We start from the raw sequence: 58,029 nt of genomic DNA, 5'->3' as shown, positions 1-58,029 counted from the left end.
TGATGGTGTTCTTCGGTGTCCACCGGCCCCCTATGTATTGTCCTTAGAACACAAGAAACGTTTATGCCAGTTTTTGAAAGATATTAAAATGCCCGAAGGTTTTTGTTCAAATATTGGGGCGTGTGTAAACATGGAGGAGAAAAAAAAATCAGGATTGAAGAGTCACGGTTGTCACATTTTATTACAATATCTCCTTCCACTAACTACATGTGGCCTACTTCCCGATGATGTGTACGATACTGTGGTGAATTTAGCAAGGTTCTTTCGTTTGCTTTGCCAAAAAAGTTTATAACGCGGGCAATTGGAAACATTACATGACGACATTGTCTTAACACTTTGCAAATTGGAGAAGATCTTTCCACCTTCTTTTTTTGATATAATGGTGCACTTGCCAGTTCATTTAGCTTTTGAAGCTTGTCTTGGAGGGCCGGTTCAGTATTGATAGATGTATCTAGTTGAACAATATATGAGCACACTCAAGAAATACCTTAGGAATAGGAACTTTCTAGAAGGTTCAATCAGCGAGAGTTACCTTTTGAATGAGAGTATGAGCATGTGTGCCCGATATTTGGACGATCAAGAGTCATAAGATGAATCGATAAATACAAGTACAATATTCTCCATATTCATTTCTATGGAAGACTTAACTAATGGCACAGCCTACATATATCAACCGGGTGATCGTGAGCATGCTCATTGGTACATCTTAAAAAATTGTCGCGAAGCTGGAGAATATTATAAGTAAGTCCATTAATTTCATTATGAGGTATGATTTAAGTAATAATTTAATCTATCATTTGCGCAGCAATTTCGTTCAATCATGCCCTCCTAATATTTCCAATGAAGCTCGGGATAAACAATATGTTAGATATTACCAAGAAAGAGTAAGTAATCGTCTCAACAATTTATTTTTTTAGTATATGACAATTAGTTTAACAATAATTTCTAATTAATAGGTGGACCAATTAACCGATCAATCCGATAGGACAACGAATCTTAAGATTTTAGGACGTGGGCCTACATTGTATGCAAAGAAATATAACTCGTGCAAAATAAATGGGTACAAGTTTAACACTAAAAAACATGACGAGAGCTTGACCACCCAAAATAGAGGGGTTTTGGTTGTTGGTAATAATGGGGCCGAGACTATTAACTACTATGGAGTGATCAATGAAATCATAGAAGTGATATTCTTTTGTGAAAGACGAGTGATTCTCTTCAAATGCAAATGGTTTGATGTTCATCACAAAGATCGGGGCATTAAAGTTGATAAGTATGGTTATGTTAGTATAAATACCAACAGGATTCTACAGACTCAATTAAATGAACCATTCATAATGGCAAGTCAAGCACAACAAGTCTTTTACTCTACAGATATGGCATCAAACTTGAATGGAAAATTGTGACACCAATAAATCCCCGTTACTCTAATTAAGGTTGAATTATTTTCTATGAAGGGTTACTTGTAAATTTTTCTTATAAACATTACATTCAATATTTGCAGCTATCATGGCACCTAAAAGAATGCAAGGTAAGGGTTTAAGCAGCGCGCTAAACGACCTTGTACAGAGGATCGAGGAGCATTCAGAAGATCTTATGCAATTACTTAACTCTATCGGGGAAATTGATTTGGACCTTGATGATGTCATGAATGTTGATAGTGTATCAAACACTAACTTCGATGATGATGAGACACGGCCCCCGTCTGAGGAGCAAGATGGAGGTACTGGTGTTTGCTTAAGTATTTTGTTATGATCCTATATAATTTTTTGTTTAATTTTAGGATCTATTTTGAGGAGGAGACGGGGCAAGAACAAAAATACAGTTGTTGATAGATTGCAAGCGGGGCAAAAAATAACTCTTCATTTTAACCCGGTAGATGGTAAACCAATGTGCGATAATAGGACAGCGTGGTCGAGGCATATTGGGAGTGTCATTCGAGACTCCAATGCACTACCTCACAGGACTTTGCGTTGGTCGGACCTGAGCTCTACACAGCTAGATCACATATGGATGGCTATCACGGTAACTTTTTATATTATTAATTTTTATGTATTCATCACAATCTATAATCGTATTTTAATGTTGACTATTTATGATCCTTTCGTGGCTGTGGGGGAGGACATCAACAACTATCGAAGACAAGGTTTATTTCAAACAAACAAATTATGGGATAGATGGAGATGTCATTGGAACACCATGTACATTAAAACTCGTGAAGGTAACGAGGAAGCGATTAGGGCAAATCCCCCTCCCGAGATCGAACTAAGTGATTGGAATTATCTTCTTGATCGTCGTTTTCCCACTCCGGAATTCAAGGTAAATTAAAGTTTTTATAAAGAGCTCTTACATTAATCATTCATTAAACACAAATGTTTTCTTATTTGCAGAAAACAAGTAATGTGAATGCGCAAAATAGGTCGCGTGTTGTGTACAAGAATCATGCGGGCAGTATCTCATTTTCGCAAGTGGAGAAGCAAATGGTTCGTTTTATCATTGAATAACAAAGTTTATAATGTTATTACGTTTTTATCAATTATTAAATTTGTACAGGAAAAGACTATCGGTACCTCGCCTAATTTGCGGAATTATTTCTCCACACTCATACAAAGAAACCAACTCTACAAGATCCAAATACGGAGGTCCCCCACATTATTCAAGAAAAAGTGGTAAGACGTGTTTATTAGTTTCATTTATTTTATGTATGTAATCAAATGTAATTTGTGTTTGTAGACTGCCTTGCGACCTGCTATAGAAGAAGACCCAACTAGGAATGACCTGCAGTTGGTTGAGTATGCGTTCGGGTCTTAGGGACATGGGCGAGTCATGGGTATGGGCTCAGGTGTCACACCTACATGTTTTAGAGCAGATGCTCGTGGGGGTTCAAGCACACCACGCAGTGACACGCGACATTTCCGTGAAGAAAATCGAGTTTTACTTGAGGAGATGTAGAGGATGCGATAGGAGCGTGAAGCGGAGAAACTTCAGTCACGGAGAGAGCGCGAAGAAGCATTACTCGAGCGTCAGATGGAGCGTGAGGAAGCACAAAGGCAACGTCAAATGGAGCGCGAAGAATTACAAAGGCAGCGTGAAATGGAACGTGAAGAAGCTCAAAGGGAGAGACAACAATCATTTGTAGAGCGTGATAGAATGCGGGATGAGATGATTGAGATGAGGGAGACGATGAACTTCTTATTATCCATGATTCCCGGTGCTCGCCCTCCACGTCCACCTACCCCTCCCACTAGAGACGATGCCCCTTCGACTAGTGATGATGCCCCTCCCACTTAAATTCTGGTTAGTTGAAATGTATGTTATTTGAAGTACGTTAATTAATGGTTTTTGTGGATTTGTGATATGATTGTAGTTTGTGGATGGATTGTAGTTTGTGGATGATTATTGTTTTGAATTAATGATTGTGGTTTTTGGTTTTTGGTTATGGATGATTGTGGTTTTATATAGGTAAAAATTTGGAAAAAAAACGATTATGGTTTAGTAATAACGGTTTTATGAATTAAAAATCCATTACTATAAATTTGTCTGTAACGGTTTAACAAATAAAAAATCGTCATAGAAACTTCACAAGTATCAGTAACGGTTTTCGAAAGTCGTTACTGATAATTTATGCCTTTCAGTAATGGTTTTAACACGGCTAGAACTGTTACTGTTGCCCAAATATATTCGGTAACGGTTCTTGAATGTCGTTACTGATAATTATGCCTTTCAGTAACGGTTTTAAGTCGGCTAGAACTGTTACTGTTGTCCATTGACTATCAGTAACGGCTTTCGAAAATTGTTACTGATACCTGTGAAGTTTCTGTAACGTATGTTTTTGTAACGATTGGTAACGGTTTTATTTGTCGTTACAGATATGTTTCAGTAACGGCATTTGATGCTTTCAGTAACGGTTTTCGCCCTTTCTGATACCTCTTTTCTAATAGTGTACTATTAGAATCATACCATTGTGTTGCAATGATTAATAAAATGCACACCAATAGTGTCTTCTCGTTGACGTCCATCATTTCCCTCTTTCTAGTCATCAATATTTATTGTCTCAACAAATGGTCTCCGTTGGAGCAACCTTGTGATTGTGTTCATCATCGTCAACCTAAAAAAATTAAAAAATAAATAATCTCAGTTTAATGTAACTCTAAAGTGATTTTATTTAAAACAAATTTACATATCTATGGACTAAACATGAGGGACTTTAGTGGTTGGGGCAACCTAATAGTTGTCTAATTTATTATTCATCGTTGTTTTTGTTATTCATCAAAAAAAAAAGAATAAAGGATAACAAATTGATAAGAAGACCTTCTTTTAATGTTTTTCTCATGAGCTCACCGACCTCTTTGACATTTTACCCCATTTCTCGGTCAATTAACAATCTCATTTCACAACCAATATTATTTCTTCAATAATAAATCTCTCATATTACTAATCTTGTGACATCACTTTTACACTCAACCATCTAAATAGTACTAACATCTTTTACCATATTTTTGGCAAATCAACCATCTCATCATTATCGACCTCTTTACCCTCACTTTTTTGCTCAACTAACAATCTCATTCACATATTTAACCACCAATATTCTTTGTTCTCCAATTGACTTTTCATTTTTAACATCCCACTTTGGAAAACCAACCATAATCTAAATGACATCTCATCTTGTAACCACACACTTTCATACTTTGGTTAAATCAACATCTCAATTCATATATGTTTTAACCACCAATATCTCCTTTGTTATCGAGCTCTTATCCCTTATCGCAACATCTTTTACCCCACCTCCTAAAATCAAACACAAATCTCATCGACATTTTATCTCGTGACCTCATACACTTTTCACACACCTTTTATTCCTCACCAAACCAACCACCAAAATCTCAATCGACCTCTCATATTGTAACCTCACACTTGTTCACACGCCTCTTATCCCCCTCCCTCGACAAATCAACCACCAATTAAAATCGACCTATAATCTTGTGATATCACACACTTTTATACTTCGTTCAATCAACCTCTCATTCATATATTTTTAATCAACAATATCTCTTTGTTACCGATCTCTTTTTTACCATCATTTCGGAAAATCAACCATCAATCTAAATGGAACTCACATCTCGTGATCTCACACTTTTTCACATACTTTTTATCCATTCGGCAAATTAATCATTAATCATTAATCATAATCGATATTTAATCTCGTGACTTCACACACTTTCACACTTTAGTCAATCAACATCTCATTCATATATATGTTTAACCACTAATATCTTTTTTCTTATCGACCTCTTATCACTGGGAAAACTAACCACCAATCCCAATTGACCTCTCATTTCACGACCTCACGCTTTTATACATCTCTTATCTCCCGTCATATCAATCATCAATCACAATCAACATATTCATCTCATGACATCACACTTTCACACCTCTTATCTCTCGGCAAATCAACCATCAATTTCAATTGACCTATAATCTCGTGGAGCTCACACTTTCACGCTTCGGTCAATCAACATCTCATATATTTTTAACTAACAATATTTTATTTATTACCGTTCTCTTATCCCTCGACAAATCAAACACCAATCACAATCGAGCTCTATTCTCGTGAGCATTTTGCACACAAGCATCTCATCTTTTACCCTCACTTTTGTAAACCAACATTCTTATTCAAATATTTAATCATTATTTTTTCTTCATAAGAATTTTTTTAATAATTTAAAAGTTGTGCATTTTGATATTCAAATATGGGTCTTTATTATGTATTATTTACACTTTAACAACTAGATCACTTAAGATTGTTAATTTATATTTATAATTTTGTGTATGAATATATAATTTATATGAGTATCAATTCAAAATAAACCACTTAATTTGCATTAAAACCTCATTCTTTAACATTAAAAAAAACAAACTTAACAAAATAAAAAATGTTGTGAGTTTATATATATAACTTAGTTGATTAGAGCTTGTACTTCTAAGTTGCAAGTTCAAAATATATATATATATATATATATATATATCATTTTTAATCATTTTTTTTAATGAATCGTTCCAAGTTTTGAGGATAGGTTTAGGGTTTAGCCCACAAACCAATAACTCATCCAACACTCTCATAAGGTGTTCAAGTTTAAGACCTATATATGTCAATTTTAATCTTATTTTTTCAATGAACCGCTCTAAGTTTCGAGGACGAGTCAACCCACAAAACAATAACTCAATCCGTTTACATTCACATAACAAGTCTGCGTCGTGATGTGAAAACTAAATAATCTTATATAGTTAAGTGTTATTTCGTATTTTTGTAATTGATCTTTTTAAATGTATATTTTCTTTTTTTTGCATTAAGTTCTATTTTGTCTGGATTTGTTTTTCATTAAGTTTATATCCAATAAACACTATTTCAGACTCATATAATATGAGCTCAAGTTGATCCATGCATTTCAAAAATTACTGATATATTGGATCAACACTCAGTGTGATATCTACTACAAGTCTACAATACTCACTTTTCTTTTTTTTAATGTTCTAAAATCTTAAATTTGTAAAATATTATAACAATTCAATTTAGAGGTTTTCTGGTTATATAAAGAACATAATAAATAAAATAAAGGGACACAACTAGGAAAGAAGAAGAGGGAAGGCATAATTCTAACTAAAATTTCACCCAAAAAAATTTGGTATTTGATCCATTATTACCGGTAGAAAAATGTTAGGGCATCTCCAACCCTACTGCAAACTGGGTTTGCAGTAGCCCATTCTTCTCCAACCGGCCTCCAAATCCTCCGCCAAAATGAAGTTCCGGCATATCTAGAGGAAGAAGACGCAATATATGGCGGAAGACTGTTCATGCCTGCAATTATCCAAAATATGTGAAAAGGTCCTTGTACTTTTTATTTTAATTAAAATTTTCTTTAAGTTTTCTTTTATATTAAATATTTATTTAATTATATATATTTATAATCTTTTTGTATTTATTTATAATTTATTTAAGTATTTAAATTTTATTTATTTATATTATAAATTTATAATTATAAATAATATTGATAAAAAAATTAACAATTTTCAAAAAATATAAAATAATAATAATTCGTTATATGTTATAAAATTTAAAAAACACACTTAAATTACTAAAACAATACTTAAAAATAAAAATTACAATAATTAAAATTACAACATAAATAATACAATAATTAAAATTACAACATAAATAATACAATAATTAATAATCGGATAAATTAGCATCACTTCCTCCAAGATTATTGAAATATTCTGAAAATGTACCCGTCGCGAATGGATCTGGTTGATCTTGATTTTGAGCTCTTTTTTCCATTATTCGTGCTTGTTCAGCCTCAATAAATGTTCGAAGTTGTGGATCTCTTATTTTACTCAAATCTTTCAATAAAATTTTATTTTCTTCCTTTATCTCTTTCAATGCATTATGATATTGCATTTGTTCATTTATCCTTCTTAGTTCTTCAACCATTTTTTCGCTTGTTTCCTGCATACCATTTATATGCAATGATGTATTATCATCACTTTTTCTTTTCAGTTTTGCCTTTTTCACTCCAATAGGTCTTTCTGACGGAGAACCAATTACTGAATCGTTTAGGTTAAGAGAAAAGGAGGAGACGCCGGGGGATGCCTACCCAACAGAATCTGGAGTTAGATTTTCCGACTCGGAAGAGGGATAGTTGAAAGATGGATTTCTCCTGCTACTCTTTAAATTTTTCAAAATTTTTTACAATATCCCACACATGATCGAACTTCCAACCTGATTTGAACTTCGTGTCTTTTGTGAACAACACTTTAGCTTTGAGCATCTGTCAAGTTCAAATAATTAAATACAATGTGCATGAATAATAATTTTAAAAACTATATCAAATAATTAGTTAATACTCACAATATCTTCATTTGAAGCACCACTTTGATGCATATTTTCAAATTGTTTTATGCAAGCATGAAGTCTTCTTACTGCTTTTTGGATAGTGTCAAGTCGGGATTGCATAGATCTTTTAGTACGCATCTCCCAATGCTCCAATTTTTCTTTGTTGAAAGCATCTTCAATACGAGACCACAATCGGTCACTTGATTGGTACACTCCAATAATTGGATCTTCAAAAGTTTCGATATAAACCCTACATAAAAGGATATCTTCATCGTGGTTATAGGCAGCGGATCGGATAGACATTCTTAACAAAGGTTGTGTATTATACTGAATTCAAATGGTCTGAGGTAGTAAATTATATGTTACCACCGTATGTCAATATATATATAAAATCCACACACTTATGACACTTACTTGGAAATGACTACACACTAAAACGATTCTCACGTTTCTCTAAAAAGCTGAAAGGATTCTCACGTTTCTCTAAAAAGCTGAAAGGATTCTCACGTTTCTCTAAAAAGCTGAAAGGATTCTCACGTTTCTCTAAAAAGCTGAAAGGATTCTTACGTTTTTCCATAAATTTAATTTTATAAGTGACTATACAACCATCATATTGCAATTACAGTACTACTATAAATATATAACATATAGTTTTCTTATCATTCATAACTTATAACATATAGTTTTCTTATCATTCCGAATGAATTCCAACGTTAGCGATTCATCAAATTCATCTTCTTCTTCAGATGATGATATTATGATGAACACTCTTCATCAAGGAGCTATAGTATTATGTCATAGTATCACTCGTAACAATATGATCATCCAACATCTTCTTGAACAACAAAACGAGCAAGTGTTCCATGGTGGTTCAATTCCTGGACATATTGCTATTAATCGTGATCGGGAGAATGCCCATCATAGGTTTTACAATGATTATTTTTCAGATAATCCAGTGTACAATGAGACCATGTTTCGTCGGAGATATCGAATGTCTCGCTCATTGTTCATTCGAATTGTTGATGTAGTCAAAGATCATGATCGCTACTTCCAACAACGATGGGACAACACAGGCAGACTTGGATTATCTCCAATACAAAAAATAACTGTTTCTTTTCATATGTTGGCATATGGTGTTCCAGCAGATGCCACAGATGAGTATATTAGAATTGGAGAGTCCACTGCAATTGAAAGCATGAAAAGGTTCTGTCGAGCATGTAGAAAAGATGTTGAACGTGCATTTGGAGTTCTTCAATCACGTTTTGCCATTGTAGTAGGACCGGTACGATATTGGAGAAAAGAAGTGATGCATGATATAATGACTACGTGCATAATTTTGCATAATATGATTGTTGAGGATGAACGTGACCTTACTGCACCTATTCAAATTGAAACGGAAACGCTTTCACCGGAGGTCGAAATGGTGATAGATGAAAATACTCGATTTCAAGATTTCATTTCTCGATATGGAAAAATTAGAAATAGAGAAGCTCACATAGAACTTCGTAATGCATTAATTGATCATCTGTGGGAGGAGTACACCAATTCCGAGAATTGATATCATTTTTATTATTTGTACTTGTGTAAGTTCTTTTTTAATAATATTTAATTTAATATAATTTTTATTTTATAATTTTTGTTTGTTTAAAATATTATTAAATTATATTTATGTGTATGAATTATTAATTTATAAAAAAAAAATTCATAAACAAATGAGAAAAGATTGGGGTTAAATTTATAAAGTTGATAAATATTAGTAAAGTTAAAAAGTTGGTGTAAAAAAGAATATTCTGAGAATATTCTTTTGAGTTTGGAAATGGGTTTTTAAGTTAGAGATGAATTACTGTTTGATGTGACGTTTACTGCATTTTGGAGATGAAAATGGGGGTGAGAGTTGGAGATTGTCTTATTATCGGCTAAATTTAATGATATAACTGTAGTTAAAAACTTGATTATTAACTGTGGTTTGTCAAAATTAGCTAGTATATAAAATTGTAATTAAAAATCTTATTATTATTGGAGGTTAATAAAAATCGCAGTTAATACCTTCTATTTAACAACAACGGATATTAATGTCTCCAAAACTATATTGGATTTGTAGTCCAAATATCATAAATAGAATTCTAATTAAAACTGGAAAGATTTCTCTACAATATATACAAATAACAATTTAAATAAAATAAATTTAATAAAAAATAATAATAATATATTCAGTCTTTAAAATTATTAATAAATTACGAATAATATATATTACAATAAAAAATAGAACGCTTTCATTCAACATTTTATTTACTTCGATAAACCAATTTATTTTTTCACATATTTTTTCGAATGAACCTCTCTTCTTATGATCATACACTTTCACTTTGGTCAATCAAATATTTAATTCATATGTTTTAATATTTAACATCGTGACCTCACAATTTGGTCGATCAAATATTTGATTCATATTTTTGTAACCACTTTCAATTGATATCAGCCTATTATCCATTGGCAAATTACATCCTAATCACACTTGATTAAAGGGTTATACTTGTTTTTGTTATGTTGCAAGTTCGAAACATACATATAGAATTTTAAATTTTATTTTTAACTATTTTAAGTTTATGAGCGGGTCAACCCACAATCCGACTCAAGTATTCATTGACTCTCACATATATATATTCAAATTAACCACAACTCTCGATCCGACAATTCGGACACTTTAAAAATAAAGCATCATTATATATATATATATATATATATATATATTAATTAGTTAAAAAATTGAACTTATATTATTAAAATGTCTCGCGTTCATCTAATTTGGTGTTGAATTTAAAATATAGAGTGTTATTAGTCTAGTTGGTTAAAAGGTCGTTACTTGTTTTATTATGTTGTAAGTTCAAAACAAACCTATAACATTTATGAGTTATCTTACATTTATATATATAATACTTATTTTGAATTAAATATTTATTATTTATATATATAATTAAAATAATGTTGTTAATTATAATAAAAAAATCAAAAAAATTATATCAATTTCTTAATATTGTATATTTAAATATAAAAATTAAATTTTAAAAATTAATTATTAATATTAAATAATTTAATAAAAAATATAACAAAAAAAGACAAAATAAATAATATAAATTAAAACTAGACTCAAATATTCATATAATATATTTTTTTAATTATATATATATATATATATATTAAATTTAAATATTACAATCTCGTGTAAAAAATATTTAATATAAAACTCGTTCACAATTATTTTATAATATAACAAAAAAAAATATGATATAAAATATTATAATTTTTATTTAATTATATATAAATTTTCTTTAAATAGTTCCAAACATTTATTATATAAATATATATAATAATAATAATAATAATACAATTTTAAATTTAATATACTAAACTCTTACTTCTCTAAATAATTGTTTTTAAATTTTTATTTACTTTTTTTCAATAATTTAGTTATTTTTTCTAATTATATATATTATATATTTTTTTTTTTATTTTTCTTTATATATAGAAACACATATATGTATATATAATAAATTATTAGTATTAAATAACTTAATCAAACAATTAAATAACAATTGAGAGCGATGGATATTCACTCTAAGGTCCTAGGTTTGAGTCTTCGAACGGCACGTGGTTAAATGGTTAATTGTGTTTGCGAACTACGTATTTAATCCGTTGTCATATTTTTTCTTTCCAAAACAATTGAAAAACAAAAAAAAAAAACATAATATTATAATTAAACTCATATAATTTATATATATATATATATATTAAATTTAAATATTATAATCTCATATAAAATAATAGTTAATATAAAACATATTCAAAAAAGTTTATATAATAATATAATAGAGAGGAAAATAAATTATTAAATTGTAATAAGTAATTAATTATTAATTATAAGGAATGTATTAATGTTTTAATAAATTATAAAATATTAACAAAATAAAAGGAATTAAATTATTATAAAAGTAAAAAGTGTAATACACAATTAATTATTAATTATATGATACAATTAGAAAAAATAAAATAATTTGAATAAATTATTAATTATATGAAACAATTAGAAAATAAAATATAAAAAAAGAAATGTATATTCAAAATTATACCAGAAAAAGAATATAAAATAATGTGCATATATTTTAGATAATTTTAAAAATAAAAGAATCATTTATATATGTTTTATATAAAATTATATATATATATATATATATATTATATAAATATATTGATATAAAAGAATTTTGATAAAATACTATTTATTTATACGTTAATATTTATTTATATATAACACTTATTTTGAATTTAATATTTATTAATTTATATTTAAAATTAATTATTAATTATAGTAAAAAATTTAAACTATATAATTTTTTTAATTATAGTATATTTAAATTTAAAATTATTAATATTAATATTAAATAACTTAATCAAAGAATTAAAAATACAACATAAATAATAAAAATTATAATTATAATTATAAAGTCATATAATATTTTTATTTAATTATATATATTAAATTTAAATATTAAACTCAACTCACCCGACATTAGTATATTTACTCTTACATCACAAAATAAAGGGTATAATGTGAGCAATAATGACCAATTAGTTGAAGCAAAATGTCAAAAAAGAGGGATAAATATTGGTAGATAACGACGAATAAAAAATGCTCAATTTTATAGTCGCACGTGTAGCAAAATGTTAAATTTTGTTTTGATTATTTATGAGAATAAAGTTTTGATTATTTACTTATTCTTGTCATTGCACAATAATTAAACATCTCTTTAATAATTTCTCTGGTTTGAAATCAGGTGATTTTAATTAGAAATAATCTCATTTTTATTTTATTATTGATTTAAATAAAATGGTGATTTAAAATATACTTTAATATATATATTAACAAATTCTGTTTAAACACATTTTCAGTTCTTAATTATTTTTAAATAGTTTCATATAAGATTAACTAATTTAATTGGGGATTTATTTTCCAAATTTAATTTAAATATGTTTGAAATCCATTAAATAATTTTGAAAACATACCATCTTAATTATTAATTCTATTTTTTTAACATAAATAATCGATGTTTAAAATATTTATTTAAATATAATTATACATAGTTAGATAGTTATATTCTTTTCAAATTAAAACTGCACATTTGAGGATCTTATAATATTTGGTTATTTGATAGTTTTTTTTAATATATTCAACTCACTTCAATTTTGATGGTTCATAGTGATTATTTTTAAAATCTTATAAATAAAACAAAATTAACTACTAAAATATCAATATAATTATAATTTCAATTTTTTTAATAAAGATTAAAAGATTAAATTGGTATAACTGTACAAAAAAAAAACATATAACATAAAAATAAGTTATAAGATAATGAAAAGTGAAAATAGTAAAATAAAAAGAAAGGAAGAGAAAGAAGACTAAGGCCTCGTTTGATCTTTGGGTTTTTGAGATAAAACCCAGGTTTTATCCCAAAACCCAACAATCCCATCCTCAATCACATCAACACTTTTATTAATTAAAATATCCAAATTATCCTTACTTAAATATTTTATTTTATATTTATAAATATATATATATATATATATTATATAATTTTATTTTATTACATTATAAAATTTATTTTCATATAAATTAAATTAATAAATTATTTTATTTTAAAAAAATATATTAAATATAAATAAAATTATAACATTCTATATTATCTAATATACCATTTAAATTTTAAAAAGTGTAAATAAATAATTATGTTAGAAAATAAAGTGACATATTTAAATAAAAATATTTATAACATTAATTTAATGTAAAAAATTATATTAATTATATTAAATAAAAATAAATACATAATATAAATAAAATTATAATTTATTATATTATTTTATGTAATATTTGAATTATAATAGTAATTATTTATAAGTATTTATAAAAAAAATTATTTATATATTAATAAAAGTTAATATTAATATATATAGTTTTTTAATATTTATTTTATTTTATTTAAAATTTTATTTAATATAATATTATTTTATTATATATAAAGAGAGGGAGAGAGGGAGAGAGGAAGAGAGGATGTAATAAAATATATAAAAAGAGGGGCATAATAGGAATAAAATTAAAAAAACTTGGTTTTTAATATTTTCATCACACAAGGGTTATTTGGAACAAACCCAGGATTTATCCAAATAATCCATACATCAAACAAGGCCTAAAGGATTGCTGAGCAAAGCAAAGGCCCAAGATAAACTCTAGGCCCGTAAAAAAAGGAGACCTAAAACCATTAAAGGCCCATTTGAAAACCCTACTATGATAATTTTATCATATCACATAAATAACCATCATCAGCGGCCGTAAGGAGGGTTTTCTCTGCAGCTTGGGATATTCCGCCATTGAAGATGGTAAGCTTCTTGATGATTCTCTATTGATATTCTCTTCCATATTCTCACTCAAATTCTACGTGTTTACAGACATTCAAGCGTAGAAACAGTGGACGCAACAAGCACGGTCGTGGCCATGTCAAGTTCATCCGTTGTTCCAACTGTGGAAAATGCTGCCCTAAGGTAATCAATCGCTTAAACTTTCTGCTCAAATCTTAGAATATATGCAAATTTGAGATTAGATGTGATAATTTGACATATTCAAATGAAATTACGTAGTTCGATCTTAATTCACGGATCTATCTTTGTATACATTACTCAACTAACTCTTGATCGATCTATTTCTTAATGCTTAATGGTTTATGGAAGAGGAATCATCTCTATTGATTGATTGAAAGTATAACTGTTATGTTATTGTAGGATAAGGCTATCAAGAGGTTTCTTGTGAGGAACATTGTTGAGCAAGCTGCTGTTAGAGATGTTCAAGAAGCTTGTGCCTTTGAGTGTGAGATATTTTCATATTGAATATGATTATTAATTTCATTAATAGCATTAATATTGGTTATAAGTTGTAAAATTTGCTAAATTTTTGTTAATTTTCAGCTTACACTTTGCCCAAGCTTTACTTGAAGATGCAATACTGTGTATCATGTGCCATTCACTCTAAGGTTGTTAGGGTTAGGTCTCGTGAAGATAGGAGAAACCGTGAGCCACCACAGCGTTTCAGACGCAGGGTATGTATCATCTTCTTTTTTATCTGTAAATAAATTATGCAATTTTTTGTATAGTACTTGATCATCCTTACCTCTTTTAAGTTTGAGATTGTGTATTGATTTGTTACTTAATTGAGGTTATTTGAAAACTAGTATTTTGTCACCATCACAATCATGGTTGCTTTTGATAATTGTTTTAATTTATATTAAACTTCTTTTTGATCAACGCTTTCTAACAAACTTGGTTTGAGCATACTTTGTAGATATATGTGAGTTTGAAATATGAGAAATAATTTCGGGTTATTTTTATTGTTGTTACTCAAAATATTTTATGGTTTGAATGACTTTATCATCCTTACCTCCTTTAGGTTTGAGATTGTGTATTGGCTGGTTACTTAATTGAGGTTATTTTAAGACTAGTATTTTGATCTTCTTTTTATCTGTAAATGAATGATGCAATTTTTGTATAAAACTAGATTTTCATGTCAAAAACTTACTTTGATCATACTTGCCTCTTTTGGGTTTGAGATTGTGTATTGGCTGGGAACTTAATTGAGGTTATTTGAAAACTAGTACTTTGTCACTGTCACAAACATAGTTAATTTTGATAATTGTTTACATTTAGATTTTAACTTCTTTTTGATAAATTTCTAGATAAAGTTACATAATTTTTTTATGATCAATTTTTTCTAACTAACATGATTGGAGACATACTTTCTTGATAGTTATGTGAGTTTGAAATATGAGAAATAAGTTTGGGTTTTTTTGGGTGGTTTTGTTACGCAAAAGTCTTTTATGGTTTGAATGACTTGATCATCCTTACCTCCTTTAGGTTTGAAATTTTGTATTGGCTGGTTACTTAATTGAGGTTAATTTGAAAACTAGTATTTTGTCACTATCACAATCATAGTTACTTTTGATAATTGTTTTCATTTAGATTAAACTTCTTCTTGATAAATTTCTAGACAAAGTTACATAATTCTTTATGATCAACTTTATCTAACAAACTTGATTTGAAACATACTTTCTAGATAGTTATGTGAGTTCCGGGTTTTTTTGGTTGCTGGTACTCAGTCTTATATGGTTTGAATGACTTGTATTATTTTTTTGGGATTATTAGGAGGATCAACCTAAGGCTGGACAACAAGGAGGTGCACCTGGTGGTCCACGCCCATCTGGGCCGCCTGCAGCAGCTCGAACTTGAGAGGCTCGAGAGTCTGGCTCTAGGTTTTTGTCTATCTGGAGCTTAATTTCTTCAACCTTTCATTTTTGAAACTAGTATTTTGCTTTGAACCTAAATTCAAGAAGTATAGACACTCATGGTTTGTTGATTTATGTTGTCAGACTCTTTACATCAGTTTTTATGTTTTTGAAGGTTTTGATTTTTGTTTGATTAGACCTAATTATGTGTTTTCATTAAAATCTGAAAAGTCATCATTATCTTGTTCTTAGTTCTTACACTTGAATGATATTTTTTTGTTCAAATTCACATCCACTAGAATAATTTGAATCCACTAGAATATTATAATTTGTTAATGCTTTTATTTTTTAATGTTGTATTTTGTCTTGGCTTTCATATTCTATATTACTATTATAGATTGGAAAGATTTAGCCATGATGGGCCATGTGATGGACATGATCATAATAATCTCTTAACTTTCTTGTGATGCCATCATGAGTGCTGAAATCAATGAAAAAGGATATAGATAGATAGAACCAAATCTATATAATAGATCCGACAGATAGAAAGTGATTTTCAATCAAATCTTATTTTATAGGACAATTATTAGGATATCAATCTCATTTGGATGTCCAATCTCAGATTGAGATTAGATACTTAATAGAGGAGAAAATCAAAGGGATAACTGAAATTGCATCATCTGCACAAAATAAAAAAAACAATGGAAAGCATTTTCAAAATAGTCTTTACCCCAAAAAAGTGTCATATTGTTTTTATGACACTAACTCTATTGTTCTTGGCAATCCTCTCCTAAAGAAGAGATCTCTTCACCATCCCATGAAGTTTAAGCACAAGTAAATCGGTGCAAATTACTACCACAAGAAAGTCAATGGTTCGGTTGTTGTGAAGTTTGACCGTAAACTCAGTTTGATTGAGTTGTTGGGTTTCTATTCTTATTATCCTATGATGAACCATTTAACTTAAAAAGAACGGTAAGATTATTGATCACGGTCAATCGAAACGTTTTCTTCACAACGCTAAGTCTCTCCATGAAAATCAGTGAAGGTGGTCGATGATTTTTTTGAGAGAATTTTCGAACTCGCTATTTTATATATTTGTCTATATTCGAACATTTTATTTATTATGTTTTTATTGATGTTAATCTTATGATGTTTTGAGTGTGTTTGATTATACTTTCAACATCTATATTTTTTAATCATTCTCATTACTATATGCCTCTTTTAAAAATAAAACTTTAGTTAATAAGAGTTAATTAATTAAACAGCTGTTGTTTGAGTTACTTTTATAGATTTAGTTTCAAATTGCCACTATATATTGTAATCCTTATCGGAAAAGATGAATTTAGAATTTCACTTTCTCTTATCAATATTTTCACAATCAACTAAAAAAAAGAGAAAAAAAAAAACAGAATCAAGAACATTAAGATTTTCATGAAGAATAATACCAACAATATCATTATTCTTGTCAAATTAATCTCATTGAAACAAATTCGAAGATGTAATATGAAGTATCATAATATTTTATTCGAAAACAATGACCGGATTCTTCCTAGCTAGAAGTCCATCTGCAAGATTTTCCGACAGCAAACCGCTTTTCTCTTTAGTATCTCCTTCTTTATCATTGGCGATGGTTTTCTCTTTCTTGGAGCTTTAGGACACATGAAAGGTATCGCCGGAATAATCTTGACCGGAGATGTATAGCCGGCGTCGTCAATGTTAACATCAACCTCCTCTAGATGCAAGGCCTGGCGAGATGGGATAATATTCATGATGGTAACTGGATTTGGAGGAGATAGAAAGTGACGGTTTTGTTGTTCTTGTTGATCAAGAACAACAACGTTGTTGTTGTTGTTATTGTTAGGTTGTGTTTGGTTGTTGGGTAGAGAAGTCATGAAGCACGTGAAGTTGAAGGCTGAATCAAGATTACTCATTAATTAAACAGATTAGTTTGAGGGGGAAACTAATTATTATCTGATAATCAAACTTATATATATACTTATTTTCTATATATAATGTTTCCATACTTTGGGTAGAAACTTTCTTAAATTTAATTATGTAAAAGTCACATTTAATTTTAATTATAGAAAAGAAAGAAAAAAAAAAGAGTTTAGCCCAATTTAACAATTACCTTGTCTTTAGCCCAACATGACCATTTTTCAAATTAAGTTCTTGTCGTAAAAACTGGAATTTTGACTAATTAAAAAAAAAAAAAAAAAAAGACATAGACATCCTTAATGTTTTTTGAGTATCATAATCAAGTTTCTAATTATCAAACACTTAAAATATTAGATGTAATGGGAAATTACAATTTAATTAGTACAATAAATTAGAAACCAAGTTCAATTTTTTTTTGTTAAATATTGGTTACATCTTGATATTTATTCTTTCTTTTGATTTTTCCTTGCTTTTTGATAATACAAATAATGTAATGCATACTAATGTTCTAATGAACTCTGATTTCAAAATAAATAAATAAAAGTAATATTTACCAAACCTTTTTTTTTTTTATAAGAACACAAAATACATAGATTTATTATTATATTGCACATAGAACTATAATATTAATAAAGTTAATTATAGTATAGTTGTTAATTTGTTAAATGTATAATTGATAGTATAGTTATTAAACGTACAATAGATAGAAGGTGTAGTGTTTTATCATGATCATGTAATAATTACCATTATTATTTTATTTTTATATTTAGATTTTATATATTTATATATTTTATTAATTTTGTTTATTCTCTTCCTATTATTACTTATTTAAAAAATATATAAATAAATTAATTGATCCAATATATATATAATTAATATCAAAGTAAAATAATTATTAATAAATTTTTTATTTAATTTTTATTCTCTTTATATATATATATATATATATATTTATTAATTATTATTATTATTATCATAAATGATCTTATGTTCAAACAAAACCAGGTTAAATTAAGATAAATGATTTTAACTTTAAATAAGAATATAACTTTTCAAAATAAAATCATCAAATTTTCATTGTTTTTAAATAACATATTATTCAAACTAACATGTAAAATACCAATGAAATCCGATCCGGGCTGGGCTGACAAACCCAGTAAACCGGTTGTCAAATCGGGCAATGTTAATGAAAAATTGAAAATAAACTATTTTATACCAAATTTTAAATTATTTAATTCAGTTGATGTAGGCAATTTTGAGAAAAGGACACGTGTCAGAATTTGGTTGTAAGCAAATAGTAGGGAAATGTGAGGGACACCAACATTTTAGACGACAAATAAGGGGACCAAACAATTTATTTCAATTTTTCACTTCAACAAACATTCCACGTCCAAACAAAAAAAAAAATAGTATAGGTAACTCTCTCCATCTTATGAAAACGAGAGTCTTTGTTCATGTTAAACGTTAAATAGTTTGATCATTCCTAACGTTAAAACGATGCCCAACAACATGTGTAGTAAAAATCAAAACGTGTATCAATAAATTAACCACTCTAAATTGAAAATTTTCACTATAAACAAACAAATAAAATTAAAGATTTATAGATTATACTAAACTAATTAAAATTTCATCTAATTTGAAGCTCTTTTCTGATCTAATCCATAGAGTTAATTGAGGAAGGATGGCGGATACGGAAGATATTCAACCGCTTGTTTGTGATAATGGAACCGGAATGGTTAAGGTAATTTAGTTATTAAACAAGTTTTGATTTTGAGTAAGTTTTTGTTTACAATTTTTATTTGTATTTCTTGTAGGCTGGATTTGCGGGAGATGATGCCCCGAGAGCTGTGTTTCCAAGTATCGTTGGTCGTCCACGTCATACTGGTGTGATGGTAGGTATGGGACAAAAAGATGCTTATGTTGGTGATGAAGCGCAATCGAAAAGAGGTATCTTAACATTAAAGTATCCCATCGAGCATGGAATTGTTAATAATTGGGATGATATGGAGAAGATTTGGCATCATACATTCTACAACGAGCTTCGTGTAGCCCCGGAAGAGCATCCTATTTTACTCACTGAAGCGCCTCTCAACCCGAAAGCTAATAGAGAAAAGATGACACAAATCATGTTCGAGACTTTCAATGCTCCGGCCATGTATGTTGCCATCCAGGCCGTGTTGTCCCTTTATGCCAGTGGTCGCACAACGGGTATTCTTTTTTATTTTTTAAAACATATTTGAATACATGGCATGATAGACATTGAATTATTTGCATAGCTTCTAGTTTATTTTAATAGAACTTACAATGATAGCTTAAATAAAAAGAGTAGCTCTAAAGGAATAAAGATACCAACTTGGGTTTATTAACTTTCACACAAAAAAAATAATTTATTTTTTAAAAGAAAATCAATTATTTTAAAATAATCTTATTCTCTTAATTATTGAAAACTAGATGACTTCGATAAAATAATATTATCATATAAATATATAATGAAAATTATTAAAAGAAATATACATATGTTCATTTATTGATGACTAAATAATGATGTATTAGTGATTAAATTAAAATAACACACAATGAAAACTATCATATAGAACCTAATGTTAGGCTATGTGTTACAAATGTGTAGGTATTGTGTTGGACTCGGGAGATGGTGTTAGTCACACAGTTCCGATCTACGAAGGATACGCGCTCCCTCACGCCATCCTGCGTCTCGACTTAGCTGGTCGAGACCTCACCGATGCCCTCATGAAGATTCTGACAGAACGTGGTTACTCATTCACCACTTCGGCAGAACGCGAAATCGTGAGGGACATGAAGGAGAAGTTGTCTTACATTGCTTTAGACTATGAGCAAGAGTTGGAAACTTCCAAGACGAGCTCTTCTGTCGAGAAGAGCTACGAGTTGCCCGATGGACAGGTTATCACCATTGGGGCAGAGCGTTTCCGATGCCCTGAAGTCCTTTTCCAACCATCCATGATAGGAATGGAGGCGGCGGGCATACATGAAACGACGTATAACTCGATCATGAAATGTGACGTGGATATTAGGAAGGATCTTTACGGGAACATCGTTCTTAGTGGAGGAACGACAATGTTCCCGGGCATTGCTGACCGAATGAGCAAGGAAATAACTGCCTTAGCTCCGAGTAGCATGAAGATTAAAGTCGTGGCTCCTCCCGAAAGAAAGTATAGTGTTTGGATTGGTGGTTCTATCTTGGCATCCTTAAGCACATTTCAACAGGTATATATTATGGTTGCTTCACTCTTAAGTTCGATTTTTACTAAAACAAACTTTATTGAACTAAATTATAATTAAAAAAATCAACTAAAACAAGAGATTTTTTGTCAAATAAAAATTTATAAACAATTTTGTTGTAGATGTGGATTGCCAAAGCAGAATATGATGAATCTGGACCGTCGATCGTGCATAGAAAATGTTTCTAATTCATCGGATACCAGCTTAAATATTATGCTTTTCGAACACGAGAAGCGATTTTGCGGTTTTTTATTTTTTTTGTCTTCAATAATGACTAAATTACAAAATAACAAGTTGTTTATAAAATATTACTTATGTTATTTTAATTATTTAGGTTAAATTTATTTATTTTCTCAATGTGTTCTTATGAATATCACACCAGTGTAACGTCTTGATTGGAGTTTGTATTATTTATAATCAACGTCTGTAATAATGATTTATTATAGGTTTGAATATTTGAAAACAATTAATACTTTTTTAATTTGATTATTATATTTTATAGTAAAAAAATAATAATGGGCTGAGGCCCACAAATAATCTACCGGCCTTTTAACAAAAATATCTTATATTTTTAATGGGCCCAATCAGAGGCAATCATTTGTTTCTTTTATTACTGTTTTAACAGCTGTTCTTCTGAGTGCCAACTTGCTAAGGCCTTGTTTGATTGTTCCACATAATAAATTATATAATTCACAATTATTCTTAAAATTAAATATTTAAAATAATTAAAATTTTAGTTGAAAACAAACTAGACTTATAATTATGAAACCATAACAGGGGACATGAAGATGTGAATTTACTGTTCATTGACAACTTTCCAGTCCGTCAAGCACTTTTTTTTATGCCAATAATTCAATTTTACCTTCCAAATTTTAATATTATTTTTTACTTTTATTGTAATTGAAAACTATTATTTAAATTAGAATGTTATAAAATATTAACAAGGTAGAGAAATAAAACAAGTGGTTGAGTCTTTTTTTTTATGGTATGGAATTTGTAAGATCTTCAACAACTCAAAATCATACTATAATTCACAAAATCAAAAGAAGAAATATTGTTTTTTTTTCCTATTTGTTATTTAATATAAGTGGTTTATGTCATCACCAACATAAAAAAAAAAATTAAATGAATATTGAACATACAAAATCATTAATATTTTTTTTAGAAAGAAATACCCTTTAGCATCTTTTGTAAAAAAAGAGAGATAATTTTTTCCCAAAAGAAAAATATAATTTACATTAAAGAAGACTTATGAAGATATTGATAGTAAATAAATAAATAATTAGTTCCCAAAAAATTATGTTTACTTATTAACATACACCTATGTAATCAAAATGGTATGAAATGTTAGTTATTTACTTAGAGTTGTACGAATAGTTCATACTAGACTAAACATTACTGGTTCCATACTAATTTAGAACGACAACATTAACATAAATTCATTTATGTATTTCACTCAACAAATTTTTTTATTATATAGATGATACGAGTATGAAAACTAGAATTCATTACTTGAAAATATGAGTTTATACGTTTTTTTATATAAATGATACGAGTATGAAAACTAGAACCCATTACTTGAAAATATGAGTTTATATTCCTCTCTACTCTACACATTTTTTTTTTAAATATAGGATAATAGAAAGTTATTATGACACTCACTCTAAGATCGTAATTTTCACATATATTTAAGACGCTTTAAATGAGAAAAATTACCTTGTTAGTACATTAACAAACTATTATTATTCAAAAAGCCTACACAAAAGATAAAACAACCAAAATCTTGAATTAATTCGATAAAATTATTAAATCATTTGATAACTCAATTGATCAAAACTTTAAATTCATCCAGATCATCTATTTCTTATTGTTTAATAAAATTTGGGAATTTTAGATAAAGAAAAAATGTTTAAATTGATGGATTATTTTATTATTATTTTACATAAAAAGAATCATTGCCACACATTTGCAAAAGTTTCTAAATTTTGGGTTTTTTTTAACTTAATAAGTTAGTTCTATTCTAAATAAGAATTTAATCTAAGATATTTAAAATTAAACAATATTTTTATTTTGAATTTAATTAAGTAACACATTTCCATATGCTAACCTTCTCCAAAATTGAGAAATTATATGTTTTTTTTTTACTAGATTCGAGAGAGAATCTCAATTTATTTGAATCTAATGATTTATTTGAATTGAAATAGTCTTACAAATAATTAAATAATATATATATATATCCAATTTTTATAACACAATTGAATTAAATGGCCATTTTGATAATTAAAGTGATTACCAAAAATGAAAAAAATAAATAAAAAAAGCTAATTAATTTAAGCTCCATAACAATACATACAAACCTATACAACATAGAGAGAGAATCGATTCACGTTCACCCATTCCTGACCGGAGCTTATCTTCTCCGTTTCTCAAATAAGAAGACGACGAAATACTCGGCGCCGGCGCGTCTACTTCCGGCGACTTCTCATCTACAACCGGACCCTCACCATTCGCCGGACTTTCATATCCACCGCCGCCGCCGGGAGGATTACTCACCACCGGCTTGTTACCAAAAACCTCCCTAGGCAACAGAACATTCGAGACTCCAAAAATCGCTAATGGATTCTGATCTACAAGCGTTTGAGTAACCAAAGCCTGAACTAGACCTGAATTTATAGCAATCGATCCATTAACCCTAGAAATGTTCAATGTAAAGCTACCTGCTCCCATTATCTCGGTCGCAAGCGTCGGTTGAACTGGATTCACAATCGATTCGAGAGAACCGAGTGGATAATAAGAACGCAGTACGTGAAATTTCAACACGATTGCCTTTTCATCAGCCGGTAATGACTGGAAATTCGCCGATATAGGAAGATCGGAAAAAGCTTCATCAGTCGGAACAAATATAGTTATTCCAGCACCGCCTTCGTCGTTCTCGAATTCCTTCTCGACGGCCGATGCGGTAAGTAATGCGGCTGCTACGTTGAAATCGTGTCCTTCGATTAAAGCTTTGGTGATATTGATTCCTAGCGACGGCCGTGTCTCCGATGTGATTAGGTTAAATCCGAATGGAACTAGCGTTGAATTGATTGTGAATATACTGAGATTATAAGGAACTGTTTCGATTAGAGAGATGATTGTTGCATTAGACGGAGAATATGTTGCCGGTGAACTGATTATTACACCGCCGGTTGATTTATCGCCGGTTATATTGACGGAGCCGAAGTTATCAGACGCACGGCCGGTAGTTTGGTACAGAGTTGTGATTAATTTACCGTTCATCTTCTTGAGATCTGTCCATGAGAGGTATTCGAGAAGGATATGATAACGAACGACGTCGGCGAGATTTGCGACGGAGGAAGATGATGATTGCCGGAAGACGTCGGAGGAACGGAGATATGAGTTCGGAACGGCGAGGATTGTGAGGGATGATCGGCCGGCGAGATCGGCGGCGACGCCGGTGGAGGTTAGAAGATTGGTGAAGTCGGAGAGATCTGAGAAAGAAGATAACAGATCAGTGACGTTTAAGGCTAAAATGGCGGTGGACATAAGAAGTAAATAAATGAACACGGCAGGGGTATAACGGGTATTGAAAATGAAATAAGGCATTTTTAGGTTAGAGAGAGGGGTGGGGGAGAGGGAAAGAATTAATGAGAGAGTCTTCTTTCACAATAAGAAGAATTGAAAAACAATAAATAGTTTTAAAACTATATATGTTTTAATAAATTAAATATTATAAAAATAAATTCATAATTTTTTTTGGATTATAAATAAATAAAATAGATAAAGTTGAATAGAAAAAACCAAGATTGGTATTAAATTAAAATATTCTTTGTAAGGTACTGGAATTAATGATTGTGGGCCGTGGGCCTACTAGGCTGTCCTTTTATTAAAATAAGAAAAGCCCAAAGATGCTAATATTCTTTTTTCCAACATGGGTCTTTATTCTTATCCAGACACGATCCATATATATTACATTATTATTATTAAAAAAAAAAAAGTTCTTTTTGGCTCCACCAACCCCCACCACTTAACACCGGTTTTTTTCTTCCGGCGGTTTTTTCGACCGTTTCCGGTTTTTCTGCTTTTGATTAAGACTATAATCCTAAACAATAGACTTAAAAACTATCCATTAATTTACTTAGTTATTTAAAAAGGTATGATAGTGATCTTTAGAAGAAAAAAATATATTTAAATAAAATAAGTTAGAAGATATTAATATATAATGATAAAATAATAATTTTAAATAAACTATATTATAATATTCTAATTAAGGGTTAATGAAATGGAAGTCAAATGAAGTTTGATTAGGTTTTGATTATTTATATAATCTTAATAGAATAAGACTTTAAGAGAAGGATGGTAATGATACAGGTGTGTGGATTACAAACTCGTCCCTGCCCCCGATTCCAATGGGAATAATTTTCTATATACCATCCACATCCCGATTGGGGGGAGAGATTCTCAACTGGTACCAAAAATATTTTAAAAAATTGTGACAAGGGAAAACGAAATTGAGAACGAAAGCAATGTTATAAATCGGCCAGTTATACAAAATAAAAATAGCATACTAAAAAAATAATAAATAAAAAGAATGATTATATTTGGGACAAAAACTCCTACAAATAGTCATTTTCTCCTGTAAATATGACATGCCATGTTGAATATGTGGCCTATATCTCGTTGTCCAAATTATTTTAATTTTCTAACCTGGTATAAAATTTAAAATATTTTTGTTTAGAAGATGATTTTTTTTAGAAAGATATTTTTTTAATTAAAATATAATGATTACCTATACTTAATGACAAAACTAGTTATAATTATTATATATAGGTGTATAGATAGACTTTTATGTCATTTCCGTATATCCAATATATATGATTTTATCTCCTAATATATCCTTTAAAACAAATATTAATGGTATATTTGAAAAAATTATTATAAATATAAAATGTCATTATTCTAATTTTATATATTCGGATGCGGGGCAGATCCTTCATGTCCTGATTCCGGGTCAATATTTTTCGGGTTTTCTATTCGTTTCGATTCCTGATCAAAACGGAGAAAATCGAATTCTATTCGGATACTTTAAATTGTCATATAGTTAGGAATCTCAATATTAATATTTATATTTTTTTAGAGAAAAAATTAATATATCAAATTCGACATATGCTTGTCAATTAAATGAAATTAATATTAATATTTGTACTTGAAAAAATTAAAGGTAATAATTCAATTCCTATTTAACACCTTGAATTGAACTTATCACGTTAAAAAATGGTCAATTATCTCAAATTTCTTATTGTTTTATGATATGTTTCTCAGCACAACATTCTTCCTCATGTTGTTCCTTTATTTATTTATTTATATTAATAAAATACTATCTTTATAGCAAGAAAATTAAAAAAAAAATGGATCATTCTAATCACCTTCCAAATGAAAAAATTGGAAGACATTTTTTAAAGGCCATTAAAACTCAAAAACAGTCCACTACAAGAAACATTCTAAATGAGAATGTCAAAGGATAAGAACACATTATTAGTATTATTTGACTCATTAAACATAGCATGCTTCATGCCTTAATTTGATTATGTAGGGGTGAGGTGTTATTCAATTCAATTAAATTAATATTATTATTGTCAACCACATTTCATTATAAATAGGAAGAACATTGGCTTCATCTCCAACCCACAACAAATTATTATCATCTTTGCTTATAACTACAATCTCATTCATATAAAAATGTCGAGCTGCGGAGGAAACTGTAACTGTAGCGGTTCATGCAAGTGTGGTAACGGGTAAGTTGGTTTTGTGTTCGGGTTACGGGGACAAAATGATAATTGTGTTTATATGTTTGAATTGCAGATGCGGGATGTACCCTGACTTAGGCGAAACCACCTCAACTGCGGCCATCGTGGTTGGCGTAGCCCCTCTTAAGATGTATTTAACTTAGTTTTTTTCATATGTTTATTTATTGATTAAACTACATTAAGATGATTAATGATATGTAATAATAATATATGCAGGAACACTGAGGGTTCAGAGACAAACTCTGGAGCAGAAGGAAGCCATGGCTGTAGCTGCGGATCCAGCTGCAGGTGCAACCCCTGCAACTGTTGATCATCGTGGTTCATCATCATCATCATGTGTGACTAAGAATTATGTTTTTATTTTCAAATAAAACAGACATGAGATATTGAGATGAGTTAGTTCTGCTCTTGTGGATCTAAACTCTCTCTTTGTTACTCATCTTCTCTATCTGGATTGATTGTATGAAACAATATATATATATATATGGTATGTTATAATATATAATATATGCAGCTTGTGAAATTATCTTATGGTAAAAATGAAATGAAAATTTGTGAATATAAATGTTTAACAAACAATGGTTAACAAGTAAAATTCCCCACTAAACGAATCATGACTTTAAGGGTTTATACTTTTGATAAGAGAATAAGCTGATTCAAACAACAACAAAAAAAAAACTCGAAATACAGACGGCAATTCGATAACTTTAGATAAGAGAATTAGCAGATTCAAACAATCATGTGACTGTAAAATAACCCTGAGTAAAAAAACATAAGCAATTCAATACTTTTGATAAGAGAATAAGCAGCAGATTTAAAAAGACCTCAAAATAGCGAAACAGATTCAAACAACAATAAAAAGCCCTCAAAATAGTGAACCCATATCCCAACATGTGAGCCACAAAAAATAAATGAACCAAATATCAGACATAAAAAGCGATAACGGACATAAGAAGCGATTCAATACTTTCCTCAAAAACTTAATAAACATCATTTCTCCCCATCATCAATCACATTAAAAAAACCTCAAATAAGCAGAAACAAAAAGACCTCAAATTAGCGAAACAGATTCAAACAACAATAAAAAAAAACCTCAGAATAACGAAGTCCATATCCCAACATGCCACACAAAAAATATGAACCAAATATCAGATGTAAGAAGCGATTCAATACTTTCAAAAAGAATAAGCAGATACAAATAACAACAACAACAACAACAACAACAAAAAAACCTCAGAAATAACAAAGACCAGATCCAAACAACATGTGAAAGCTTCAAAGAGATCCAAATCCAAACATAGTTTTCAAGAATGCAATGAAATCAAATCAGCAAATGAGACAGAATTGCAGGTCAAAGAGATACAGCAACTATACATTACACAATCAAGAAATTAAAGTTAAATCAAATTGAATCTAACAATTCCCAAGAGACATTGAACCTACGTACAATTACAATATCCTCATGACTTTTTTTATTTTTATTTTTATTTTCCCGTATGGATAAAAGTAAAACAAGAATACTTACAAGATAAGTCTGTTAATTTAAAAGATATCGATTCTTGCCTGTACCTTGCTAAGTTGGAACGACGATTTCAGGATCAACAGATGAAGATTCATTATCCACCACTGGATTTTCTCCGGTATGAACTTCATCTTGGAAGCCTAACTTGAATCGATCATAATTAGTGGGCTCGGCAGATTTAAAAGGGCGTTCTCCAAGAACCTTAATCAAATCATCTTGATGAAGAACTTCCTTTTCAAGCAAAAGCTCGGCAATTAAGGCTACTTTTTCTTTGTGCTCCTCAACTAATTGCAAAGTGCGAACGTAAGCCTTTGCCACCCATTCACGAACTTCAGTGTCGATAATTGCTGCTGTCTTGCTGCTATATGGTTTCAACATTTCTGGACCATCATCCCTTTGAGGGAACGAAAGGAGACCTACTTTCTCGCTGAACCCGTAGATTGCTACTTGGGCATATGTTAATTTTGTCACCTTCTCTAAGTCATTTTGTGCTCCCGTTGAAATCTTACCAATCAAAACCTACACAAATACAGAGAGAGAGAGAGCTTACTAAACGCCCTAATGAAATAAGACCAGATGATAAACAAGATTGTGGGTCAAAGTTTTCTGTTCAACATTCTACAAATATTGGTCCTTCCAATGAGATTTCAAGCTTGTTTGATGTAGGAATTTTTTTCAAAAGAATAAATTTTTGTTTGATTTTTGATTATTTGGTTAAATAACTAAAGTATCAATTCCATTTAATATTTAAAAATGTTTTAAGTATGGATGTTTTTAGTTGATGATTTTAATGATTTGATTTTGAAATGATTAATAATTGAGATAAGGGGTTATTTGGGCAATATAATCTAAAGCTAATCCACTATTTCATCATCAATCACCTCAGATCATAAAACAAAATACCCTTACTTTTTTTAATCATTGTATATGTGTACCCCTAATGTTTTCTTTACCCAAATAACCTACACCGAACAAGATTATTTTGAAAATAACCCAATTTTTAATAACCTACACGGAAGATTATTTTGAAAATAACCCAATTTTTAATAACCTACACCGAACAAGGTTATTTTGAAAGAACCTAGCAGTTATCCAAAAAACACAAGATCGAACAAAAGAACCCTTCATCAAACAAGGCATTGGAGTTAGAGAAACGCAGGGGATTTAGGAAAGCCATAAGATCCGATGATCAACTTTGGAAAGTTATTACGACCTGATGCACAGATTTTGTGGTAAAATTCTTAATACTCTGATTAACTGACTTGTATGCAAACAATGGGGGTCAATATAAATCTACTATCATAGCTGGCCTCCGAGGATTCTTATGCCTAACATGTGTAGGCTTCTTTCCATTTATTCCTACGTCTGGAAAATTAGAGACAAAGTTGGGGTATGGTAGCAGTAGTAGTGTTACCTGTTCGGCTGCACGACCACCGAGGGTCATACAAGTCATATCGAAGAGTTGTTCTTTCGTCATTAGGAGATTTTCGTTTGGCACGTACTGGGCAAATCCAAGAGCTGCTGTACCACGAGGTACTATAGTCACCTTCAGCAATGGCTCTGCATATTCAAGAAACCATCCAACAACAGCATGACCCGATTCATGGTAGGCCACAGTTCTCCGTTCAAGTTGACTAATCACCTGTTCGCACAAATAAACAATATGATCACAAGAAAATTGGATACAATAACTTAATTACACAACAAAAGGGCTGGCTGAACACGAACCAAGTTATTGAGCAGTATAATAGCAAAACACAGAAAAAAATACTTGGGATTGCAAAATCGAAGCTTGACAAGGAGAAGCAGAGACTCTTTTCTGGTGTAAACTATGTGTAACGGATATAGATCATGGTGGGCCTGATCTCATGGGAAGTACTTAGCCCATTAAAAGGATACTATAGTTAATTATATATTGTTAGTTCATTTATAAATAAAGGAAGTAGATAGGGTAAACACATCAGATGTTATATTATGTTGAAAGACGGACTGTTTCTCATCTCTAGCTTAGTCTATTGCATTCTCATATATATTATTCTCTTATAAACCCTAGATCTGTTACTATGATGAAAAAAAATCCATAATCAATCTCCAAATTCAAGAGGATCTGAGTTCGTAAAGGTAATTTGAGTTGATTTGAGTTTGCAAGAACAGTTGGATTTGAAAAGTTTAGTTTTTTCAAGGGTTTCTTTTTATGGTTTCATTTTCTTGTGACTTGTGAGATGATTAATTCATGGCAATTTATGTAATGACTGGTACTATACTGTTTTGAATTTTTTCTCTCATGGATGATGCAACCATAGATAATTGTGGTGTAATGAAAAGTTTTTCAACCACTTAAAAAAAATATGAACAAAGTTATTGGAAATGCATAATTACCCTGTTCTTCTTCTCTAGACCACCAATAACTCTGTCTATAGCCGACTCAAAATGTTCCATAGTCACTAGCCCTACTTCGTTTCTCGCAGCAATTAAAGCACCCTCGTTGCAAACATTAGCTATATCAGCCCCCGCAAATCCAGGAGTTAGGGCTGCAAGCCTCTGCGAGTAGAACGAAGGCTCATTATCAAGTTTGATCCTTTTCAGATAGATTTGAAATATCTGGGCACGGCCTTTAATATCAGGTTTGTCAATGGTAATCTGTCTATCAAACCGACCTGGCCTTAGTAAAGCTTTGTCTAAAATATCAGGTCGATTAGTGCCTGCCAAGACCACGACTCCTGCAGTAGTCCCAAATCCATCCATCTCCACAAGTAACTGGTTAAGAGTACTTTCACGTTCATCATTCCCACCTGAGAAACCACCCCTTCCCCTTGCTCGACCAATTGCATCAATCTCGTCGATAAATATAATACTAGGGGCACATTGTCGAGCCTCTTGAAATAAATTCCTCACCCTCGAAGGTCCAACTCCGACAAACATCTCCATAAAATCAGAGCCCGATATTGAAAGGAAAGGCACCGCAGATTCACCAGCAGTTGCTTTTGCTAGAAGCGTTTTACCTGTCCCCGGAGGACCCACCAGAAGAGCACCTTTCGGGATTTTAGCCCCTAAAGCCTCATACTTTTTAGGGTTTTTCAGAAAATGTACAAATTCCATAATTTCCTGCTTTGCTTCGTCACATCCAGCAACATCTTTGAAATATACCTAGATAGATTAATAATGATACATTATTACTATTACACTAACTAACCAAACAAGTAAATGAATCTAGCTCAGAACACATTTGAAAACCGTACTTAAGTGAAGACAAATTGTCCCCATTTGGAAGCACTTGTTGGTTCTGTATCTGGATACGAGACAGATTCAAAGAATGAATTTTGTTTCTGAATGTGATATCTAGATACAAAAACATAAACAATAAGTTTTTCCAAATGGGCCCAATGATTTCAGAACGAGTGGTCAAGATTAGCTAACCTTGTTTTTTGCATTCTTATCGACTTTAGTGATATTTGCTTTCCCTATACTGAATATATTCCGACCACCCTTTCCCCCACCACCTCCTACACCAAGTCCACCTTGCATCCCCCTACTAGCCATGAACCAAAAGGAACCCAACAGTAACAATGTCGGTCCAAATTTCAGCAACTCTTGGAGCCAAACAACTTCAGATTTGTAGACTACAGGTATATAATCATGGGGATCAATACCCAATACTTCCTGAGATTCCTGCATTTTGTCCTCGAAAGATTCAACACTTCCTATATTGAAGTAATATTTATATTGGCTCTTGCTGGCCGTAGAAGGAATATCACTACCATGTCCTTCGACCATAGCTCCCTCTCCCTCCAAGACATCATCTTTACCTCTTGTGTTGCGAGGTGAGCTTCTTATGTAAACTTTTGCAACCGATTTGTTAGAAACAACTATGTGATCCACTAAACCAGGTTCAAGCAGCTTCGTTTTGAACTCCTGGAAACTTATCTGCATCAACACCAGAAAAAAGAAAATCAAATAACGTGAAAAATATGAACTGACATATGAACCATGTAGAGAAACTGAGAAAATAATAATATTTTGTCACAATCACAAATCACTTTTGAAAACTGCCAAAGTGAAGTGAAAATAATCTTGCATTTGGTATGAAAAGTGTAATTGAACTTTTTTTATTGTAAGATGTGAGTAAAATTGTATAATTTTAGATCTTTTAGATCACAAATTTTCAGCTCAATGTTTTTTTCCCAACAAATTCATACCAAAAGGTGCATTTGAGAAAGATTCAAACATCCTAATTAATACATCCAAACCTCCTCTTACCTGCTTCTGTTCATTAGCACCACCTAAAGGAAATGACGAGAAAAATAGACCAATCACTAATATGGGAGCAATTAGCTTCTGGAACTGCTTTATGAAAGCTTCTTGGAAATTGGCATTATCATCAGCATTTTTATCTCCTGAAAAGCAAAATCGATACATAATCCCTTTGGAAGTCAAAAGTAAACCATTTTTAACCACAGGTTTTATAGTTCTTCACATTAAGGGAAATAAAGAAGCAAAAATCCCACAGAATCAAATCACAGGAAGAGGTCGACCCATAATGCAGTTAAATGTAGCAAGGTGACAGCAAATAAAGCAACAGATAAGAAGTGAAACCCATCTTTCATTGTCCCCTTCCCTACAGCCTTATTAAGAACCACAAAAGGAACAAGCTAGTATAACATAACTATGTTAAAAATGAGATATGTCCAAGCTTTACTTACCCTTGGACTCAGATTTCTGCTCATTTCCCGATGTGTTTTCCTTCTTTTGCTTTGGATAGAAATTCTCATAATCTAGCAGCCAAAGAGACACACCATTAAAACAAAACAAAAAAAAACCCTAAAAGCATTAACACAATAGAGGGTTCTTTAAGATGTTTTGCTTACTCTTCTTCTTCGGAACTTCACTAGAGAACAACCTACGAAATTTAGGATTCGCAAGGATATAACTGAAATCAGACAAGTAGGTCTTGGAAACAAATCCTTTGTTAGCCTTTATTGAAGATAAATATCCCCTCAAAAACCCTAGATTTTCATTGACTCGACCAATAGTCTCATCCTTTCCCCACACAGTGCGAAAAATGGAACCTTGCTGAGGAGCTGATTTCCCTCCACCGCGACCATGTAGAACAGTCTGACGCAATTAATAAGAAGAATTAAGCTATCAATTCATTTCGTACACAAGCTAACACCTTACTTGTACAATCCAAAGATGAAAAGAAGACATTTACGTAAGCAAATAGAGAGAAAAAAACGTGTTCGACCGACTTACTCTAGCGCGAGATGAACGAGAAAGAGAACGGCCGGCCCAATAAATCACCATTTTCAAATGATCAGAACAGAATCAATTTGTAAAGATCGATCGATCTCCTTCAAGACTTGAAATTGAATGAAACCAATTGTAGAGAGAATTTTACGCGATACGATAAGGAGAGATCTTCAGCGAAGAACAACGAGACTACACAATATATAATTTTGCATATATTATTAGAAAATTATTATTATTTCCAATTTTTAGTTATTATTTTATAAATAATAAATGGAAAAAAAATTCAATTTAATAGTTCATTAGTTAGTTGAGTTTTACAAGAATGTTGCTTAATTGCTGTACATATAATGAAATAAAAATAATTTAATACAAGCCATTATATTATTTATAATTAAATTATATAAATAACATAATAAGAAGTTTTGTTAAAATAATTAAATTCTGAACTTTCTAAAATGGTTATTATTATAAAAAAAAAAAAAAATTGCATATAATGTATTTCTAGAGACAATAACGTATAAACAATATTAGTCTTATAGCTTTATAAAAGCAAAAATATATATATAATTCACTACTAACCTTTGTGGTGTTAATGTTACATTGACTTAAAAAAAATAAAAAAAACTAAACATATTCATTACAAACTCACTGACACTAATTTATTGGATTAACCACTTCAACATTTCCTCTTTTAAACTGAAAATAGAATTTAGTTTAGAACTGATGCAGAACACATGTCAAACAAACTTCTGACCCTCATACAGTTTCAGTGGTTTTGTCATTATATCAGCAACTTGATTTCGATTAAAACAATGAGTTAACTTAACAACTCATTTTTTAGTAAGATCATGAAGAAAGTGAAATCTGACATCAATATGCTTACTACGAGCATGGAAAACTAAATTCTTAGAAAGATCAATGCTTGAACTGTTAACACAGAGTATAATTCTGCACTCACCATTCTCTAACTGATAAAGATGCTCTAGAATTCTTCACATTGCTTGAGTTGTTGCTGAAGCTGCTGTAACAAATTTTGTTTCAGTTGTGGACAATGTAACAATTGTCTGCTTCTTTGATAGCCAAGACACAACACCAGAACTCAGCTGAAAAACATATATCCTGATGTATTCTTATGATCGTCCAAATCACCAACATAGACACTATCTGTGTATATTTCAAGTTTTACATTTCCTCCCTTTTTGTAGAGAGTATCATAACCATACGTCCCTTTCAAATATCGTAATACTCTTTTTTGTTGTATTGTGATGAAGTTTGTAGGACAATCCATATATCGAGTAAGTTGACTTACAACAAACATAATAGCAGACCGTGTTGTAAGATACATGGGATTGTCAATTATCTGTTTGTTTGTACTAACTGTTATCAACTTTATTTTTATTCTCATCTTTAGTAAGTTGATAACCAGGAACAAATGGATTATAAACTGCATTGCAAGTAGTCATTCCAAATTTCTCCATATCTCTTTTAAAACTTTTATGTACTTTTTTTGACATATAAAAATAATTTTTTTGTTGCATCACTTCTATCCAAAGAAAGTACTTTATCTGCCCAAAATATGTCATTTCAAATTCTTGCATCATCGAACTCTTGAATTTGTTAAACATCACTTCATCATTACCAGTGAATATAAGATCAACATAGATACAGACGATGAAAATTTTACATTCACCTCCCATCTTGACAAAAAGTGTATGTTCACATGGATATCGAAAAAATATTCTCTACTAAAATAGGCTTTTATGTGACTGTATCAAGCTCGTGGAGTTTGCTTGAGTCCATATATAGTTTTCTTTAGTTTGTAGACTTTATCTTCTTCTTTTACCACATAGCCAGGTGATTGTGCTACAAAAACTTCTTCATTGAGCTCTCCATTAGAAAAGTTGACTTAACATAAAGCTGAAATATGTTCCACTCATTTTGTGTTACAAGAGAGATCACCATATAAACTGTGTTTAAACGTGCCATAGGAGCAAATACCTTTCTACTCCATTCTTTGAGTGTACCATTTTGCTACCAAACGGGCTTTGAGCTTCTCAATTTCTCCAAGTTCATTCAACTTTATTTTGTAGACCTATTTCACTCCCACCTTATTTGCATGAGTTGGTAAGCAATCACCTCCCAAGTATTTTTCATTTTTTCTTCTTTCAATAACAGCAATTTCAACATCCATTGCAGTTCTTCGTGATGCACTTTTTAAAACATTTCCAAAGTACACTAGATTAGTTGAGGTTGTCATCATTAAAAAGAACACAACATCATCATCTTGTTCTTCATCTAAGAGACCTTCTCCATTGATGTAATCTCCCATTCACACTAAATGACTTCTTTCTATTACTTGAATAATTAGTGAAAGAGAACTTTCACTAGACTTTGAAGCATTACTTGATGGTGCACTTCAGTTTGAATTGTGACATCAGTAGTTTTCTTCCACTGTTTCAACTTTCACAATTGCTTCACGTATAGCAGCAGTCTTTTTCTTCCCATTCTAAACCAATAAGTGCAACTTTCTCATGCTCCTTATCTCACTACTAGTTACATCCTTTTCAAACACCACATCATGATTTACTATAATCTTTTGAGAGATGTTCATATAGTTGATATACTTTAGATTTTTCACTGACCTCAAGTAGGATACATTTGATACTTTTGTCATCCAAATTGATGCGCTTTTTTGTCAAGACATAAGAATGAGAAATGCAACAAAACACTTGAAAGTGAGCAACTAATAACTTAACACCACTCCAAATTTCTTCGGGTGTTTTAATCTTTACGGCACGCGTTGAACTTCTATTATGGACATGAATTGTCTAATTCACAGCTTCTGCCCAAAAAGTTTTTAAAATTTGCTTCTCCACAATCAACCACGAACCATGTACATGAGAGTTCAAATATTTCTCTCTACAACTCCATTTTGTTGTAGAGTATATGAAGTTGTTAGCTGTCTTTATATATCATTGTCGTTATTTCTACTATTGGACATAGGTTTGATAGGTCCACATATGTCAGCATGCACTAGTTGAAGAATTTGAATAGCTTTCCAAATAGTCTCCAGTGGAAAAGGAAGTCTGTGTTGCCTCTTTTGTAAACACACTTCACATATTTTTTTTTTAAAACGGTTAATATCATTTCATTAAAAATCTCAAAAGTGAAAAGATCAATAATCAAAACTAGACAAACTCTAGTTATGATTAAATAATGACAATCAAAAGACCATAAAGAAACTGATTAGTAGCATTCGCAAAAACAAACAATAGAGATTATAAACGAGAAGAATACAATCAAAAACATATCCTATCTACCTCAATTAGGGTGTTTATTTCCATATAAACATGTTGCGTCATAAGGCCTTTTTCCCCCTCTATTTCCTTTTAGATGTAAGGATATTGAATTGAAAAAGATGATGAGGTTTACTGATGCAGCGTGCGTGGCTAGGATGAACCTTTATCAAGATTCGTTGATTCTTACGAATACCGAACGTTGATAGATATTGAGGAAACCTCGTTTTCTGATTAATAATCTTCCCCTAACAAAGTGTTTTAAGATCCTTTAAATACTCAAACCCTAGCTTGCAAAAGAAATAAACAACTTTTAATAAATTGAAAAAAACACCCGAAACTAATAAAAAATGCGATTTTGAGCCCCTAAACGTTTCCGCCCGAAAAACACTAGGCAATCGTCGAAATCTGACACTTGCGAGATATTTTCGGATGCTGCAACTTTCGCATAAACGCCTCTTCGACTCGCACCGCATCATTCCCCCCAGGGTAGAAAAGATTCGTCCTCGAATCTGGAACCGCATCATCCTCATCAGAAGAAGACTCACCCACAAAAGGAACAAGATGCTTCACATTGAACACATCAGAGGTACGCACATGGCTGGGAAGGCGTAAACGATAAGCATTGGGGTTGATCTTCTCCACAATCTCAACAGGACCAATCTTCTTAGCAGCAAGCTTGCTATATTCATGAGCTGGAAAACGATCCTTAGTCAGAATAGCCCACACAAAGTCACCAACTTCAAAATCAACAGCACGCCTTCTCGAATCAGCCTTCTCCTTGTACTTGGCAGTAGCAGCAACCAAGCGGTCATGAGTGGTCTGATGAACCTGAGCCAACTGACCAACAAAATCCGCAGCAGTGGAATGAGGACGCACCTTGCTGGGCAGCGCTAACAAATCAAGAGGAGCACGCGGAGACAGCCCGTAAATCACATGGAAAGGACTGAAACCAGTGGAGCGATTAACAGCATGATTGTGAGCAAACTCGGCCTGAGGCAGCTTCAGATCCCAAGCCTTAGGATGATCCCCAATTAAACTGCGCAGAAGGTTCCCCAAAGACCTATTAACAACTTCAGTTTGGCCATCAGTTTGCGGGTGATAGGCACTGCTAAAATTCAGCTGAGTATTAACCAAACGCCAAAGACTCCTCCAAAAGTGACTCACAAAGCGAGTGTCCCGATCAGAAACTATGGAGGCAGGAAGTCCATGAAGGCGATACACATCCCTGAAATAAAGCTGTGCAACAGCCACAGCATCAGAGGTTTTCTTGCAGGGAATGAAATGAACCATCTTCGAGAATCGGTCAACCACCACAAAAATCGAATCAGAACCACGCTGGGTACGTGGCAGCCCAAGGACAAAATCCATACTGACATCAGACCATGGTTGAGTGGGAATAGGCAGAGGCAAGTATAACCCGGCATTAGTCGAAGCGCCCTTAGCCAACTGACAAACACGACAACGAGCAACAAAACGCCCCACCTCTTTGCGCATCGAAGGCCAGAAATAAGAAGCTGCAAGAAGCTGGAAGGTACGATCACGCCCAACATGGCCTTCTTTGTGGAGTTCCTGAATCATCCTCAAACGCAGGCTGCAATCTGGAATGCACAGCTGCACACCGCGGAAAAGGAACCCATCCTCCAAGACAAAGTCCCTCGAATCCCCCTGTTGGATGCGAATGAGGACCTGAGAAAAGAAAGGATCATCACGATAGAGGTCCACAAACGAATCAAAGCCGGGTACATGGACACGCATCTCCGCCAACAGCCCATGACGACGACTCAAAGCATCAGCCACGCGATTAGACACACCAGCCTTGTGTTTAATCACAAAAGTAAACTGCTGTAAATAAGAGACCCACGAAGCATGACGATGAGAAATCTTGTCCTGACCACCAAGATGCTTGAGGGAATCATGATCCGTATATAAGACAAACTCCCGCTGAAATAAATAATGACGCCAGTGTTTGACTGCCTGGACAATAGCATAGAACTCAATATCATAGGTACTGAAACGAAGTTTAGCGCTAGACAGTTTCTCACTAAAATAAGCAACAGGACGCCCAGATTGGCTAAGTACAGCCCCAATACCCAATTTCGAAGCATCACAATGTAGTTCAAATGGCTGGGAAAAATCAGGAAGAACCAAAATAGGGGCTGAAGTGAGTCGGTGCTTGATCTCAACAAAGGCAGCCTCGGCATCATCCGTCCAGAAGAACTTAACCCCCTTCATACAATCAGTGATAGGAGCCGTAACACTACTGAAGTGAGGAATAAAACGCCGATAGAAGGAAGCCAAGCCATGAAAACTGCGAACTTCAGTGATCGAAGAGGGGCGGGGCCACTGATTGACAGCCAGTACCTTACTCGGGTCCACTTTCAGGCCCTCCCGAGACACCACATAACCGAGGAACTGGGTAGAATCAGTAAGAAATGTGCACTTCGAGGAAGCAGCATAGAACTTGTCACGCCGGAGAACAGATAACACCTCACGAAGATGGGAGAGGTGTGCTACCTCGCTGTCACTGTAAATCAAGATGTCGTCGAAGTAAACGACTACAAACTTCCCAATGAAAGGGCGAAGAGCCTGGTTCATCACACGCATAAAGGTGCTAGGAGCATTCGACAGACCAAACGGCATAACCAGCCACTCATATAAGCCCTCACGAGTCTTAAAGGCAGTCTTCCACTCATCACCCATGCGAATACGAATCTGATGGTATCCACTCTTGAGATCCAGTTTGCTAAACACAGAAGCACCACCCAACTGATCCAACAAGTCATCCAACCGGGGAATAGGAAACCGATAACGCACTGTAATCTTGTTGATAGCACGACTATCAATGCACATACGCCAAGACCCATCCTTTTTTGGGGTAAGAAGGGCCGGGACAGCACAGGGACTAAGGCTCTCTCGAATGTGTCCCTTAGCCAGCAAGTCCTCCACCTGTCTACGCAACTCTTCATGTTCTTTGGGACTCATGCGGTAATGAGGACGGTTGGGTAGGGCAGCACCTGGAACCAAGTCAATGTGATGCTGGATATCACGCAAAGGAGGCAAGGCACAAGGTAGATTCTCAGGAAAAACATCTGCAAACTCCTGTAACAGCGGCTGCACTGGAATAGGCACCTCAGAACTAGCACCACAGGTAATCAGCGAACAAAATAGAGCAAACACCATGCCTGATTCGACCATGGCGGTTTGAAAAGGACCCCGAGACAATAAGGTGGCAGGGGGGGACACATGATGAGTGGGGGCAGCACCCTTCTTGGGCTGATTTGGCATCAACACAATCTTGGTACCATGAAATAAGAACGTGTAGGTATTAGCACGCCCATCATGTATAACAGAATGATCAAACTGCCAAGGGCGACCAAGTAAAAGGTGACAAGCATCCATAGGAACCACATCACAATATACAGCATCACGATAATGGGAACCAATGGAAAAATTAACAAGTACGCGCTTCGAAACTGTAACATCCGTACCTTGACTCAGCCAGGACAAGCGATAAGGCTTGGGATGAGGTTCAGTGGACAGACCCAGCTTCGAAACTGCAACCTCAGAAATCACATTCTCACAACTCTCAGCATCAATGATGAAGGTGCAAACTTTGCCACCGATGGTACAAGTGGAATGGAACAGATTATTGCGTAACCACTCGTTGTCAGGAGCACGAGGGGTTAAACATGATCGACGAATCACCAAAAGGGGGCCAACATCGCTAGAAACATACTCCTCCGCTGCCTCATCATCATAAACATCATACACTGGGGCTGAATCTGAAGGAAGAGCAGAGTCAGGATCATCCACCTCAGTAAAAAGACCACGATTGGTGGACTTTGGGTTGCGACACTCTGCTTGGCGATGGCCAACTTCACCACAATTGAAACAACGCAAGCCACCGGGACGTCCCTGCGGGGGGGCTGTAGTGCCGCGAGGGGGGCTGGGGTGGGATGGGCCGACTGGGAAGAAGAACCAATGCCACTAGTGGGGACAACCTGTTTTCCAAAGCTACCCGAACCGCGCCTGGCTAGCTGTTTCTCAGCCTGTGAAGCACGCTGATGTGCCTCAGAAACAGTCAAGGGATCAAACATATTCAAAATATCCTGCAACTGGAGGCGAAGGCCACCAATATAGCGAGAAACCAACTGGAGAGGGGACTCAGACAGGTCAACACGAGCCACAAAGGTGTAAAACTCAGTGGAATAGTCATCCACGGAACGAGAACCCTGACGAAGATTCTGGAACCGCTGGTACAGGTTATGTTCGTAATTATATGGTAGAAACGCAGCCCTAATATGCTTCCTGAATTTGTCCCAATTCGTGAGCTTTGCCTTACCATGACGAACACGTGTCTGTTTCAACTGCTGCCACCATGCTTGTGCACGACCATGTAAGCGGATCGTAACAAGGGGTACACGACGATCTGCAGGAACTTCCTTGAAATCCAGAATCTCTTCAACCTGAGAAAGCCAATCAATAAACTTTTCCGGTGATAGACTACCATCGAACTTAGGGATGTCCACCCTGAAAGCCTGCTCCCAGCGATGATTGGGGCGTTCAGGGGATCGATTCCGAAGACCACCGAGAGGGTTTTCATCTGTCATCGTAACATCATCTTCAGGGTGGTGCATGTGCATAGATGCATCCATCCGTTGCGTCAACCATTCAACCTGCCGCCTCAAATCGTCGTTATCACGGCGAAACTCAGCGTTTTCACGTCGCAACTCAGTAAGGTCACCATCATCAGCACCAGGGGTAGGGTTGCGCGGCTGTCTTCGGGGCGGCATACCTCAGGGTCGACTGGAAACTGATACCAACTGATGCAGCGTGCGTGGCTAGGATGAACCTTTATCAAGATTCGTTGATTCTTACGAATACCGAACGTTGATAGATATTGAGGAAACCTCGTTTTCTGATTAATAATCTTCCCCTAACAAAGTGTTTTAAGATCCTTTAAATACTCAAACCCTAGCTTGCAAAAGAAATAAACAACTTTTAATAAATTGAAAAAAACACTCGAAACTAATAAAAAATGCGATTTTGAGCCCCTAAACGTTTCCGCCCGAAAAACACTAGGCAATCGTCGAAATCTGACACTTGCGAGATATTTTCGGATGCTGCAACTTTCGCATAAACGCCTCTTCGACTCGCACCGCATCATTTACTTATTCCTGTAATATTTCTTTGTACAAACTCATTCTAATTTGATAGAAAAAAGTTCTTTTTCAGGTCTTCAAAGTTTTTATCATTGATGTCCTTTACTTGAATTTTAAGATTTGTGTCTTTGTTTCTTTCAACATTAGTTTTAGTATCCTCTACATCAGTCTTAATATCCTCTGCTTCAATTTGATTAGTCTGAGTATTTTCCTCTCTAATTTTCTCTACTACTGCTTTATTTGTTTGAGAATCAACTTTATTTTTCTTCATCAACCTCTGTTTCATTACAATTTTTATCCTCTTCTTAATTAGAGTCTCTTTACACTATTTCATTCAATCATATTGATTTCTTCCTTTACTCTCTACACTTCACATTACTTTAGACATGACTTCATGTGAAGGTAAGTCATTTACCATTTCCTTTTACTGAAAAGTCTTAATCCTTTGTGATTCAAGTGACCATATTGACTATGTCACAATTGAACCACATCTTCAGCAACAAAGAAACACATCTCCTCCTTTTTATATTTGCAAAAAGTTTGAACATTCGATTTGAAAATATTACAATTTACCAGTCCCCTATGTGCATGGTAAAATGTGCACTTCCCTTGTTTAATGATAATTTTCAGATCCTTATCAATTAGCTGCCCAATGCTCAGTAGATTGTTTGTCAAATTTGGAACATAGAACACACTAGTGATGGCCTAAGTAATTTCATTCACCATCATCACAATAGTTCCTTTTCTCACTTTCATTATCGACTTGTTTCCTAGTTTTACTGTTTTTCTGAAACCTTCATCAAAATTTGAAAATAACTCTTTCTTGTCATTAATGTGATTGGTGCAGCCTGAATCAAAGTAACACATACATATTTCATCTTGATTTGTCTTTTCTTCATCCGTATAAGACATCAAAAACATTTCTTCTTCTATTTCCACATAATGTGCCTTTTTTGTGATTTGTCTGGACATTCATACTAAAAATGCTCAAACTTATGACAGCCAAAACATTCAATAGTTGACATGTCATAGATATGTCTCTCAATACCTCTGCATCTACCTCGAAAGTTACCATGTCTCTCCACTTGAAAACTCTTCATATGTAACCTTCAAGGCCTGATCCTTATCAACACGTGCAATCATTCGTTGCTAATGAACCAATAAGTTATTTGCATTTCATCAATTGAAATAATGTTAAGATCTTTTGACTCTTCAATTGAACAAACTACATAGGCAAAATTAGGGGTCATTGATCTTAGTATTTTTTTCAACAACATCCTCATCACTTACCTTGCATTTGTGCTGCCTCATCTTGTTGACAATGGTTAAATTACGCGAAAAGTATGTATTCATAAACTCACATGCCTTCATTTGTAACACCTCAAAATCCCTTTTGAGAGCTTGCAATTGTGATAGTTGAACACGATCAATTACTTTATGCTTATTCTTCATGGAATTCCTAAATGTTTTTGGCTGATCTAGTATCTAAAATAGTCTGGAAAAATGTTCTATTAATAGCCTGAAAAAGATAGTTATTTTCCTTAAAATCCTTCAGTTTCGTATTATTGTATGCATTCACCTTACTTCAACATTTTTCTCTGGTTCAGTTGGAATTTCTTTTTCTACAATACCCCAATACTCTTTTAATCTAAGAAAATTGCTCATTAACATGGATCAATGATCATAAAATCCATTAAACTTTGGAATTGATGGTTGAACAAAACTACTTTTTGTTGCTATTTTTATTCAAATCACTCACAAGTAATACGATTACTTTTCACACTCACAAAATTTTCTGACAATCCAATTTTAATTGGCTCTCATACCAAATTTAGAGACAATTATAATGTATAGAATATGCGTGTATTCTTTGTTATTCAGTAACTAAAAAGATACTACTATTTATAGCCTTACAAAAAAAAAAAAGTACAATTTACTATTAACTTCGTGGTGTTACTGGTTATATTACTAAAAAAAAACTAAATTAAATATAATTGATTCCTAAAAGGACATACTTGTTAAAAATTGATTAACACTAACTTAACACTAACTTATTCAACAGCTCAATTTAACAATATTTTCTCAAAAATAAAACAAATTTATATCAATTTATATAAATCAATATATTCATAAACTAACTTAAAATTTTGGAAATTGTTATTTAAATAATAGTAATTCAGCTTTTCAAATCTTATGCCTAAACAAAATGTTAAAATTTAATTTTATTGAGATATTTATCTCACAAGGTGAATGGTTAAGTCACTTCATAAATGAATCAAAATGTCATTTGTGGGAATAATAGAATTATCCAAATCGAACCAAATCATGCGCTCATAATTAACTTAAAAAAAGCATAACTTTGACAAAATAAACTGTAAAATTCTTACTTGATAGTTAAATTCTTCAAAATTTAAACTATAGTAAATGTTAAAATAAATATAAATAACAATAATAGTAACACTATTTTTTTAAATCTCTTTTACTATAAACCGATTTGCATGTATTTCTTTTATATTATTATTACTACTATATTTAAAAATTCTCAAATCGACATCAACAAGTTAGATGTGCATTTCAACATAAATATACCAAATTAAAGTGCTTACACTTTAAAATAAATAAATTAAAATCTATGAAAAAATCTATGAAAAAATTAAAATTCCAAATAATACATCAAATATGAAGTTGGGCTGATGGAGTAGTTGGGCCTTTATCCAACTTTCATGATATTAGTTTAGGTGAAACCAGTACATATCATTGTATTAGTTCATTTAGTAATCATTTAGCCCTTATTATTTATTTATTTTTTCAATTTAAAGTTTACATTTTTCTCATAATTTTTCTTTAACCTTGTAATTCTAGTCACTAATAATCATATTCATAAGTAATGATATCTAAATGAGTCAAAGAACAATTAATATAACCATAATGATATTTTGACTGATTTGTAAAAAAAAAAAAAAAAAAAAAAGAGGTCCACTTGCCACTTCCTGCAATCCTGTCCCCAATGGTCTGTTATAAATTGATCATCAATAATAGCTACTATGTTACATATCCTTGTTCAATATTCTCTCTCTAAACAAAAAATGTATTATCCAGATGATGATAATTGGCAATCAAAAGATGAGAATTATGATTATGTTCCTTCTTCTTCATCAAATTCAACTTCCAAATCTTCTCTAATGAGAAGTTCATCACAGAAACCCTCTTCTTCATCTTCTTCCTACAAGTCACAGAAACAGCCTCGCTTGGAGAAGAGCTCATCCATGCGAACCGTGTCATCTTCTTCGTCGTCAACATCAACATCTTCGTCCCACAAAAGGGAAAGCTCGAAGAACTCTGATCTCGGCAGAAAATGCAGCAACATTGTCAGCGAGCAGCGGGCCAGGTTCTACATCATGAAGCGCTGCGTCAAGATGCTCGTGTGCTGGCCCAAGAACGGCGATTCTTGATTCTCGATTCTCAATTCTCAATTCCTGAAATCTCTGCATTATTGTTCTTACTTAATTCTCTTCTTTCTTTTTGCATTTTGCAATTTGCAATATTGGGTATGTTTTGTCTTGGCTTGGCTTATTTTTCTTTATGCCAATTGGGCTAAATTATGACTCCTTAAACAAACTGAACCTACCTTTGAGCATGGCAAGAAAAGAAAAGAAGTACATTAATGGGGATCATAGAAGAGAGAAGACAGCCATTGTTTGTTGTCTTCTTGCTCTTTTTTTCTTTAGAAATTGGCCATTTCTGCAGATGCAATATGGGAGGGAGTGAAAGATAGAGATTCCCTTTAGAAAGAGATCTACCATGAATTTGAGGGACCAAGATGAAAAAAGTTGACAGAAACAATGGTAACTCTATATTTAACACCTTAACCATGGAGGGAGGGGGGGTCCATTACTATGGGAATTGTGCTTTCAAAATCAAAATCAAAATATTTGATCAATAAAGATTCAATCTTTGCAAAGAAATTGATATGAAAGTTGAAACTATCAATTATTATATTACTTGTTCATACTAAAAAGAAGGGGAAAATTGCATAAATATTTATATGTACATTTACCAACCAATATCCTGTCTTAGTCTTCAAGTAGCATGGCTCTGTTTAACCTTCTTTGCCTGCTGAAGACTGAACCAGAAGGATTCCATCTTGCATTGAATGATTCACCCGAATTCGATGTCCAAAGCCGTCTTCCAATAGATGAGAACATATTGCGAATCGACCTGCTGAAACCACCACCACCACCACCTCCACCTTCTCTCGAAAGATCTCTCATTGAAGTAGGAGAAATCCTTCTCGCAATCGGAACACCACCACCATTGTTACTGAATCCACCGTCCATTTCAGTGTATACAACAGGAACCTCACGACCCCCTATTCTTCTTTCACCGCTGAATCTACCTACAGCAAATCCTCCCCCGGGTAATCTCCATATAGTCAGACCTATCGCTTCTCCTTCAGCGCCTTCAGCTCCTTCAGCTGAAGGTTGAGGCACGCTCAAATTGGAATCCGCTGGAAGTTCATGGCGACAGACAGGACATGAATTGTGAAGAGACAACCATGGAAGGATACAATCAGAATGATAAATGTGTTTACATGGCATTTCCCTAGCAGAAGAACCAATCTCAAAATCATCCTTACAAACAGGACAACACGATTCAGAAGAGATATGACTATCTCCAATTTCAACTATAGGCATCGATTCAATCGATTCTTTTGAAGCAGGAGGCATATCATGCCGACCACCAATCACATTCGTTTCAACCTGTTCAAGCTGTTCAAGTAACCGATCAAACCCTAATCCCATTAAGAACTCAGAAATAGCTGCCGGCAGCGGTTGAAGATCAGATCCAGCACCATCATGATAATACAGCTCGAAATTCCTATCGCCACCTCCTCCATCAGCAGGACCACGTAAAACGATGACAGGATTGAAAGACGATCGTTCACCTCCTCCTCCTCCTCCTCCTCCTCCTGGGTTACGGCTACTATGGCGGAATCTCAGATTGGAGGTACGAACAGCGGCGCCAGGTGTGGAGTTTACGACCTCGATGAATCCAGCATCGCAGAAGGGACAGACGAGATTGTGTTCAGCTGGAACCCTAATGAAACGAGTGCATCTATAGCACCAGTAAGAAGCCATGGATGAAATTCGATTCTTAGTATGGATTACGAACAGATCTGAAACTCGATCGAGATTGAAAACAATTGCAGAGAAATCAAGATCGCAGAGAATTGGAAATGGCGTTCTGGAGGAGAAGATAGCGTTAGCGATAGAGAAATAGAGAGACAAAGAAGAAAGCTTTTGCAACACTGAAATATTATTTTATTATTTTTTATTATTGTAAAGAAATTAATTATAATTTAAAATGTGACAAGTCTTTACACTTAGCATTGTTTGGTTATATAATATTAATATATTATATACTAGATTGTAACTGAAACAAACAATTTCCGAATTTTTTGAGACGTGTCTATATATATTTGATTCGAATTTGAAATTATTTGAATTATCTCAAATTAAAATATTTTATTGGATTTTTCACCGACCATTTGAATTTTTATTTATATTATTTTAACTTTTATTATGTCACACTTATATATTATATATATACTTTATTTTCTTAACTAACTAAATATACTTTTAAAAATACTATATTTTCTTTTCTAAACTTAATATTTTAAATTGATATCATAAATCTATCTTTTCATTTTCATCTAGTCTTCACTTCTCATGGTTGAATCGATAATAATTATAAAAATAAAAAAAAAAATCCAAGTGTCATCTCTTTTGTATATAAGGAAATATGATATTCACCTAATTAATAACAATTGAATTCGAATTTTAATTATATAAGTTAATAAAGGTTTGAACAATTCGAATAGAGTCCGAACTAAACTTTATTGAATTTTCGAGTTTTGAATCGAACTCTAGACAAATTTTATTGAATTTTTTAGCTTGGAATCGAATTTGAATACCGTCATATTTGTATAATTTAAAGTTTAAACTCGAATATCAAATTTGTTATTCGGTTTGATTTAGTTATAGTCACAGTACTTTTATTTTACGTCACTTATATCTCATCTTAATTAAATAATTTTATTTAAAAATATGATTAGTTGAGAAAATATGAAAACCGGATATGACTGAGTTAAAAATTTCACATCCAACCATTTAAAAAATATGTTTTTTTAGAAAAAAACTATAATACTAAAAATAAAAATTACTCATAAATTGAAATAAGTAGGCTAACTTTATAAATTTAGAAGAAAAAAATCATTCAATTATATATTTATTTCTTCAATTTTTTCTAACTAGGTAAAAATACAATTTTTAAAAAATTACTAAAACGGTAGTATATTAAAATGGCTACTTAATAATGAGTCAAAATGTGGAAAATTTGTAAATAAGATTCATTAAATATCTTGATTAAATTTTGTAACGGTTTTAGCCAATAAATTTAATATATGATATTTTTTCTGCTTCAAATTAAAAAATAATAATAACGTGGACTTATATGTTATGGAGCAATGACTCAATGACTTTAGGCTAAGACCTTTAATCTTTCTATTGTTAATAAACTATTATTTAGATTTAAATATGTAATTAAAATTTCTCAAATTATTGTTTTTTTTTTGTTATTGCTTAATTGTTAAAATATTAAATTTTGTTGTTATTATTTGATTTAAATATTATCATTAGATAATAAATATTTAAATATATTTGATAATCTTGGTTATTAATAAATTTTATTTTATGCATAATTTAGTACATGATACTATGTTACTTTGATTTGTTTGGAGTTTCATTTATGGTAATATTAATCATTATAAAATAAAGTTTTTGTGATAGAACTCATCCATATTGTCTACAAGCAAACTTAATGGTGGTTTTCAACCGCACAATTTTAATGCTTTGTTAGAGATGTTTTTTTGAAATCAACAAACTTGTTCAATTTTATTTAATTTGATTTAAATGATTCTTGTGATAAGATTATCTGTGTTGCTTTTAGAAATTTTACATTTCTTAGTTTAGTTTTTGTGACACTTAATATTATATCAATGACAACTTGACTTGAAACATTTAAAATATTGGTTTTTAATTATCTTTTCCTGTTTTATTATTTATGTTATATAACATTGAAAATAATATATATATATATATATATATATATATATATTCATAGTATAAGTAAATTTAGAGTAAAAAATAAAATTAAATAATATATGAGCCTTTTTTAAAGAACATTTTTAGCTTTAATTCTTTTTTGGTAACATGATCTAAAATTTATAAAAAAAAAAATGTTTTTTTTTACATTTTATTTAAAAAATATATCACCCTACTTGTCCCTTTAAAAATTTAAAGCTAATTTTAATTATGATATATATTATTTTAAAAAAGACTAAATATGTTTAAAAAAAAAAAAAACAAATCTCATACATTTAATACATTGTCAAACTAGATATATAAGCTTAACTTTTTTGATGTCATTTTTTCGAAAATATATTTGTTTCTACTTTTTAGTATGGACTTAAAGTCACTTCATTCAATGAGCAAAAATTTAATATATAATCTTTACACTTTTAGGAACCACTTCTCTCATTTGAATGTAGTACCATCTCCAACGACACGTTAATCTTATTATAAGTGTATTTTCTCTTCCAACCTAACGCCATTCGCAAACACAAAATGTGTTTCTCTTCCAACCCTATTCATTCCCCATTTTGGACATTTTTGTCAAAATGACCCTTGACCTATATATATATAATGCAATGGATTCTTCAACTAAGTTATAATATTTTTTAAATATATAATTAAATCATTAAATAATATTATATTTAAAATTTTATCTAATTTATTTATATTTTATAATTTATTTTATATTTTTACGTGACGAATAAACATAGAAATTTTTTATTTATTTTTTATTAAAAATGTTTGTTTATTTAGATGTATTATTAAATTATTTTTGTTGAGTATGAATTATTGATATATAATTAATTTTATTAGATGAATAAAGAAATATTGGGGTTAAATATGCAAAGTTGATAAATATATAGATAATACTAATAAGGTTAAAGGTTAGGGTAAGAAATGAATATTATAAAAATATTATTTTGAGTTTTGAAATGAGTTTTTGTGTTTGAGATGAATTACTGTTTTATTTGACGTTTACTACATTTTGAGTTTGAAAATGAGTTTCTGGGTTGAAAATGGTCTAATCGGTTCGATTTTTTTTGTTATTCGAGTTTCTTGGTTCCGGTTCTCAATTTTTTTATTTTTTTTAAGACAATTAGAAAACTCAATCGAATTCAAATTAAACCGAACCTATTAAAATTTAATTTTTAGGTCGAATTCGATTTTATTTTTACTTTTATTGCCAAATCAATTTAATATATAATAAAATATATAATTCTTTAATTATATCTCATAAATTATATAATATATAATTAAAATAAGTAATAAAAAATGAATTCGATTTTCGGTTTGATTTTCGAGTTAAAACCGTAAGTAAAAAATCAAATCGAATTGGTTTAAAATTTGATTTGTAATTCGAAAATAAAATTTGAATTCGGGCTAATTTTTCATTAAAATCAAATATTAAACCCTCTTACTTGAATGAAGTATATTTACTCTCTTAAATATAATTCTTATTATTTAAGTTAAGTAATAAGTTTATTAATTGTTCAAAATTATAATTGAAACATAGTGATTATTACCATTTTTGTACTTAGTTTATGAAAGATTTTTTTTAATTTTTTTTTTTTGGGTATGATTGAATAATATAAAATTTTAATTGATTTATTTTCAAATAAAAAAAATATAGTGTATATAGAAGTGATCTTCTCTCTCCTGTTGTACCATTGTTGTTCATTGGTCCATGAAATAATATATATAGTTCATGAATGGACAATTAAATGTGAAATTTATACTTTATATCTCAATTTAATTGCATGCGCCTCTCTTTTATCTTTCCCTTTGACAGGAAATCTAAGAAAGGAAATTTGAGTTAGTTTCCATTGTAATCCAATTCATTGATAAACCAAAACCCTACTTAATAATAAAGGGTTACTCTAAATTTTTTGAAGAACTTGTTTTCGCCGCCGGATTTCCCTCTTCCTCTCCAACCTCCAGTTCTTCACTCATGAACCCATAATCGACGCCATTGTTTCTGGGTTTTTCTGGGTTTTTCTTATATCTAGAGAATTCTGATCATCAAGATAAAAACTGGGTTTTTTTTGAAAAATGTTATCTAAAATGGGAATGGTGTCGACGGCTGGAAGTAATGAAGGTGGATCATTTGGAGACGAGTTGGAAGAACAGATACGAATGCTGCTTGATGATGAAAGAAAAGGTGATTTGTATCGAAGTGGGTCAGCTCCTCCCATCGTTGAACGTGATTTGATTCATAATCATGTTAGTGGATTAATAATCAGGCCTGAAGATGAACAACAACTTAGGTCTGATTCATCTTATCGACCATATTACTATTCAAACATGAATTTAAACCCTAGATTGCCGCCTCCTTTGCTTCCTAAGAATGATTTGAGATTCACCAGACGTCTGCAAGGAGAAAGCTCAGCTTCTGGCGGTGGTGGTGGTGGTGAGAATTCCATCTTTTCAAACCCTTCTGGTTTAGGATTTCAGGTAAAAAAATAATCACTGTTTTCTTTTGTTATTTTACACACAAGTACTGTAAATAATCACTGTTTTCGTTTCAAATTTTCAAATAATTACAGCAGCAGGGACATATGGATCCGAATTTCATTTCCAGGACTCCAAATGTTGACCCTAATTACCTGTTTCATATTCAAAATGGTATGAACAATGGTAATCTTCCTCATCCTGTCATGAGAAACTTACCATCTGGTAACTTTGATAGATCATCGAATCATGTATCTGAGAATGGTTTTCACTATTTACCCTCCCCCGATTTTCTTACTGCACAAATGGCTGCTCTTAATGTGAATGGGAACCAAAATAGGAATAGGGATATGAATAGGAATGATCCTCGTAGCCCTGTCCATTTCAATCGCCAAGCATCCTATGGAAACCTTGCACATAACGGTTTTCTGAATCCAAACGAGCTGAATATTCGATTGCTTCCTTCTGAAATGAGTCACCGTTTTCTCGAAGAGTTCAAGAATAATATTAATAAGATGAATGACTTTCAACTCTATCAAATTGCTGGCCATGTTGTTGAGCTCAGGTAGTTTCAAATTCTTACTTTCTTTTGTTGCATAAACTATCTTGTAATATGTTCTTGTTTGGTGGATGATTAGCACCGATCAATATGGGAGCCGGTTCATACAACAGAAGCTTGAGACGGCAACAGTGGAGGAAAAGAACATGGTTTTCATCGAAATTATGCCTCAAGCTCTTGTTCTAATGACTGATGTCTTTGGCAATTATGTCGTTCAAAAGGTAGTTATGGTGAACTTATTGCGGTTTCAATGTTTTTTTAGGAAACAGCCGTTTTTATTGTTTTTTGGTTGATTATGGCAGTTTTTTGATGTTGGAACGGCACCTCATAAAAGAGAATTGGTTAGAATACTTACTGGTCGTGTCCTGCCTCTTTCCCTTCAAATGTATGGCTGCCGAGTGATGCAGAAGGTAGCGCTCATTCTCGACGCTTTTTTTATATCATATACTTTGATAATACCATTTTTGTCACTATTCTGTCATGTTTTTGAATCGGGATTCAAATCTACATGAGAAACTGTTAATAAACTTATTTGAAAACACTTTTTTCTATCATGTTTCGAAATTGGAAACAATTTCTATATGGATCCTGATTCAGATCTATTTCCAAATTGGCACATTAATTTGAGCATCTTAAACAAATTTCAGTTAAAAAACGACATTTTTAATCTTTATACCAAGCACCCGTGTAAAGTTTAATGGAAAAAATTGAGCATTTAAGTGTCCTTATGTGATTGCCCATCCAAGATATATGTAATGTTGATTTTCTGTTTACTATATATATATATATATCAGATGTTAGAAGGTGCTACTTTGGATCAAAAAGTAAAACTAGTCGAAGAACTTGCTGGTCACGTCATGGTCTGCGTACGCGATCAGAATGGAAACCATGTCATACAAAAATGTATCGAACGCATTCCTGTGGAATATATTGGATTTATTGTCACTTCGTTCTTCGGTCAAGTCGCGAATCTTTCCATGCATCCTTATGGATGCCGTGTTATACAGGTTAGATTTTTTTTAGTTTCTATTTAATTGTATAGTTGTGTTTAAAAAATGGCGCGAAAATCTAGCCTTCAATTTCGCGTGATTTTCAAATAAGCCAGTCTATTTTGGGAAATACTTTTGTTTCTGTTTTTGTATAGATATTGAAAACAAAAAATCAAGATACATATTGTGTCTTACTAAATTTAGTTTTCAAACACTTTTGTATGGAAACATTTGAAGATACAAAAAAATAAACAAAAGTGTTTTCAAATGAGGCCGAATATGGCTGTCAAAAACTTGGAATATTTGGTTGGTGTGAGACTTTTTGGACAAATAACGTTAACTCGATGTCACTTTTTTTATTGAACAATTCATATGTGTCGAGCTTATTTGTTACTAAAAATTTTATTTTGTCAAAAATCAAAACCAATCAAGTTTGAGAAAAAGTTCTATCAAACAAAATTTCATTAGCTTTATCTAAAATGTTTTCAAAAATTCACTTCATCCATTTTTCACTTAAAAATGTTTCATCTGATTCAATCAAATCTTTCATAACGAATGAAAGTAAAATCACTTTCACATTGTACGCTGACCATTTTAAAAAAAGACTGTGAGTGTGATCGTGATAAAATACTAATTTCTTTTTATTTTCTTAACATGAGTAGAGGGTGTTGGAGCACTGCCAGAAGCCATTCATCCAAAAAAGATTGATGGACGAAATTATTCACTCGGTTCAGACTTTAGCGCAAGATCAGTATGGCAATTACGTAATTCAGGTACAAATTTTTTCTATATCCGAGTCCAAATCCAGATGAGAAACATTCAATAAATTAATGAATGTCTCGCGAAGTTATAATTACAAACATTATCTCATATGGACACAAACCACAAATAGATTTATGAATGTGTCTATTTAAGTTATAGTTAGATAAACTTCGTGATGTTACTTAATGTGCCTCGTTTATGGTGTTTCAGCATGTGCTTATGAATGGAAATCAACAAGATCGATCAAAAATCATACATGAACTAGCTGAAATTATAGTTGATATGAGCCAACAGAAATTCGCCTCCAATGTAGTTGAGAAATGCTTGAAACATGCTTCCCCATCCGAGCATCGACTTCTAGTTAACCAAATTCTCGGCTCCACAGACGAGAACGAGCCACTCCAGGTACTATCTCTTATTAATTTCTCTCGACAAACAAACAAACGAATTCAAATCCAACAATATAAATATATACTTTTTACCTCAATAAATTTAGGCGATGATCAAAGACCAGTTTGGAAACTACGTTGTGCAAAGGGTTTTGGAAACGAGCGACAGACAAGTACGTGACCTCATATTGTCACGTATTAAGGTCCATATGAACTCTATCAGGAAGTTCACATATGGAAAACACATATGTGCCCAATTAGAGAACCTACTTAAAGTTGCAGGAGGTACGCTAAATATGTTTTACCTGTTTTTTGTTTTTGTTTTTAGATAACCGTATAAATAACATCTCTATTTTATTTTTGAAGAGAGGATGGCGTCTAGGCCTCCCCGCCCTGCCTGACCGAGGCTAGTATATGTTACTGCCCGTCACCGATCTATAGGACGCTGCTTGCGGCTTAAACATGTACAGTTTATAGTTGGCAAGGTCTATATACAAAGGAAACATAAGGTACAATTGTTTTTTAAGGTTGTAAAAGGAATTGTTACAAATGATTTTAATAAGGTAATTTCTCTTCTAATATGAATGATAGATATTGAATGATTCACAAAGGATTTTTTGATCAATGTTTTTTTTTTTTGTAAAACAATGTTTTTGTACTTGTGACATATGTAGTCTCATTCCTTTTATTGTTCGGATTTTTCTTTGGATTTTTTTTTCTTTTCAATATATAATAATACTTTTATTCATGTAATATTTGTTCATTTATATTATTATGTTTGCTTTGTATATGAAAATGTTCATGTCTATACATAATTAAGAAACTTAGATTGACATTTTTAATTAGATTTATTTGTTTTATCTTATTATTAAGGACAGTGAGTCTAATTCCACTTCTTAATTTGGGAGACAATTTTGGAATTGGAATTCAATACAACAATTCCACTCTTTTTAACAAATATTTTTTTTATGTTTTTTAAACAAAAGTATTTTATTATTTTATCATTTACAATATTTTTGAATTTTGAAAGTTAACCTTTCGAACCAATACCCCATCAAGGTAGCTCAGTGGTAAGAGTTGACTTAAAAGACCAAGATGTCACATGTTAATTTTTATTTGGAAATGCTATGAATGGAATCAGATGGTCATGACTGTTAATTTTTATTTGGAAATGCTATGAATGGAATCGGAGGGCCATGACTGTGGGTGTCATGTTAGTTCTCCTTATTTTAAAATAAAAAGCATTCTAAACAATATTTTTTTAAAATTTAATAAATTAACATGTCGAACAAATATTTTTTAGAATGATAATTGACCTCTAAACAAAAAACTTTTAACATTTTGAGCTATCCTAATATATTGGTGTAAACCCATTAGGAATCGCTCCCCCGCAGCTTAGCACGTGTCGCGGATACGATACGTTTCAACCTTGGTTTTTGTGCTAAATGTCTTTTAAAAAAACATTATTTTAACTTTGTTTAAAATAATACCTGAGAGCTTTGGAATTAATCATGTAAACATAATTAATTTGGTTCAAATTTTAATAATTTGGGGACCAAATAATAATTTGGTTAAAATCCGATTTAAATTAATTAAACATAACCAATTTAAAAGATTATTTATTTGAAAATCAAAATCGCCAAATGATTTTAGGAAAATCAATAAAATGATACGTGTATTTATACCAGAGTTTCTATAAGAGTTCACATTTTTTGTTACGTTCGGAAAATGGATTTCACGCTATGTCCTCCGTGCCTGTCAAATGACGGTTAAATTTTTTTTAAATAAACAAACTCTGACTATTTAAGATTTATTTATAACATTTATTTTTTTTTAATTAGTAGTCTCGGGGTCCTAAACAATAATAGATTTAGATTGCGTAAATAATTGTATAAAATTATTTAGAAAGACGTACATGCGATTGCGTTGATATAAATTGAGTAAAAACTCTGAAAAATATCAGAAAAGTGTTATAATTTAAAAATAAATTCTAAACAAGACCTTAGACAAAATATTTGTTTAAGAAATATCCCGAAAATATTTAAATATCACTTTCTGACCTTTTGAGATTATTTGAAAATGGATTCGGGTTCCAAAATTACAAAAATAATTTTAGATTTTGAAAAGCTGAACCAAATAGACCTTAGGACCGGAGTCCTAAGGTCTGAGTTCAATTTTGGTGATTTGGGCTCAAACGGGCTCGGTCTAGACCGGGGTGGTCTAGACCAGGGCTCGGGAGCATGGGCCAAGGGACCAAAAGGCTCAGTATTGGGTTTGGAAGGCTCGGTCCCGAACTCAGACTGCTCGGTCGAGGGACTAAAGGGATCGGTCCTAGGGTTTAGGTGGCTCGGTCCTGAACTCTAGTTGCTCGGTTCTTAGTTTGGGAGGCTCGGTCCCAGGTCTAGGTTTTCTCGATCGTGGACTTGAGAGGCTTGGTCCCACGTCAAACATATCGGTCCGAGATTAAAAACCTCGGTCGGATTTTTCGATTCTCGCTAAAGAACACTGGTCTTAAGTCTCGGTCCTAACTAGGGATGACAATGGGTACCCGTATACCCAATATCTGAGGGTATCCGATGGTCAGGTTTGGGTTCGCGTATTTTAAATCGGGGTCGGGGTTAGTGATGAGGACTGAAAATTATTACCCGATCGGGTTCGGGGATGGGGAGTAGGCAAAATCCAAATTCGATATCCGATATCCGAAATATTAATATTATATATATATATATTAAAAATTAAATTGAATTTTCAAATTTCAAATCAATACCATCATATAATTTACATTAAATATATTAATTAATTAGTTATACCAACACTCAACCACCCACTCCCTAAACCATAATTAATTTAATTTATATTCCCCATGACTCTTAATCTTCCTCTCTTTAATAACAAAAATTTTCTCTCTTTATTCATTTCTTATTTTCAAGATTAACATCTCTTATCTCTCTTTTCTTTCAACATTTTCTCTAATTTTTGTTGAACTTCTCTCTAATTCATTCTTGTTTTTGTTGAAGTTCATATATGTATATTGTTCAATTTTTACAATATAACTATACAAGTAAGTAATATTTTCATAAGTATTTTTAATATTTAGTATTAAGGATATATATTTAAAAAATAATAAGTAAAAATTTATATTTTAATCGGATAATGGAGTACCCGTCGGGTATCGATGTCGGGATGGGTAATAAAATAAAAATCGGGTTCAGGGATGGGTATTTCACTACCCAACGGGTAAGGT

At 32.0% G+C, this 58,029-nt stretch overlaps 9 protein-coding genes across 9 annotated transcripts; 5 read left to right on the top strand and 4 right to left on the bottom strand.

Annotated features, from left to right (window-relative positions):
- Positions 1-7,228: 7,228 nt before the first annotated feature.
- LOC124934504 lies at positions 7,229-8,197 on the bottom strand. The gene is made up of 3 exons (XM_047475042.1): positions 7,910-8,197; positions 7,752-7,829; positions 7,229-7,651 (listed from the first exon to the last, which is right to left on the bottom strand). Exons 1-3 carry the CDS (start codon positions 8,195-8,197, stop codon positions 7,229-7,231), a joined length of 789 nt encoding a protein of 262 aa, XP_047330998.1.
- A 6,013-nt stretch (positions 8,198-14,210) lies between these two features.
- Positions 14,211-16,411, top strand: LOC124935963 (40S ribosomal protein S26-like). The gene is made up of 5 exons (XM_047476408.1): positions 14,211-14,323; positions 14,393-14,485; positions 14,723-14,807; positions 14,906-15,036; positions 16,136-16,411. The coding sequence occupies exons 1-5, from the start codon at positions 14,321-14,323 to the stop codon at positions 16,217-16,219; spliced, it is 396 nt and encodes a 131-aa protein (XP_047332364.1). The 5' UTR covers positions 14,211-14,320; the 3' UTR covers positions 16,220-16,411.
- A 3,557-nt stretch (positions 16,412-19,968) lies between these two features.
- On the top strand, positions 19,969-21,634 carry LOC124936011 (actin-like). The gene is made up of 3 exons (XM_047476462.1): positions 19,969-20,358; positions 20,780-21,393; positions 21,531-21,634. The coding sequence occupies exons 1-3, from the start codon at positions 20,040-20,042 to the stop codon at positions 21,594-21,596; spliced, it is 999 nt and encodes a 332-aa protein (XP_047332418.1). The 5' UTR covers positions 19,969-20,039; the 3' UTR covers positions 21,597-21,634.
- A 1,980-nt stretch (positions 21,635-23,614) lies between these two features.
- On the bottom strand, positions 23,615-25,065 carry LOC124935056 (fasciclin-like arabinogalactan protein 4). The gene has a single exon (XM_047475519.1). It carries the CDS (start codon positions 25,012-25,014, stop codon positions 23,734-23,736), a length of 1,281 nt encoding a protein of 426 aa, XP_047331475.1. The 5' UTR covers positions 25,015-25,065; the 3' UTR covers positions 23,615-23,733.
- Positions 25,066-27,147: 2,082 nt separating this feature from the next.
- LOC124933550 (metallothionein-like protein 4A) lies at positions 27,148-27,525 on the top strand. Its single transcript, XM_047473964.1, has 3 exons — positions 27,148-27,203; positions 27,271-27,345; positions 27,432-27,525. The coding sequence occupies exons 1-3, from the start codon at positions 27,148-27,150 to the stop codon at positions 27,523-27,525; spliced, it is 225 nt and encodes a 74-aa protein (XP_047329920.1).
- A 1,034-nt stretch (positions 27,526-28,559) lies between these two features.
- LOC124934818 (ATP-dependent zinc metalloprotease FTSH 10, mitochondrial-like) lies at positions 28,560-34,152 on the bottom strand. Its single transcript, XM_047475319.1, has 8 exons — positions 33,988-34,152; positions 33,603-33,849; positions 33,438-33,509; positions 32,995-33,131; positions 32,155-32,661; positions 31,117-31,884; positions 30,152-30,379; positions 28,560-29,256 (listed from the first exon to the last, which is right to left on the bottom strand). Exons 1-8 carry the CDS (start codon positions 34,036-34,038, stop codon positions 28,789-28,791), a joined length of 2,478 nt encoding a protein of 825 aa, XP_047331275.1. The 5' UTR covers positions 34,039-34,152; the 3' UTR covers positions 28,560-28,788.
- Positions 34,153-45,452: 11,300 nt separating this feature from the next.
- On the top strand, positions 45,453-46,232 carry LOC124933581 (small polypeptide DEVIL 13-like). The gene has a single exon (XM_047474002.1). The coding sequence runs from the start codon at positions 45,490-45,492 to the stop codon at positions 45,895-45,897; it is 408 nt and encodes a 135-aa protein (XP_047329958.1). The 5' UTR covers positions 45,453-45,489; the 3' UTR covers positions 45,898-46,232.
- A 108-nt stretch (positions 46,233-46,340) lies between these two features.
- LOC124934503 (E3 ubiquitin-protein ligase RDUF2-like) lies at positions 46,341-51,588 on the bottom strand. Its single transcript, XM_047475041.1, has 2 exons — positions 51,534-51,588; positions 46,341-47,753 (listed from the first exon to the last, which is right to left on the bottom strand). Exons 1-2 carry the CDS (start codon positions 51,586-51,588, stop codon positions 46,519-46,521), a joined length of 1,290 nt encoding a protein of 429 aa, XP_047330997.1. The 3' UTR covers positions 46,341-46,518.
- Positions 51,589-51,699: 111 nt separating this feature from the next.
- LOC124934502 (pumilio homolog 3-like) lies at positions 51,700-55,186 on the top strand. The gene is made up of 9 exons (XM_047475040.1): positions 51,700-52,089; positions 52,182-52,651; positions 52,725-52,866; positions 52,948-53,055; positions 53,440-53,652; positions 54,297-54,407; positions 54,607-54,801; positions 54,893-55,070; positions 55,152-55,186. Exons 1-9 carry the CDS (start codon positions 51,700-51,702, stop codon positions 55,184-55,186), a joined length of 1,842 nt encoding a protein of 613 aa, XP_047330996.1.
- Positions 55,187-58,029: the final 2,843 nt, after the last annotated feature.

This window comes from Impatiens glandulifera, chromosome 4 (genome assembly GCF_907164915.1).
Source record: "Impatiens glandulifera chromosome 4, dImpGla2.1, whole genome shotgun sequence".
In the NCBI taxonomy this organism is placed as follows: domain Eukaryota; kingdom Viridiplantae; phylum Streptophyta; class Magnoliopsida; order Ericales; family Balsaminaceae; genus Impatiens; species Impatiens glandulifera.
The sequence above is the reverse complement of the archived record's forward strand: the minus strand, read 5'-3'. Positions and strand labels throughout refer to the sequence as shown.

Bases quoted from the DNA above. Each gene is read 5' to 3' on its own strand.
- LOC124934504 (XM_047475042.1), bottom strand. From the start codon at position 8,197: ATGTCTATCCGATCCGCTGCCTATAACCACGATGAAGATATCCTTTTA. The intron at 7,830-7,909 runs GTGAGTATTAAC...TGAACTTGACAG, and splicing joins GTGCTTCAAATGAAGATATT to ATGCTCAAAGCTAAAGTGTT. The intron at 7,652-7,751 runs GTAAAAAATTTT...TCTGTTGGGTAG, and splicing joins TCGATCATGTGTGGGATATT to GCATCCCCCGGCGTCTCCTC.
- LOC124935963 (XM_047476408.1), top strand. The intron at 14,808-14,905 runs GTGAGATATTTT...GTTAATTTTCAG, and splicing joins AGAAGCTTGTGCCTTTGAGT to CTTACACTTTGCCCAAGCTT. The intron at 15,037-16,135 runs GTATGTATCATC...TGGGATTATTAG, and splicing joins CACAGCGTTTCAGACGCAGG to GAGGATCAACCTAAGGCTGG.
- LOC124936011 (XM_047476462.1), top strand. From the start codon at position 20,040: ATGGTAGGTATGGGACAAAAAGATGCTTATGTTGGTGATGAAGCGCAA. The intron at 20,359-20,779 runs GTATTCTTTTTT...ACAAATGTGTAG, and splicing joins TGCCAGTGGTCGCACAACGG to GTATTGTGTTGGACTCGGGA. The intron at 21,394-21,530 runs GTATATATTATG...ATTTTGTTGTAG, and splicing joins CCTTAAGCACATTTCAACAG to ATGTGGATTGCCAAAGCAGA.
- LOC124935056 (XM_047475519.1), bottom strand. From the start codon at position 25,014: ATGCCTTATTTCATTTTCAATACCCGTTATACCCCTGCCGTGTTCATT.
- LOC124933550 (XM_047473964.1), top strand. From the start codon at position 27,148: ATGTCGAGCTGCGGAGGAAACTGTAACTGTAGCGGTTCATGCAAGTGT. The intron at 27,204-27,270 runs GTAAGTTGGTTT...TTTGAATTGCAG, and splicing joins TCATGCAAGTGTGGTAACGG to ATGCGGGATGTACCCTGACT. The intron at 27,346-27,431 runs GTATTTAACTTA...TAATATATGCAG, and splicing joins GGCGTAGCCCCTCTTAAGAT to GAACACTGAGGGTTCAGAGA.
- LOC124934818 (XM_047475319.1), bottom strand. From the start codon at position 34,038: ATGGTGATTTATTGGGCCGGCCGTTCTCTTTCTCGTTCATCTCGCGCT. The intron at 33,850-33,987 runs GTAAGTCGGTCG...TAATTGCGTCAG, and splicing joins CTCGTTCATCTCGCGCTAGA to ACTGTTCTACATGGTCGCGG. The intron at 29,257-30,151 runs GTAACACTACTA...GTATTTGTGTAG, and splicing joins GTGGTCGTGCAGCCGAACAG to GTTTTGATTGGTAAGATTTC.
- LOC124933581 (XM_047474002.1), top strand. From the start codon at position 45,490: ATGTTACATATCCTTGTTCAATATTCTCTCTCTAAACAAAAAATGTAT.
- LOC124934503 (XM_047475041.1), bottom strand. From the start codon at position 51,588: ATGAGTGAAGAACTGGAGGTTGGAGAGGAAGAGGGAAATCCGGCGGCG. The intron at 47,754-51,533 runs GTTCTTCAAAAA...ATAATATTTCAG, and splicing joins AAATCCGGCGGCGAAAACAA to TGTTGCAAAAGCTTTCTTCT.
- LOC124934502 (XM_047475040.1), top strand. From the start codon at position 51,700: ATGGGAATGGTGTCGACGGCTGGAAGTAATGAAGGTGGATCATTTGGA. The intron at 52,090-52,181 runs GTAAAAAAATAA...AAATAATTACAG, and splicing joins CTTCTGGTTTAGGATTTCAG to CAGCAGGGACATATGGATCC. The intron at 54,802-54,892 runs GTACTATCTCTT...CAATAAATTTAG, and splicing joins ACGAGAACGAGCCACTCCAG to GCGATGATCAAAGACCAGTT.